Below are 72,089 nucleotides of genomic sequence, written 5' to 3' on the forward strand. Positions count from 1 at the left end.
CAGCATATGAGAAAGTTACAAAGTTCATATCACTGCCGAATCAAGACATGAACCGGTAGTTTATAGTATCACTAGTGCTTTTAGCCAAAATCGCAGGGATGACCCAATATCATTGCCAGTTCATGGCTCAAACTGGCAGTGATATCATTGCCGGTTTTAGCCACAAACATGGTCCAATGTGGAAATGAGTCGAAGGGAAGAGAGTGTCAAGGGCAATATGGACCTTTGACTGGGCATGATGTGTCATGGACAAAACTAATGTTTTCGCTTGTGTTTGTGACTAATTCATTGAGTACAATGCGCTGTGCGCAAATCCACTCTTTCTGAGTGTCCTGGGGACAAAAATCCCTATAAATATCAACTGATGAAGCAACCACACCAGAAGGGAACAGAGATGGGGACAACATGGAACTTTTGTATAACTGGAAACCACGACGATATATATATATATATATATATACTTACCATAACGTTATAGTAAACCACTTAGTATGTAGTTACTGTAATCTCGTAAATTAACATAGTAATTATCGTAACTCAAAGTGGCTACAGAATAAGTTATTTTGTAGCCAGCTACAGAGTAGTAGTTCTATATATATATATATATATATATATATATATATATATATATATATATATATATATGGGGAAAAGGTTGGGTTTGAATTACAACAGATGGTTGCAATCAACTCTGAAATTACGAATAGCTTATGATCGGCCCTTTATATCTAAAAAAAATGATCGGTGGCTGGTCCAATGCGGCCTCTAGGGACTAGTTAAGATTTTTTTTTTAAAGAAACAGATCGACAAGTGCTGAATATGGAGTGCTTACAATTACAGAACAAGATGATCGACGAGCTCGCTCGCTGGCAGCTGTCACCTGCCACCGATTGGACCTGTGCGCCCTGAGAGTAGATCAACAGAGGGGATGATTGGATCAACAGATGAAGCAGATGAATGAAGCAAACCAGAACGGAAGAGATGAAGGGGGCGACATACAATTTTTGTATAACTGGTAACCACGATGATGGGTATCTTCGCCGAACAAATACGGAAGAAGTTAAAAGATGGGGTTTGAATCAAAACGAATGGCTGCAATCAGCTCTGCAAATAAGAATGGCTTATTCGTCAGTGGTTCGTTCAATGCGATCTCTAGGGAGGGTCAATATTTGAAATAAAAGAAAAAGAAACAGCTCGAGGAGAAGTGCTGAATCAATATTGGGTGCTTACTGCTTACACAGTTACCGATCAAGACCACGATGATGGGTATCTTCGCCAAACAAAAAATGAAAGTTGGGTTTGAATCACAACGAATGGATGCAATCAACTCTGCAAAAACGAATGGCTTATTATTCGTCAGTGGTTGGTTGGCTGAATCCGACCTCTAAGGGAGGGTCATTCTTTTTCATTATTTCAAATAAAAGCAAAACAGACAGATCGAGCAGAAGTGCTTACAGTTACCGAGCAGGACTGCAAGACGATCGACGAGTTCGCAAGCTCGCAGCTGGCTCCTTCCGATCCGAGGCTCTCGCGCCCGGAGACGAGAGTGGACGGATCGATCAGCAGAACAGTGATGTGTGTGACATGAATGAATGAATGAATGAAAGCGAGATGATGGGGATAGAGAGACGCGTAGAAGCAGAGGAGGCCTGCATGCTTTATACACACACTGCCTACGACGGAGGGGAGAGGACGCTTGTATCCACCTGGAAGCAAGCAAGGGATACATTTTCTGACGGGTCACGTTAGCTGCGCGCCCAGGAAGGAATGTATCCTCAGTGCTTTTGCTTTAGGCCGCGGCGTTGGAAGCATGTTGCAGCGATCCATCCTGATGTCGTGTGAGGGCTTTTGCTTTTGTCCACTGGAATTGGAAACGGCAAAGCATATGTTGCAGCGAGAAGCAAGGAATGTATACAAGCTGGTCGTGTGCTGCCAGCGAGATGTTGGAGGGGGCCGTGTCGGTGCGGTCGAACATGAGGACGAAGTCCCCCGGGAGCAGCTGCATGTGCATCGCCGACACGCCGATGCTCGCGTGGAGGAGCTGCCATTCTCCCTGGGACGGGGCATCACCGGCGGCGGCGGCATTGGCAATGCAGCTGGCGATCAGGAGAAGGTGGAGAAGGAAGGATCTTGGCTTGGGCATGGCTGCTGAGCATGCACGCACGCGATCTTTAAGCCTTTTCATGCATCCTTGCAATGTGATAAGCTAAGGTAGGGTGTACAGAGTGTGTTGCATACTTGCTTCGCATTGTGACGTTGTGTTGGTGGAGGGTTGGTACAGGGAAGGTTGTGGGGAAATGGGGAATACGCATTTCATGCTTGGAACCGGGTATGCCATTTTTGGACCTGCATTCATTCTGTTGACCAGTGAAAATATTCAGGTTTAGCTAATAATTAGCTGAATTTTTGCCAAAATTTGATCAAGCGGCCGGAATAAAGAGGAAACTAATGATTAGGAGAAGTATGCACTTTTACACTGCAGGAAGAACTTGCGAGTTTGTTTGAACTCTAGACTAGACTAAAAGTTCAAATCTTGTCCAACTTTCTGACTGGTGCAATGTTGTTTTAGCCCTCACCGAAATAGGTGAATTTTATAGAAATTCAGATGTTTCGGACCAAATCCCGGAAACCTCCTGAGGTAGAATCACCCAATTTATAAGAGCTCAATTATGATGGCCGCATCTCGAGGATTAATAGCAGCTACGCACTTGAACTCTATAATCCGGTAGTCTGTTTAGGGTCGAAGGACCAGGATGACACCATCTATCGCAGTCTGGGATAGAGTACAACACATTGATACGTAGGGTTACAATAGAAGTGGTTTACAAATTAGAGTGCGGAAGTATAATTTATTACACTAACTTGATTCAAATATAAGTAGTTCAAACCTACCTTGAAACACTCAAAATCAAGTGAGCCGGTAAAAGGATGTTCATTACATATAAGATCAACATGACAACCGAGGGATGTTAGAGCATATCTTCACCGGATTAAGAATAAAATGTTCCCCTTTTTCTGTAACTAGTGATAATAAAGGTTGAAGGCAAAAAGTAAACTCCACTAGACCCCTTTCTAATCTCCTTACACTATTGTTTTATTAATTGAGAAAACCACCCCCTGAATCCCTCAAAAGAAAGGGGAGATCAAATCAATCCCCCTTCCCTTACCCTCCCCGCATGCAGTGGTGTGTAGTGGCTAGAGACATGGCGGAGAAGAGAGGGCCTGAGATGCTAAATTTTGCTACAATCGTGACACAGGATTTCTTGGCTGCAATTTTTGTGAATGCGGTAGTTTATTTAATCTTAAATTTCTTTGAACTTTGTGGCAAAGCTAAGCATCAACCAAATAGGCCATCGGTTTGTTTTGTGGCCAAAGGTTTAGCATGCCATGCATGCTTTTATGCATGGGCGTGCCTAGTGCCCGGACGTCTGGATGCCTGCGCCCGCGCTGCTTGCTGCGTCCGTCCCGCCTGCCACGCTTGCTGCTAAGCCTGCCCTACATGCAATTGTTGCGCCTGCACGTCCACCCCGCATGCCGCATGCAACTGCTAAGCCTGCACACCTGACCCTGCAAGTTGGTGCGTCTTCGCATGCAGTTGTGCGCCTGATGCGCATGTAGGTGGGGACCACCCACGCCCGCTTCGCTTGTCACGCACGTGGGGACCACTACGCCTGCTAATGTTGCAACATGAAGCACTTCTGCAACATACGTCTAAAACATGTGAAACATTTGCAGCATACTCTTACAACATATGTGTATAGCAACCACAACATATGCAACATCTAGATAAAAACACTTGCCACATACGTCTAAAACAGGTGAAACATTTGCAACATACTCTTGCAACATATGTGTATAGCAACCGCAACATATGCAACATCTAGATAAAAACACTTGCAACATATATCTGAAATAGATGTAATATTTTGAATAGACGCTTGCAACATGTGTATATAGCCATTGAAACATATGCAACATCCAAATAAAACACTTGCAACATACGTCTAAAACAGATGAAATATTTGAAATATACACTTGCAACATACTTGTATAACCATTGCAACATATACAACGTCCAGATGAAACACATACAACATCCGGATGAAACACATGCAACATCCAAATGAAACATACGAAATATACATCTAAACGCATAAAACATACGGAGCTGGTGCCATAGAGTATGCGGGCCCGCGCTCCTTCTCTCTACCGGTCCTTGTCTCTCTGGTCACTGCGCATGCACAGGCCCTCACGCATTGCATGCACCCCACGCCGAGCGAGGCCAAATGCGCTCCCCTGCGCCCCACGCAAAACGAGTGGCCGCATGAGCTCCCATGCGCTGCCCCGCGCCGCATGCACCCCACGCCGAACGAGAAGCCGCCCATGCTCCCATGCGTTGATCTGTAGAAAAGGACCGGTGCAGGCCCCATCTGACTGCAACTACACGCCCTGCTTTTTTTTCTTGGTCATCACGTGCATGCGGGGGTTGGTCCGTCGGACGGACGCCCTCAACTAAGCATTACCGTTTACGCATCCTCCGTGTGGATATGAATTTTGATCATGGGCCACCTAACTCAACCTTCCAAAATTTTTTGACTTGACTTAACTGGCTGGTATGTCGGGTCAGATTCGAGTTATGATTTTAGACCCATGACCCGATCCAACCTGAGAAAGCTGACCCAAAGTAGTAAAACCTGATCTAATCCCATCTGCCAGTGCGTCGACGAACCAAAAATTTTGACATGACAATTTTTTATTGGCCCAAGTCGAGTCCGACCCGATCCCAGTGTTTAGCATCATCTAGCAGTTCCTTTTACTCCATTTCTTTCAAGACAACTTAAGACTCTTTCAATTCTTTTGGACACTCCTACCGGACCAACAACAAAGATGGGCCGGTCCTTACCAAGATCAAACAATAGACCTTATCTATAGAGATTCAAGTTCTATATATTTTCGGTCATTGTGTGTGACCCGAAACTTGATAAAAATGAATTACAATGCTGCCACTTTCAACTAATCAAGTCTAGGGGAAGAAACAAACTAAACTACTTCGACCTATAAAATACCAAAACGGCTGCCACTTGCATCCTTACTTTATGTCAGCCCAGTTGGCCCACTATGAAAATGGATCGAGAATGTTATCAGCGGCCCACTCACCTGCCTTCTCCGTGCTTTACTTGTCTCTGGAGACTACCAAATCATCCATTCCACACGGCTCAGAGCCTCGCACAGATCTCGCCTTCCTCCCGATCCTCCGGCGGCGCGTGCGCCACCTCGCCGTACAGCTCCGCCACCACCTCGGCCTCTGCCCCGCCCTATCCTGGTGGAGTCCTTCTCTCAGTCGTAGTACCGCATCTTCGGCTCTCCTACATCGTGTCACCTGCAGCGACACTGGCCGACTCAAGTCTCCGACCGCCCTGCGCGAGCGCTCCTTCCCTCACACGCGTCCTGTGCGGCGCTCCCCGATGCGCTCCGGTCGGGCGGAGTCGCCGACGACTGCGTCTCCTCCGCTCATACCGACCTCCGCATCGCCACGCTCGTGCCCAAATGAGGTAATGAGTTAATTTCTGGTGAGTGTGTAACACTGAAGATATTGGTAGAAAGTTCAGTAGACCGTGGAATGAGTATGAACGTGTTTGAGACTTCATGTTATATGTCATCAACACAATAACACCTAACACGATTCATGTTCCTTGTTACATATAGTTCACGAATCGAAATATTTCATTATTAGGGTATAATTGTTTGGTGAGGAGAAGGCATTGAAATAAATGCTGTAGTAGATTCTTTTTTTTTTTTGCTGTAGTTGTTGTTTGGTCATGTATTCGTTCCACCACTATGTGCTTATAATTATTTAACAATGGTTATTTATCGTGCATAAATCGAAAGATGCCTGTGTTCTGTACACGTATGTCTTACTTACTTATGCTAATAATAGAACTACTATTGAGGTCATTCATTCTAGAGAATTTTCATGATCTAGTTTATCGGTGGCAAGCATAAAGTGCCCTGTGTAATGGTTTTTGGGTACGGTGTGAACTTACAATGCTTTGCTGATGCATTTAGTGCACAGAATATGATGTTTGATCAAAATATTTGTCTATTTCTAAAATACTATTATATGAAATGGATGGCACTGGGATATATAGCATCTGATGCAATTTACCATATCCTCACTTAATCCAGAGGTTTTCAGACATCACCATGGTGGCTCTTCTAATCATATATTACCCACATTTGGTTCTCTGTTTGTTAAATAATGTTATATGGGAAAGAGATATTACTAAATCATCTTGCATAAGTACCAGTCACTTTTCTAAATTTTTTTAATTTCAGGATCAGATGATCTTTTCTGTTCTTGCTTTCTAAATTAATCTTATTTGGTATAGACCGTGTACAACAACACTACCACAAAAATGATTTCAGGAGACAGTGGGTTTTATTTACAGAGGCGGACATTTTCTTCCATTGCCTCTAAAAATCTCTTCCTGCCTCTATAAATAGATTTTCAGAGGCGTTAAAAAGACCATATCAGAAAATAAGGTCATTTTCAGAGATGGCCTTCTTATGAGGCCGTCTTTGAAAATCCAATTACAGAGGCAGTGTGTCACGCGGATTACAGAGGCGATGTGTTACACAGAGGACTTCTTACACAGAAGCTTATGGCATGACCCTCGATAACTATGTTGCGGTTCGGGCAATCTTTTGCCCGAGTTATCGGCGGCCATGATTAATGTGCCAAAATGCTAAACTGAGGTCAAATGTATCTCTCCACATTTTTATTAATCAGAACAATCTTCGTGCCTAGCAGAGGCACTGCTTTTCCTGTTCGTCTTTTGCGTGTGGGGAGACGAGCAACTGAGCACCAGCACCGTGCTCACCAGGCCCGAGCCGGTGCTCGCCCAGAGAGGCCGAAGGCATGCGCCAAGCAGCAGGAGCCGCGTGCTCCCAGAGCCCGAGCGGCGCTCGCCCAGGTGGCCATCCTCTCGTCGGTCTCCTCCCTGTCTCTACTTCCTTCGGTGCTTGCTCCCAGAGCCCGAGCGGCCGCCTGATCGTGCGGTGCACCGCTCGGCACCGGTGCCCTTCGGTGGTGTCCGGTGCCTGTCAAAAGTGCCGGCCCAATTTCCAGTCTGGCAGGTTCGAATTTCCATCTTTTGCGAATAGCTTATGATCGGCCCTTTATGTCTAAAAAAATGATCGGTGGCTGGTCCAATGCGACCTCTAGGGACTAGTTATGATTATTTATTTATTTATTTAAAAGAAACAGATCGACAAGTGCTGAATATGGAGTGCTTACAATTACAGAACAAGATGATCGACGAGCTCGCTCGCTGGCAGCTGTCACCTGGCACCGATGGGACCTGTGCGCCCTGAGAATAGATCGACAGAGGGGATGATTGGATCAACAGATGAAGCAGATGAATGAAACAAACCAGAATGGAAGAGAGGAAGGGGGCGACATACAATTTACCCCAAGTCACTGAAATCGCTCGAATCCTACCGCTCGGGTGGCGACTAACTATGACTGAAATTCCAGTGAACTGAAAGTACACTGTCCTAGCTAGCAAGGCCCCTTGAATAGCCTAAACGCAACCACAAGTTCCAGATGTAGAGAACTGGGCAGCAAGACGGTCGCACTTGGACCCCAGAGCAGAGAGAGCCCACATCGGCGGCGCAGCGCGCAAGTACGACGAACCCTGACCCCGACCTACGGATCCAAGCTCAGGAAACGAACAGAGCGCGCACGTACCTGCGGGCGTGAAATGCCGGGTAGCAGGCGGGGGCAGGACGGCGCGGAGACAGCGGAGAGGGCAGGAAAATAAGGCGCGCGGTCGGGCGGAGAATCCGAAGACGACGGCGCCGCCGAGGCCGGCCGGCCGTTTTTTTTTTGTCGCTCTCGCATCACGCGGTCTTCGTCCCTGTCTCGCTTCTGGAGTCGGGTTTTCGGCTGGGTCTGGGCCTTGCGCGTGGGGACTCTTGGGATCCACGGCCCTTGCCGAGCCATCGCCATCTTGTTCTCTGGCCTTTTGGGCCACTTTTGCTAGGCTTTTCTGCTTTGTCTGCCAAAAATCTTGGTAAAAGTTGCTCAAAAAAAAAAAAATTTGGTAAACGAAAAATTATGTATTGTTATTTGAATTCAATAAAACATATAAGGGCCAGCGCATAGCCAGAATGCCTTATATATCACCCACATCGCTCTATCAAACTCTCACCTTTGTCCCCCACCCCCGGTGATTGGCAATGGCGCAATGCTGAGTTAACTTGTTGCGCCATGTTCACTGTTTGTGAAAGGACCTTGGCCTGTTCCGCTCAGCCGGGTAAACGCGAGGCACTACCGCGTGCACAGACACCTGCGGAAGCACAATTCAAAAACTGCCCAAGAAAAAGTAGATCGAGCAAATTAATGATGTCCTGGGGTAGTGTAGAGCCTATTCCACTACCTGGATGTTGGTAGAAGTGAACGAACAAGTAGATCGGGACCAAACCCTAGAATCACCACAAACACAAATATAGCAATGCAAATCACAAGAACACAAGTGAGACACCGATTTATCCCGTGGTTCAGCTCGTCACTAAGGCTTGCCTATGTCCACGTTGTTGAGGTAGCCATTAAGGCTTTGGTCTCTTTCAACCTTATCCTCGTTCTCAAGTCAATAGAATAAACTCTTGAGATGAGGGGTGATTTCACTAGATGATTTGGGTGATTATAAACCTCCCGAGGCTACCACACAAGTTGGCAAGCTCTACGGGCGACACTTCTAGCCGGCTAGGAGCAAGCTCCAAGAGTAACAAACATAATCCACTGGCTTAAACGCGAACCAAGTGCTCTAGGAGATGAAGAACAGATTGGTGAGCTCTATAATGCAGTTTGGAGGCTCATACTCTCATGGATTTGCAAGGGAATCAAAGGGAGAAGCTTGAGGGGCTCCAAAGGTGAGTAAGAGAGGAAGAGAGCTGCTCTGGTCGCACTTGGGAAGAGAATGGTCTAGATAACCTTTGGGGAAAGCAGGAAGGTGATAGACATACCCTTGCTGTCCAACGGTAACTTTTAAGTCGCGGCAGTGCCACTTGGCCCAGACAGCTTAGAAAATAGGATTGTGAAGCTTGCTGTCTTGGCTAAGGTTGAAGGATATTTTGGTGGGTGTTTGAGCACTTGATCACACAGTTAAGCTTGTGTATTGTATCCCTCTTTATAATACGGCATTTCCTAAACTCAATTTCAAAGCACAAAAGAATTTAAATGCCTTTGAATCGGTTGCCGCTTTCTTTTGTAATTGGGGGTTCCACCATTGCATGTATTATCCTCTTTCTCAATATCACTTCATAAAGGCTTTGCAATCATCTTTGTCTCATCTCTTCAAGCAAACATACCTTGAGCATGTGACTTGAACCATTTCCATACATATGAGTTCACCCCATGGCTTCAAGTCACTTCTACTAATGATTTGATCATCAACACAATATGACTCCTCATAGCTCGATTAGTTCCTTGACTCAATGCAAGTACTCTCTTCTTCACCTTAGCCATGGTGCCTCGGTCCTCAAGCTATCGCTTGCCCTTCACCTTTGCTTAGTCCCTCAAAACCCTTTCCTTGCTATCTTCACATTATCAAGCCATACTCAAGTCACATCATATTAAGCATCCATTGAAAAACCAATTCTTCAATATTGTGATTCTTGCTTGAATATCTTCTAGATATGAATGTTGAGATCAATCAAGCTTCAGTTTGATTCACATAGAGATATATATGAATCAACATCAATATGGTCAAGCCAATTCACGATTCCTCATATCCTCTTCATTTTGGCTTGACACTCCTAACACTCTTTTCAATATCTATCTTCATACTTCTAGCTTGATCAAATCAATGCAAAGTGATTTTCCAAATCTTTATCCATGCAAGCAAACCAATAAAGAGACCGACTTATATCCAATATGAGTTGTGTCATTTGTCATTTAACCTTCGCTTGGTATTTCTTCATTTATGCATTCTTGACTCATTCTTCAATCCTCGATCAAAGCTAGTCCATTATCCAACTCTTCTTGTTCATGCAAAGCAAGCCACTATATAGTAGCAAGCTAAAACGATAACGGAGTTAACAAATTAATGAGTAGCTAGCAGACGAGAATATGATGAAGTTTGATCTATGGATGATGTTGAAATATTATATACTTGGGCACCTAAAAATCGAAAGCAGCTACACCAATCTCAAGCCGTCACCCTTGTGTGAGTATATTTGTGAGTGGAAGAAGAGTATAATATCTCCAACAAAAACCAGAAAGAAAGAAAGAAAGAAAGAAAGCGGATGGAAATAAAAATAGAGAGGGCCGGGAAAGACTAGGCATATGCACCTTGATTTGCAGCGGGGAAAAGAGAATTAATGCTGTGTGTGTCCTTCGGTTCCGGCGTCAAGGAAACGGACCTGTTGAGCGATGGCTGGAACGGGAAGTATGTAACGTTTGACCAAGTGCCGGCGTGGTTTGCCTAACAGTTGCACGGTTGGAGATGCCTAGATCTGGCCTCTGGCTCGGTGTGGTGTGGGCTACTGCTCTGCTTGACGGACGCTGGCGGAGGTGGGAGTAGGTGGTGTCTGAAGGGCTGAGGGCCGATAGCGAGGATTGCGGCTAGCCGGCAATAGAGGCATGAGCTAGGAGACGTGAGGTGTGCCTGCGGTGGCTACGCTGGGGCTGCTTTAGTTGGTGAACGAAGGCGAATTTATTTATTGTTGGGCATGGCCACCTAGTTAACTGAGCTGGTAGTGGCAGAGAATTTTTTTGTTTTACTCTGAACAGCTTCAAATATAAACACACACACACACACAACCACAAGGTAGAGGAGAATGTTTATATATAGGGATTTTTGTCCACAATAAAAGGAAGTTTGTAGCACACCATGATTTTGTGTTTTGTGTCTCCAGCACACCCAAGCAAATAAAATGACTAGCTAGCCCACGGGCCCACTCTCCATTCCCTTTGCATGCATTTTATTTCTCCGTCCCTAATCTCCTTTTCCCCCTCTGGTGGCCAACAATCGTGTTGTTGGCTTCGACCAGGCACACTAGATCTCTCCTTTGCCGCTGAGCAGTAATACAGATGCCACCGCCCAGCAACAACAAGGGCCAACCAGGCCCATCAACGAAGTGCAATGAGATTTTTTTTGTTTGTACCAAAGAGAGACTCTAGAAGCTTCTAGCTCTGTCGCTAGCTACTACAATTTGTCCATCATCAACTTCTAGCACTCGAAATCCCTACCTCTGGCTTCGCGTATTTTTTCCCTAACCACTCCACCTGTAAGATGTTTGTGTTTTTTGAGACCATAAGACGTTTGTGTTCTTTTGGGATATTCGTCCTCTCCATTTTATGTCATATGGTTTTGAAATGAGTATTTAGGATATGAAATGACTTCAAATGAAAAATTGTCAACTACAAAGTTTTATAACTTTCTGAGTTCTACAACTTTGATTTTGGTCATTTCTCCAATAGAGGTCATTTAAAGAATTTCAATTTCAAATGTGAGGAAATTCAACCGTAATTTTCCTTAGACAGATGATTTAAAATGAAAAAAGTTGTCATCTACAAAGGTGCACAACTTTTCAAGATCTACAACTTTTGTTTTGGGATTTTCTCCATCCGAGGCCATTTAAAAAGTTCGAATTTTGAATTTGAGAAATTAAACATAATTTTTGTTGAATAGATGATTTCAAATGAAAACGTTGTCAACTACAAAGTTGCATAGCTCTTCGAGATCTACAACTTTTGTTTTGGTCGCTTCTCCATCTGATATCCTTAACTACAACTACACACCCACTTGTGACTATAGAACATATGGATTGCTTTGGTATTAACTTCTATGAAATCTTGCAAACCAAATAGAGAGACATCCTAACGACTTTAAATAAAAAAGTTTTGATCTACAAAGTTGCATAACTTTTCAAGGTCTATAACTTTTGTTTTGGTCGTTTCTTCATCCGAAATCCTTAACTACCACTGCACACTCATTTGTGACTATAGAGCATATGGACTCCTTTGATATTAACTCTATAAAATCTTGTGGTGTATATTTAGTCATTCAAATGATCTCAAATCAAAAAGTTGTAGATCTTGTCGAGTACTACAACTTTGGTGTAGTCTTCGTCAGACAGCATATGAGAAAGTTACAAAGTTCATATCACTGCCGAATCAAGACATGAACCGGTAGTTATAGTATCACTAGTACTTTTAGCCAAAAATCGCAGGGATGACCCAATATCATTGCCGGTTCATGGCTCAAACTGGCAGTGATATCATTGCCGGTTTTAGCCACAAACATGGTCCAATGTGGAAATGAGTCGAAGGGAAGAGAGTGTCAAGGGCAATATGGACCTTTGACTGGGCATGATGTGTCATGGACAAAACTAATGTTTTCGCAACGTGTTTGTGACTAATTCATTGAGTACAATGCGCTGTGCGCAAATCCACTCTTTCTGAGTGTCCTGGGGACAAAAATCCCTATAAATATCAACTGATGAAGCAACCACACCAGAAGGGAACAGAGATGGGGACAACATGGAACTTTTGTATAACTGGAAACCACGACGATATATATATATATATATATACTTACCATAACGTTATAGTAAACCACTTAGTATGTAGTTACTGTAATCTCGTAAATTAACATAGTAATTATCGTAACTCAAAGTGGCTACAGAATAAGTTATTTTGTAGCCAGCTACAGAGTAGTAGTTCTATATATATATATATATATGGGGAAAAGGTTGGGTTTGAATTACAACAGATGGTTGCAATCAACTCTGAAATTACGAATAGCTTATGATCGGCCCTTTATATCTAAAAAAAATGATCGGTGGCTGGTCCAATGCGGCCTCTAGGGACTAGTTAAGATTTTTTTTTTAAAGAAACAGATCGACAAGTGCTGAATATGGAGTGCTTACAATTACAGAACAAGATGATCGACGAGCTCGCTCGCTGGCAGCTGTCACCTGCCACCGATTGGACCTGTGCGCCCTGAGAGTAGATCAACAGAGGGGATGATTGGATCAACAGATGAAGCAGATGAATGAAGCAAACCAGAACGGAAGAGATGAAGGGGGCGACATACAATTTTTGTATAACTGGTAACCACGATGATGGGTATCTTCGCCGAACAAATACGGAAGAAGTTAAAAGATGGGGTTTGAATCAAAACGAATGGCTGCAATCAGCTCTGCAAATAAGAATGGCTTATTCGTCAGTGGTTCGTTCAATGCGATCTCTAGGGAGGGTCAATATTTGAAATAAAAGAAAAAGAAACAGCTCGAGGAGAAGTGCTGAATCAATATTGGGTGCTTACTGCTTACACAGTTACCGATCAAGACCACGATGATGGGTATCTTCGCCAAACAAAAAATGAAAGTTGGGTTTGAATCACAACGAATGGATGCAATCAACTCTGCAAAAACGAATGGCTTATTATTCGTCAGTGGTTGGTTGGCTGAATCCGACCTCTAAGGGAGGGTCATTCTTTTTCATTATTTCAAATAAAAGCAAAACAGACAGATCGAGCAGAAGTGCTTACAGTTACCGAGCAGGACTGCAAGACGATCGACGAGTTCGCAAGCTCGCAGCTGGCTCCTTCCGATCCGAGGCTCTCGCGCCCGGAGACGAGAGTGGACGGATCGATCAGCAGAACAGTGATGTGTGTGACATGAATGAATGAATGAATGAAAGCGAGATGATGGGGATAGAGAGACGCGTAGAAGCAGAGGAGGCCTGCATGCTTTATACACACACTGCCTACGACGGAGGGGAGAGGACGCTTGTATCCACCTGGAAGCAAGCAAGGGATACATTTTCTGACGGGTCACGTTAGCTGCGCGCCCAGGAAGGAATGTATCCTCAGTGCTTTTGCTTTAGGCCGCGGCGTTGGAAGCATGTTGCAGCGATCCATCCTGATGTCGTGTGAGGGCTTTTGCTTTTGTCCACTGGAATTGGAAACGGCAAAGCATATGTTGCAGCGAGAAGCAAGGAATGTATACAAGCTGGTCGTGTGCTGCCAGCGAGATGTTGGAGGGGGCCGTGTCGGTGCGGTCGAACATGAGGACGAAGTCCCCCGGGAGCAGCTGCATGTGCATCGCCGACACGCCGATGCTCGCGTGGAGGAGCTGCCATTCTCCCTGGGACGGGGCATCACCGGCGGCGGCGGCATTGGCAATGCAGCTGGCGATCAGGAGAAGGTGGAGAAGGAAGGATCTTGGCTTGGGCATGGCTGCTGAGCATGCACGCACGCGATCTTTAAGCCTTTTCATGCATCCTTGCAATGTGATAAGCTAAGGTAGGGTGTACAGAGTGTGTTGCATACTTGCTTCGCATTGTGACGTTGTGTTGGTGGAGGGTTGGTACAGGGAAGGTTGTGGGGAAATGGGGAATACGCATTTCATGCTTGGAACCGGGTATGCCATTTTTGGACCTGCATTCATTCTGTTGACCAGTGAAAATATTCAGGTTTAGCTAATAATTAGCTGAATTTTTGCCAAAATTTGATCAAGCGGCCGGAATAAAGAGGAAACTAATGATTAGGAGAAGTATGCACTTTTACACTGCAGGAAGAACTTGCGAGTTTGTTTGAACTCTAGACTAGACTAAAAGTTCAAATCTTGTCCAACTTTCTGACTGGTGCAATGTTGTTTTAGCCCTCACCGAAATAGGTGAATTTTATAGAAATTCAGATGTTTCGGACCAAATCCCGGAAACCTCCTGAGGTAGAATCACCCAATTTATAAGAGCTCAATTATGATGGCCGCATCTCGAGGATTAATAGCAGCTACGCACTTGAACTCTATAATCCGGTAGTCTGTTTAGGGTCGAAGGACCAGGATGACACCATCTATCGCAGTCTGGGATAGAGTACAACACATTGATACGTAGGGTTACAATAGAAGTGGTTTACAAATTAGAGTGCGGAAGTATAATTTATTACACTAACTTGATTCAAATATAAGTAGTTCAAACCTACCTTGAAACACTCAAAATCAAGTGAGCCGGTAAAAGGATGTTCATTACATATAAGATCAACATGACAACCGAGGGATGTTAGAGCATATCTTCACCGGATTAAGAATAAAATGTTCCCCTTTTTCTGTAACTAGTGATAATAAAGGTTGAAGGCAAAAAGTAAACTCCACTAGACCCCTTTCTAATCTCCTTACACTATTGTTTTATTAATTGAGAAAACCACCCCCTGAATCCCTCAAAAGAAAGGGGAGATCAAATCAATCCCCCTTCCCTTACCCTCCCCGCATGCAGTGGTGTGTAGTGGCTAGAGACATGGCGGAGAAGAGAGGGCCTGAGATGCTAAATTTTGCTACAATCGTGACACAGGATTTCTTGGCTGCAATTTTTGTGAATGCGGTAGTTTATTTAATCTTAAATTTCTTTGAACTTTGTGGCAAAGCTAAGCATCAACCAAATAGGCCATCGGTTTGTTTTGTGGCCAAAGGTTTAGCATGCCATGCATGCTTTTATGCATGGGCGTGCCTAGTGCCCGGACGTCTGGATGCCTGCGCCCGCGCTGCTTGCTGCGTCCGTCCCGCCTGCCACGCTTGCTGCTAAGCCTGCCCTACATGCAATTGTTGCGCCTGCACGTCCACCCCGCATGCCGCATGCAACTGCTAAGCCTGCACACCTGACCCTGCAAGTTGGTGCGTCTTCGCATGCAGTTGTGCGCCTGATGCGCATGTAGGTGGGGACCACCCACGCCCGCTTCGCTTGTCACGCACGTGGGGACCACTATGCCTGCATGGACTGCCTCCGCATGCGCCCGCTTACTGCGCCTGCTAATGTTGCAACATGAAGCACTTCTGCAACATACGTCTAAAACATGTGAAACATTTGCAGCATACTCTTACAACATATGTGTATAGCAACCACAACATATGCAACATCTAGATAAAAACACTTGCCACATACGTCTAAAACAGGTGAAACATTTGCAACATACTCTTGCAACATATGTGTATAGCAACCGCAACATATGCAACATCTAGATAAAAACACTTGCAACATATATCTGAAATAGATGTAATATTTTGAATAGACGCTTGCAACATGTGTATATAGCCATTGAAACATATGCAACATCCAAATAAAACACTTGCAACATACGTCTAAAACAGATGAAATATTTGAAATATACACTTGCAACATACTTGTATAACCATTGCAACATATACAACGTCCAGATGAAACACATACAACATCCGGATGAAACACATGCAACATCCAAATGAAACATACGAAATATACATCTAAACGCATAAAACATACGGAGCTGGTGCCATAGAGTATGCGGGCCCGCGCTCCTTCTCTCTACCGGTCCTTGTCTCTCTGGTCACTGCGCATGCACAGGCCCTCACGCATTGCATGCACCCCACGCCGAGCGAGGCCAAATGCGCTCCCCTGCGCCCCACGCAAAATGAGTGGCCGCATGAGCTCCCATGCGCTGCCCCGCGCCGCATGCACCCCACGCCGAACGAGAAGCCGCCCATGCTCCCATGCGTTGATCCGTAGAAAAGGACCGGTGCAGGCCCCATCTGACTGCAACTACACGCCCTGCTTTTTTTTCTTGGTCATCACGTGCATGCGGGGGTTGGTCCGTCGGACGGACGCCCTCAACTAAGCATTACCGTTTACGCATCCTCCGTGTGGATATGAATTTTGATCATGGGCCACCTAACTCAACCTTCCAAAATTTTTTGACTTGACTTAACTGGCTGGTATGTCGGGTCAGATTCGAGTTATGATTTTAGACCCATGACCCGATCCAACCTGAGAAAGCTGACCCAAAGTAGTAAAACCTGATCTAATCCCATCTGCCAGTGCGTCGACGAACCAAAAATTTTGACATGACAATTTTTTATTGGCCCAAGTCGAGTCCGACCCGATCCCAGTGTTTAGCATCATCTAGCAGTTCCTTTTACTCCATTTCTTTCAAGACAACTTAAGACTCTTTCAATTCTTTTGGACACTCCTACCGGACCAACAACAAAGATGGGCCGGTCCTTACCAAGATCAAACAATAGACCTTATCTATAGAGATTCAAGTTCTATATATTTTCGGTCATTGTGTGTGACCCGAAACTTGATAAAAATGAATTACAATGCTGCCACTTTCAACTAATCAAGTCTAGGGGAAGAAACAAACTAAACTACTTCGACCTATAAAATACCAAAACGGCTGCCACTTGCATCCTTACTTTATGTCAGCCCAGTTGGCCCACTATGAAAATGGATCGAGAATGTTATCAGCGGCCCACTCACCTGCCTTCTCCGTGCTTTACTTGTCTCTGGAGACTACCAAATCATCCATTCCACACGGCTCAGAGCCTCGCACAGATCTCGCCTTCCTCCCGATCCTCCGGCGGCGCGTGCGCCACCTCGCCGTACAGCTCCGCCACCACCTCGGCCTCTGCCCCGCCCTATCCTGGTGGAGTCCTTCTCTCAGTCGTAGTACCGCATCTTCGGCTCTCCTACATCGTGTCACCTGCAGCGACACTGGCCGACTCAAGTCTCCGACCGCCCTGCGCGAGCGCTCCTTCCCTCACACGCGTCCTGTGCGGCGCTCCCCGATGCGCTCCGGTCGGGCGGAGTCGCCGACGACTGCGTCTCCTCCGCTCATACCGACCTCCGCATCGCCACGCTCGTGCCCAAATGAGGTAATGAGTTAATTTCTGGTGAGTGTGTAACACTGAAGATATTGGTAGAAAGTTCAGTAGACCGTGGAATGAGTATGAACGTGTTTGAGACTTCATGTTATATGTCATCAACACAATAACACCTAACACGATTCATGTTCCTTGTTACATATAGTTCACGAATCGAAATATTTCATTATTAGGGTATAATTGTTTGGTGAGGAGAAGGCATTGAAATAAATGCTGTAGTAGATTCTTTTTTTTTTTGCTGTAGTTGTTGTTTGGTCATGTATTCGTTCCACCACTATGTGCTTATAATTATTTAACAATGGTTATTTATCGTGCATAAATCGAAAGATGCCTGTGTTCTGTACACGTATGTCTTACTTACTTATGCTAATAATAGAACTACTATTGAGGTCATTCATTCTAGAGAATTTTCATGATCTAGTTTATCGGTGGCAAGCATAAAGTGCCCTGTGTAATGGTTTTTGGGTACGGTGTGAACTTACAATGCTTTGCTGATGCATTTAGTGCACAGAATATGATGTTTGATCAAAATATTTGTCTATTTCTAAAATACTATTATATGAAATGGATGGCACTGGGATATATAGCATCTGATGCAATTTACCATATCCTCACTTAATCCAGAGGTTTTCAGACATCACCATGGTGGCTCTTCTAATCATATATTACCCACATTTGGTTCTCTGTTTGTTAAATAATGTTATATGGGAAAGAGATATTACTAAATCATCTTGCATAAGTACCAGTCACTTTTCTAAATTTTTTTAATTTCAGGATCAGATGATCTTTTCTGTTCTTGCTTTCTAAATTAATCTTATTTGGTATAGACCGTGTACAACAACACTACCACAAAAATGATTTCAGGAGACAGTGGGTTTTATTTACAGAGGCGGACATTTTCTTCCATTGCCTCTAAAAATCTCTTCCTGCCTCTATAAATAGATTTTCAGAGGCGTTAAAAAGACCATATCTGAAAATAAGGTCATTTTCAGAGATGGCCTTCTTATGAGGCCGTCTTTGAAAATCCAATTACAGAGGCAGTGTGTCACGCGGATTACAGAGGCGATGTGTTACACAGAGGACTTCTTACACAGAAGCTTATGGCATGACCCTCGATAACTATGTTGCGGTTCGGGCAATCTTTTGCCCGAGTTATCGGCGGCCATGATTAATGTGCCAAAATGCTAAACTGAGGTCAAATGTATCTCTCCACATTTTTATTAATCAGAACAATCTTCGTGCCTAGCAGAGGCACTGCTTTTCCTGTTCGTCTTTTGCGTGTGGGGAGACGAGCAACTGAGCACCAGCACCGTGCTCACCAGGCCCGAGCCGGTGCTCGCCCAGAGAGGCCGAAGGCATGCGCCAAGCAGCAGGAGCCGCGTGCTCCCAGAGCCCGAGCGGCGCTCGCCCAGGTGGCCATCCTCTCGTCGGTCTCCTCCCTGTCTCTACTTCCTTCGGTGCTTGCTCCCAGAGCCCGAGCGGCCGCCTGATCGTGCGGTGCACCGCTCGGCACCGGTGCCCTTCGGTGGTGTCCGGTGCCTGTCAAAAGTGCCGGCCCAATTTCCAGTCTGGCAGGTTCGAATTTCCATCTTTTGCGAATAGCTTATGATCGGCCCTTTATGTCTAAAAAAATGATCGGTGGCTGGTCCAATGCGACCTCTAGGGACTAGTTATGATTATTTATTTATTTATTTAAAAGAAACAGATCGACAAGTGCTGAATATGGAGTGCTTACAATTACAGAACAAGATGATCGACGAGCTCGCTCGCTGGCAGCTGTCACCTGGCACCGATGGGACCTGTGCGCCCTGAGAATAGATCGACAGAGGGGATGATTGGATCAACAGATGAAGCAGATGAATGAAACAAACCAGAATGGAAGAGAGGAAGGGGGCGACATACAATTTACCCCAAGTCACTGAAATCGCTCGAATCCTACCGCTCGGGTGGCGACTAACTATGACTGAAATTCCAGTGAACTGAAAGTACACTGTCCTAGCTAGCAAGGCCCCTTGAATAGCCTAAACGCAACCACAAGTTCCAGATGTAGAGAACTGGGCAGCAAGACGGTCGCACTTGGACCCCAGAGCAGAGAGAGCCCACATCGGCGGCGCAGCGCGCAAGTACGACGAACCCTGACCCCGACCTACGGATCCAAGCTCAGGAAACGAACAGAGCGCGCACGTACCAGCGGGCGTGAAATGCCGGGTAGCAGGCGGGGGCAGGACGGCGCGGAGACAGCGGAGAGGGCAGGAAAATAAGGCGCGCGGTCGGGCGGAGAATCCGAAGACGACGGCGCCGCCGAGGCCGGCCGGCCGTTTTTTTTTTTTGTCGCTCTCGCATCACGCGGTCTTCGTCCCTGTCTCGCTTCTGGAGTCGGGTTTTCGGCTGGGTCTGGGCCTTGCGCGTGGGGACTCTTGGGATCCACGGCCCTTGCCGAGCCATCGCCATCTTGTTCTCTGGCCTTTTGGGCCACTTTTGCTAGGCTTTTCTGCTTTGTCTGCCAAAAATCTTGGTAAAAGTTGCTCAAAAAAAAAAAAAATTTGGTAAACGAAAAATTATGTATTGTTATTTGAATTCAATAAAACATATAAGGGCCAGCGCATAGCCAGAATGCCTTATATATCACCCACATCGCTCTATCAAACTCTCACCTTTGTCCCCCACCCCCGGTGATTGGCAATGGCGCAATGCTGAGTTAACTTGTTGCGCCATGTTCACTGTTTGTGAAAGGACCTTGGCCTGTTCCGCTCAGCCGGGTAAACGCGAGGCACTACCGCGTGCACAGACACCTGCGGAAGCACAATTCAAAAACTGCCCAAGAAAAAGTAGATCGAGCAAATTAATGATGTCCTGGGGTAGTGTAGAGCCTATTCCACTACCTGGATGTTGGTAGAAGTGAACGAACAAGTAGATCGGGACCAAACCCTAGAATCACCACAAACATAAATATAGCAATGCAAATCACAAGAACACAAGTGAGACACCGATTTATCCCGTGGTTCAGCTCGTCACTAAGGCTTGCCTATGTCCACGTTGTTGAGGTAGCCATTAAGGCTTTGGTCTCTTTCAACCTTATCCTCGTTCTCAAGTCAATAGAATAAACTCTTGAGATGAGGGGTGATTTCACTAGATGATTTGGGTGATTATAAACCTCCCGAGGCTACCACACAAGTTGGCAAGCTCTACGGGCGACACTTCTAGCCGGCTAGGAGCAAGCTCCAAGAATAACAAACATAATCCACTGGCTTAAACGCGAACCAAGTGCTCTAGGAGATGAAGAACAGATTGGTGAGCTCTATAATGCAGTTTGGAGGCTCATACTCTCATGGATTTGCAAGGGAATCAAAGGGAGAAGCTTGAGGGGCTCCAAAGGTGAGTAAGAGAGGAAGAGAGCTGCTCTGGTCGCACTTGGGAAGAGAATGGTCTAGATAACCTTTGGGGAAAGCAGGAAGGTGATAGACATACCCTTGCTGTCCAACGGTAACTTTTAAGTCGCGGCAGTGCCACTTGGCCCAGACAGCTTAGAAAATAGGACAAGATGATCGACGAGCTCGCTCGCTGGCACCTGTCACCTGGCACCGATCGGACCTGTGCGCCCTAAGAATAGATCGACAGAGGGGATGATTGGATCAACAGATGAAGCAGATGAATGAAGCAAACCAGAACGGAAGAGAGGAAGGGGGCGACATACAATTTTTGTATAACTGGAAACCACGATAATGGGTATCTTCGCCGAACAAATACGGAAGAAGTTAAAATATGGGGTTTGAATCAAAACGAATGGCTGCAATGAGCTCTGCAAATAAGAATGGCTTATTCGTCAGTGGTTCGTTCAGTGCGATCTCTAGGGAGGGTCAATATTTGAAATAAAAGAAAAAGAAACAGCTCGAGGAGAAGTGCTGAATCAATATTCAGCCTGTTCGCTTGTTGGTTTCAGCCAGCCCAAACCAGCCAGCCAACAGTGTTTTCCTCTCACAATAAACCAGCATCAGCCAGCCCAAACCAGCTCAGAAACCAACCAGCGAACAGCCCAATTGGGTGCTTACTGCTTACACAGTTACCGATCAAGACCACGATGATGGGTATCTTCGCCAAACAAAAAATGAAAGTTGGGTTTGAATCACAACGAATGGATGCAATCAACTCTGCAAATACGAATGGCTTATTATTCGTCAGTGGTTGGTTGGCTGAATACGACCTCTAAGGGAGGGTCATTCTTTTTCATTATTTCAAATAAAAGAAAAACAGACAGATCGAGCAGAAGTGCTTACAGTTACCGAGCAGGACTGCAAGACGATCGACGAGTTCGAAAGCTCGCAGCTGGCTCCTTCCGATCCGAGGCTCTCGCGCCCGGAGACGAGAGTGGACGGATCGATCAGCAGAACAGTGATGTGTGTGACATGAATGAATGAATGAATGAAAGCGAGATGATGGGGATAGAGAGACGCGTAGAAGCAGAGGAGGCCTCCATGCTTTATACACACACTGCCTACGGCGGAGGGGAGAGGACGCTTGTATCCACCTGGAAGCAAGCAAGGAATGTATCCTGAGTGCTTTTGCTTTAGGCCGCGGAGTTGGAAGCATGTTGCAGCGATCCATCCTGATGTCGTGTGAGGGCTTTTGCTTTTGTCCACTGGAATTGGAAACGGCAAAGCATATGTTGCAGCGAGAAGCAAGGAATATATACAAGCTGGTCATGTGCTGCCAGCAGCCAGCGAGATGTTGGAGGGGCCGTGTCGGTGCGGTCGAACATGAGGACGAAGTCTCCCGGGAGCAGCTGCATGTGCATCGCCGACACGCCGATGCTCGCGTGGAGGAGCTGCCATTCTCCCTGGGACGGGGCATCATCGGTGGCGGCGGCATTGGCAATGCAGCTGGCGATCAGGAGAAGGTGGAGAAGGAAGGATCTTGGCTCGGGCATGGCTGCTGAGCATGCACGCATGCGATCTTTAAGCCTTTTCATGCATCCTTGCAATGTGATAAGCTAAGGTAGGGTGTACAGAGTGTGTTGCATACTTGCTTCGCATTGTGACGTTGTGTTGGTGGAGGGTTGGTACAGGGAAGGTTGTGGGGAAATGGGGAATACGCATTTCATGCTTGGAACCGGGTATGCCATTTTTGTACCTGCATTCATTCTGTTGACCAGTGAAAATATTCAGGTTTTGCTAATAATTAGCTGAATTTTTTCCAAAATTTGATCAAGCGGCCGGCATAAAGAGGAAACTAATGATTAGGAGAAGTATGCACTTTTACACTGAAGGAAGAACTTGCGAGTTTGTTTGAACTCTAGACTAGACTAAAAGTTCAAATCTTGTCCAACTTTTTGACTGGTGCAATGTTGTTTTAGCCCTCACCGAAATAGGTGAATTTTGCAGAAATTCAGATGTTTCGGACCAAATCCCGGAAACCTCCTGAGGTAGAATCACCCAATTTACAAGAGCTCAATTATGATGGCCTGCATCTCGAGGATTAATAGCAGCTACGCACTTGGGCTCTATAATCCGGTAGTCTGTTGAGGGTCGAAGGACCAGGATGACACCATCTGTCGCAGTCTGGGATAGAGTACAACACATTGATACATAGGGTTACAATAAAAGTGGTTTACAAATTAGAGTGCGGAAGTATAATTTATTACACTAACTTGATTCAAATATAAGTAGTTCAAACCTACCTTGAAACACTCAAAATCAAGTGTGCCGGTAAAAGGATGTTCATTACGTATAAGATCAACCTAAGAACCGAGGGATGTTAGAGCATATCTTCACCGGATTAAGAATAAAATGATCCCCTTTTTCTGTAACTAGTGATAATAAAGATTGAAGGCAAAAAGTAAACTCCACTAGACCCCTTTCTAATCTCCTTACACTATTGTTTTATTAATTGAGAAAACCACCCCCTCAATCCCTCAAAAGAAAGGGGTGATCAAATCAGTCCCCCTTCCCTTACCCTCCCGGCATGCAGTGGTGTGTAGTGGCTAGAGACATGGCGGAGAAGAGAGGGCCTTTGTTATTATTACTATAACAAAGGCCCTCTCTTCTCCGCCAAAAAAAGAGATGCTAAATTTTGCTACAATCGTGACACAGGATTTTTTGGCTGCAATTTTTGTGAATGCGGTAGTTTATTTAATCTTAATTTTCTTTTAACTTTGTGGCAAAGCTAAGCATCAACCAAATAGGCCAGCGGTTTGTTTTGTGGCCAAATGTTTAGCGTGCCATGCATGCTTTTATGCACGGGCGTGCCTAGTGCCCGGACGTTCGGATGCCCGCGCCCGCGCCGCCTGCTGCGTCCGTCTCGCCTGCCACGCTTGCTGCTAAGCCTGCCCTGCACGTCCATCCCGCATGCCGCATGCAGCTGCTAAGCCTGCACACCTGCCCCTGCAAGTTGGTGCGTCTTCGCATGCAGTTGTGCGTCTGATGCGCATGCAGGTGGGGACCACCCACGCCCGCTTCGCTTGCCATGCACGTGGGGACCACTACGCCCGCATGGACTGCCTCCGCATGCGCCCGCTTACTGCGCCTGCTAATGTTGCAACATGAAGCACTTCTGCAACATACATCTGAAATAGGTGAAATATTTGCAACATACTCTTGCAACATATGTGTATAGCAACCGCAACATATGCAACATCTAGATAAAAACACTTGCAACATACGTCTGAAACAGATGGAATATTTTGAATAGACGCTTGCAACATGTGTATATAGCCATTGAAACATATGCATCGTCCAAATAAAACACTTGCAACATACGTCTAAAACAGAAGAAATATTTGAAATATACACTTGCAACATATTTGTATAACCATTTCAACATATGAAACGTCCAGATGAAACACATACAACATCCGGATGAAACACATGCAACATCCAAATGAAACATATGAAATATACATCTAAACGCATGAAACATACGGAGCTAGTGCCATATAGTATGCGGGCCCCGCGCTCCTTCTCTCTGTCGGTCCTTGTCTCTCTGGTCACAACGCATGCACAGGGCCTCACGCATTGCATGCACCCCACGCCGAGCGAGGCCAAATGCGCTCCCATGCGCTGCCCTGCGCCCCACGCAAAACGAGTGGCCGCACGAGCTCCCATGAGCTGCGCCGCGCCACATGCACCGCACGCCGAACGAGAAGCCACCCATGCTCCCATGCGCTACCCCGTAGAAAAGGACCGGTGCAGGCCTCGCCTGACTGCAACTACACGCATGCGGGGGTTGGTCCATCCGGACGGGCGGACACCCTCAACCAAGCATTACCCTTTACGCATCCTCCGTGTGGATATGAATTTTGATCATGGGCCACCTAACTCGACCTTCCAAAAATTTTTGACCTAACTTGACTGGCTGGTATGTCGAGTTAGATTCAAGTCATTATTTTAGACCCATGACCCGATCCAACCTGAGAAAGCTGACCCAAAGTAGTAAAACATGATCTAATCCCATCTGCCAGTGTGTCGACGGACCAAAATTTTTTACATGACAATTTTTTATTGGCCCAAGTCAAGTCCGACCCGATCCCAGTGTTTAGCATCATCTAGCAGTTCCTTTTACTCCATTTCTTTCAAGAAAACTTAAGACTCTTTCAATTCTTTTGGACACTTCTACCGGACCAACAACAAAGACGGGTCGGTCCTTACCAAGATCAAACAATAGACCTTATCTATAGAGATTCAAGTTCTATATATTTTCGGTCATTGTGTGTGACCCGAAACTTGATAAAAATGAATTACAATGCTGCCACGTTCAACTAATCTAGTCTAGGGGAAGAAACAAGCTAAACTAGTTCGACCTATAAAATACCAAAACGGCAGCCACTTGCATCCTTACTTTATGTCAGCCCAGTTGGCCCACTATGAAAATGGATCGAGAATGTTATCAGCGGCCCACTCACCTGCCTTCCCCATGCTTTACTTGTCTCTGGAGAGTACCAAATCATCCATTCCACACGGCTCAGAGCCTCGCACAGATCTCACATGGCCTTCCTCCCGATCCTCCGGCGGCGTGGGCGCCACCTCGCCGTACAGCTCCGCCACCACCTCGGCCTCTGCCCCGCCCCGTCCTGGTGGAGTCCTCTCAGTCGCAGTACCGCATCTTCGGCTCTCCTACATCGTGTCACCTGCAGCGACACTGGCCGACTCAAGTCTCCGACCGCCCTGCGCGAGCGCTCCTTCCCTCACACGCGTCCTGTGCGGCGCTCCCCGATGCGCTCCGGTCGGGCGGAGTCGCCGACGACTGCGTCTCCTCCGCTCATACCGACCTCCGCATCGCCACGCTCGTGCCCAAATGAGGTAATGAGTTAATTTCTGGTGAGTGTGTAACACTGAAGATATTGGTAGAAAGTTCAGTAGACCGTGGAATGAGTATGAACGTGTTTGAGACTTCATGTTATATGTCATCAACACCATAACACCTAACACGATTCATGTTCCTTGTTACATATAGTTCACGAATCAAAATATTTCATTATTAGGGTATAATTGTTTGGTGAGGAGAAGGTGTTGAAATAAATGCTGTTGTAGATTCTTTTTTTTGCTGTAGTTGTTGTTTGGTCATGTATTCGTTCCACCACTATGTGCTTATAATTATTTAACAATGGTTATTTATCGTGCATAAATCGAAAGCTGCCTGTGTTCTGTACACGTATGTCTTACTTACTTATGCTAATAATAGAACTACTATTGAGGTCATTCATTCTAGAGAATTTTCATGATCTAGTTTATCGGTGGCAAGCATAAAGTAATCGGCAGTGTCCAACATCTGACTGCCTCACGACGACCCGCAGCCTAGTAATCGGCAGTGTCCAACATCTGACTGCCTCACGACGACCCGCAGCCTAGTAATCGGCTCCGTTGCTTCTTCTTCGGCCGAAGCGATGATAGCTCCAGCCTCCAAGGCTACTTTTTGTCCATGTGGCACTCCACCTGCAGGCGAGGTCTTTTATGCATTCTATAATCGATAGTGCTAGAGACGTATGTAGTAATAATAATAGTCTTGGAGTAGCATGCATACTTTATTGTTACTCCCTCTGTTGTTCCACGATGAATTCCCTTCAAACTTGCTCCACTTTGTCCAATAACACCTCCTCTGTTTCATCCCCTGAAACGGACCGTCTAGTCAAGTAACCAGATATTCCAATAGCAAGAAAGGTGCTCAGTATATGCAACATATAAAGCAGCAGTGTTGTGTTAATTTACCTGAAGCGTCGGCAGAGGGGCTGATGTTTGTCTTGAAGCTGAAAGGATCTCTCGTGTACTTCACGTACCACTTCCTTTCAATGTTGTTTTCCTTATCATCTGCATGTGCATTGACCTGCTTGATATGACTGAACTTGTTCCACTCAGAGCCAGATTCCCCTTCAGCTATGGAAGCGAGCAGCGGGACGTCGCAATCTACATGCAAATCCCTTGGGTTTACGTCCTTCAAGTATCCAGGGAGTGCTTCCATGTTGTAGTCCTCCAGTGTGAGTCTATGAAGTGCAGGCAAACCCTCTAGTACCTGCAACTCTGGGCACTCCATGATCACGAGGTCCTGCAATTTTGGCAGATTGCTGATCCTCTCCAGGCTAGGACATTCATCCACCTGAATTTCCAAATCAGAACCAAAGTTTTCCAAAGCGCTTGGGTGCTCATGATGGTGTGGCAGTAAGAACTCTGGCCCAACACGCTTGATGCCTGGGGCGCTATTAATCTGTAGGAACTCCAAGCTGGGGAGCTGCCACAAGCCATCAGGTAGCTCTGTGCAATAAGGCAAGTCTCCCATGAATAGAATCCTCAAGCTTCCAAGGCACACAATTGCTGTCGACGTCATCCACCGTGGAAGTCGTTGACCAAAGTACCCTTCGATTGTAAGATGTTCTAAGCATGGCGGAGGGCAGAGCTCATCAAACACCTTCTCGATTTGTTGCTGCTCTTCCTGTTTCACCAACCGGTGAGCTCCTCCACTACTACTAGTGCACTGTAAGTACAGATAGCTGAGGCACACCTTTTCACCAAGCCTGGCTTTTATAGCAAATGAGGAAGAAGATACATTCTCCAGGCCATGTATACGAAGACGCATGAGCTGGTTAAGAGGTCCTAATTCTTCCAAACTACACCAATCACCCTCCACGTGGGCAGGAAACCCCCCCAATACCCTTAAATTAGTTAGGCCACTGAAACCCCTGGGTATATTGTTTATACCTGAGCCACGAAGGCTTAGATACCTCAGCTGACGTAACTTTCCAATGCCCACAGGAAGCTTCGTCAGACTACCACAATTAGAAAGGTCAGTGCACTGCAAGAATTGCATCATGTCTATTTTTTCTGGCAGCCTAGATGTGTTAGTGCCATCTAGGCACAAATACCTCAAGTGTTTGAGTTGGACCAAAGATTCAGACAATGCATCAAAATTTCCATCTTCTATATGTAGGGTCCGCAAACAAGGAAAAGATGACAGTGAATCACCTGGGTTCATCTTTGTTTCCCCAACTAAAATAAGTGTTCGCAGTGATATATGTGCTTGTAGAGAACTCCACTCTAGCTCATTTGACTCTGATTCTTTGGATTTTAGTGATAACCGAATAACATTTTGTGGGTTAATGTTATTGGTATGGCCAGCCTCAATTTTGTGAGCTATCAATGCTTCATCTCTAGTCAAATACTGAGCGAACGAGCGAACAACATCATGCATATTGCAAACTATCTGGTCTATGTACCCTTGATCAGGCTCTAGAAGGTTCCTAGCTATTAACTGGTCATAGTACTCTTTTCCTAACACTTCCAAATCCTGTGAGTTTCCATGAACAAATCCTTCACTAATCCACATGGCAACAACTTGCTCATACAAGAACACCGTGTTCTTTGGGAGGAGGGCGTAGTGCAGAAAGCAAGACTTCAACTCAGGGTTCAGATCTTGATAGCTCAGGTATACTGCATAGTTTAGCTCGTCAGGCATTTGAGATACTGACCATGTAGAATCATTAAGGACCTTTGTCCAATCGCTTCGCCTTGTCCTTTTCTGGCGGAGGAGGCCTCCTATTACTTTGACTGCGAGAGGCAAACCATCACATTCTGCTATAATCGACATTCCAATGTCCCTCAGTGTATCAACCTTTTGTTCATCATTATTTTTATTTCCGACCACCTGCAAGCAGCTAATTAAAGCCAGTTAATTATGTGGAATATGAAGATATATATACATTTCGTCCTAATCGGAGGCAAAATCGAGTGCTCGTAAATGATTCTGTGCGCAGAGGCAAAATCACGTACGACGTTCTAAGCATATGACCGATGTACGTACCACTACGGTGCAACTAGGTGACGTCTGTGCACAAAAGTAGTTCTCTCAGCAGTCACTCTATAATTACCAGCTCTTGTATTTTATAGTCACTGTATTATGTACCATAGTCACTCCAGTATTTATTGTAGCTTTTAATAATTATAATTTTATTTTACTAAAATGGAATGAACTGTCCTCTAAGCCCTGCACTGTGGCACTAAAGATATTGAATTTTCTATATCAAAAATTTTTGCAGTAATATTATTTTGTATAAATATAGAATAATTAAAATTAAATTACTAGCATTGATATGACATAATATTTTTTTGTCAAAATTTATAAACTTATTTAAATTAAAGGGCGTACCCAGTGCAGAGATAAATGTAATTAACAAAAAATTGTTAGTATCATTATTTATTTGTGGTTTGTTAAGGAAGATTTTTAGCTCTTGATTAATTATTAAATAAAGAGTAAATTTCACTAGTGGTCCTCGAGCTTGTCCTAAGTTCTCATCCAGGTTCTAGTACTTTTAAATTGCACACTCAACTCACTAAATTTGTCATGAGTTCTAATCCCGGTCCTAGTATATGCAAATTGCACATTTAGCTCTCTAAACTTGTTTTGAATTCTCATCTCGGTCTTGGTACTTGCAAATTCCACACTCAAGGTTCCTAAAATTGTATTATTATACCATTATGGTCCATTCACCCTATAACATTGTCCCCACCTCCGTCACACCACACATGCTTGCCTTACTACCCTCCGACTGCCTATGTTGCATCACCGGGGGGGTGTGGGCCAACACAGATGGCAGTATGTGCAAACGTCACCTGTATCTATTTTAAAATGTTTTTATTATATTTCTTTCAACGATTTCAAAGACCAAGGTGAGCATCACCGTCCAGTTTCACTGCGAAATCGCAAAACTGACGGTGATGGCGGTTTCTAAACTGGTGGGGATAATGTTTCTGTAGTAGTGTCTTCAAAGTAGTTTGTAGCCTAGATTCATAATATTAGTGCTAAAATAAATAACCATCTAGGTTAATTTGCATATCAGTGTGCATAAGAAACCTAATAAAAACTACTGAAAATGCATAGATTTTATAAATTATAAATATTACATAGGGGCACTTTGTTCTTGAGCCAATTTAAGCTCAGTCAGCAATAACAAATGGTGATGATAACGATTATAATTGTTAGAACATTCTGGATGGCCAAAGAATTCCTTGCATGCATATATTTGTTTCCATAAATAAACTACCCTCAACTAACGTTTACAATTAAATGGAAGTTACAACAAATCTTAAAGGTTTTGTAGATAACTTACAAGCCCAAATGTGCATCGGGCACAGCGGCGGATCCAGGAAATATTTTAGGGGGACTGAACAACACTGCTGCTCGATCTTAAGTCTCAGCCCCCTACACTATAGAACTTTGCCTAAAAATTCATATGGGCTCTACAGTAATTTGCACTGATTCGGTTTGGGTAGGGGGGGCTTGAGCCCCCCCCCCCCCCCCCCCCCCCCCCCCGCCCCACCGCTGGATCCGCCCCTGATCGGGCAGTAGTGTCGTGCTAAACAAATTTGTTTCTGAAGAAAAGCTACCACAATAGAAGGTGAAGCTTAGGGGCATGGCATGTACAGACCGACTAGCTAGATAGACTATGAAGCAAATGTACAAGACTACCAACTATCTAGATAGATTGTGAAGCAAATGTGCACACATGAATACATAACATATTAAATCCTTAAATTAACTTATACGAACCTGCTTCTTGAGCAAAGACCAGGCATCTTCTTGCTCTAGTTTGTCGACATGGTGGTAGGGAACCTCTGCCATCATGCCTCGAGCAACTGCATCTTGTCTCGTTGTAACGAGAACACGGCTTCCTCGAGCAAGTGATTTTATCAATGGAGGCTTGAGCACCTTCTCCCATGCATGGTGGTCCCAAACATCATCCATCACCAATAAGGTCTTGCACCCCTCCAGGGCTTCCTTAAGGGTTCGCTCTAGTGCAGCCTTTGTGTTTCTAGCTGCTTGATGATCTCCTCGTGCTTCAATGATAGCTCTCTCTAGTTGACCACTGTCGCTAAATTCTTGATTGACGCTCAACCATAGTCTCTTTTCGAACTCTAATTTGATGAAGTCATGGTTGAAGATCTTCTTGGCAAGTGTGGTTTTGCCAATCCCTCCAACTCCCACAATAGCATAAACCATAACTTTTTTGTGTTCATGTATGTTTTTCTCCTTCTTTGTGAGTAAATTCACTAGATTTCTTGTGTCCTCCTCAATCTTGTCACCAACCACACCTAACTCATCCTCCCCCGTCGTCTCACGCCTAGCGCGAAGGGAGGATTCTACCTTTTTCTTGTCGTCCTCATAAGAAGCAAGGTTGATGAAGTTGAAGGTTTTGCTACGCTTCTCAATGTCATCTAACCTCTCATTGAGATTCTTTATGCGATTACCAATGTCATGAGCATGGAGAGGATTTCTCAAACAAAAGAGCAAGGGATTGAAGCAGCCCATATCCTTGGATGGACCCTGTTCCATGGCCTTGAGCTGGCACAAATCAAGAATGTTGGTTGCATCATACATGGCATTCCTAAGCTCTCTCACCCATGATTGCACACTCTCGTCGCTGATGTTCCTCTTGTCAGCATCGGCGATGAACCTCTTAAGGTCCCCGAGCTTGGTGCCCATCTTTTTTATCTCATCAGGAACACCTAAGAGCAGATGCACCTCTTCTTTAGCCATCTCCAACAGCATGTGTTGTAGGTAGGATGCTAAAGCGTCCAATACCACCGCCATTGCTGCTTCGGTGTCTACAAAGTCAAAATTAGATAAAAATATCACATGATTTGTTTCAAGCAAAGGTAATATTTATGGTAAAGGAACCGAGGTCCCTGTAACCATAACACTAATTATTGAAAAGTAGGCCCCTGCAACAATAGATATATAGGTACTAGAATAATTACATCTAACGATAACTGAAGGCACTACTACACAAAATATTTTGCGCAGCGTTTGCAAATAGGCCTTAGAGGCGGGCAGATTTTTAGACCGCCTCGGTTAATGCCTCGATTAACTGAGGCGGTCATTTTTTATTAACCGCCTCCTAAAATCTATTAACCGAGGCGGACAATCTAACAGAACCGCCTCGGTTAATGCCTATTAACCGAAGTGGTTGCCCTAACGCAACCGCCTCGGTTAATCGATTAACCAAGGCAGTCATCTATAAGGCCTGCCTCGGAAATTCCGGCCTAGCCCGCTACGGTTTCCTTGCCCAATATCTAGCTCCGACTATATATACCGGGATGAAAACCCTAACCTTCATCACTGCCTCCCAGGCGCCGCTCACTAATCTCCCAGGCGCCACGTGCTCTCGCTCATCTCCCGACCCTTCCCTCCCACTCTCTCATCTCCCTCACTCGGCGCCACTCTCCTCTCTCTCCCCCACCGCCGCACACCACCTCGATCTCATCTTCCGCTCGCGGGCTAACTGGTGGCGGGCACCCCTTTCTCTCTCTCCGGCGGGCGGCGGGCTAGGCTCGCATGGCCCAGTGAGCACGCGGCGCAGGACGTGGCGGCGAGCGTGGCACGCGGCCCCAGGAGCGCGGTGAGCGGGGCGGCCCAGGAGCACGGCGAGCGGGGCGGCGGCGGCTTGTGGGGATCTTCAGTGGCTGTGCTCCTAGGTAGATCTAGGGCGTGGATCTCCGGTGGCCGCGCCTCCTCCAAGCACAGCACGGTGCCCCCTCCCTCTCCCTCTCCGGCATGCGGCGAGCAGCGCCTCCTCTCCTCCACAACCAGGCGGCGGGGAGCAACCCTCGGGCGGCAGATCCAGCCGCGGTCCGACCTCCTCCCCCCTCCCACCTCTCCGTACGGTGCAGATCCGGCGGAGAGGTGGCCTACAGCGGCGGATCCGGCGGGTTGGTGCCCGGCGGCTGCGGATCCAGCCTCCTCCCCTCCCTCCATGGCTCCACGGCGTGTATCCGGCGGCGGAGAGGCACCACAGCAAGCAGCAGCGGCCGCGGCGGCCCGTGGATGTTTGGATGGGCTCGGCGGGCCCATGGATGGGCTCGGTGGGCCTGTCCATGGTTTTTTTTTATTTATTTTACGGAGGCGGGCATCAAACCACCTCGGTAAAGGTCTCATTTAGCGTGACCATTTATTCAAGGCGGTTGTGATGCCCGCCTCGGTAAATCCATGTTGCCCGCCTCAGAAAATATTTTGTGTAGTAGTGAGGGCCAGGTTGGGTACTTTTGGTACCAGACCTGGCACCTTGATTTGCATTATGGTACCAATCTCAACCCGTCACCCGTGTGTGAGTATATTTGTGAGTGGAAGATGAATAACATCTCCAATAAAAATAAGAAAGAAAGAGGATGGAAAGAAAAAACAGAGAGAGCTGGGAGAGACTAGGCATATGCACCTTGATTTGCAGCGGCGAGAGAGAATGCTGTGTCCTACAGTTCCTTGATCTGTTGTGGAGTGGAGCAAGAGACTGGCCGGGCCAGGCTGGGGGTACATTTGTCACAGAGATGCCAAATTGTTAGATTTGTGGTTGATGTATAATAGTGTATATAAACGAGTACACACAAGTTTGAAAGTAGATCTTGGACGCAGAGCTAGCTACGCATGAAAAATTGAATGCAGAGAAATAAGGCGTCGAGGAAACGGACCTTTTGAGCGATGGCTGGAACTGGAAGTACGTTGGAACAAGTGCAGGCGTGGTTTGTGGAACGGCGCCTGCTGCCTAGCAGTTGCAAAGGTTGGAGATTGGCCGGATCCGGCCGGCCTCGGTGCAGTCGTCGGCAGCTTGCCGTGGCTGCTGCTTTGCTCGACGGAGGCTGGCAGAGATGGTGTGTGCGTTAAGGGCTGAAGGCTGACGGGCTGGTGACGGGGATTGCGGCTAGCCGGCGCCGGAGGGGGCGGATGAGCTGGAATCGACTTGAATGAAGAAGGGAGCTAGGAGACGTGAGGTGTGGCTGCGGTGGGTACGGTTGGCTGCTTCAGTTGGGGAACCAAGGCTACTTTATTGTTGGGCATGGCCGCCTAGTTCACTGAGCTGGTAGTGAACTAGTGGCAGACAGACTATTTTTTTACTCTGAACAGCTTCATCAAATATAAAATTTGTCGACTATAAAGTTAGATCGCATCAAGCTCAATAACTTTGTTATAAAACATCTTGATCTAACTTTATATGAAAAAAAATATGGAGATCGCATCAAGCTCAATAATTTTGTTATAAAACATCTTGATCTAACATTATATGAAAAAAATATGGAGTTTTCAAGACAAGTATTCTAAAAAACGAGCTTTGTGTACTGCACACCTCCACCGGGGAAGCTACATTGGGGCCATAGAGGGCAATGGTCCCCCTTGCATGCATCAAGTTCCAAGGATTGTCATGTGCAAGTGTACTCCTATGTATATTTCCACACAGTCTGCTCGCATGGCTGCAGGATCGTCATATGCAAGTGCATGCATGTTTCCACAGTCTACTCGCATGGCTGTATGCATAGCTATTTTATTATCTGTTACTCCATTCACATATTAGTGGCGTATTGGTTCCAAAAAAGTTTTACGATATCACGGCATCTAAGGGCAGTCTATAGGCAGCTCCAACAATCGATTTTGGAGCTAGCTCTAAGCGTTTTTAATATCTTAATAGAGGAGAGAGAAAAAGCAAACTCTTGATCATTGCCGTGTAGGTAGCTTTTTTATTTCTCCCAGGAAATATTTTCCCACCAACAACATGCCACACGTCCTTTTTTTCAACCCTACTCTTTCCCATGCGGCCACCATAGGTGATGCTCTCGGCCTGACCTAACACCTGTCCTGTCCTAGTAAGGTCCATTCAGTGCGCCTGGTGAGTCACTGGACCTCGTTGTTCGGTCTCCGGTAGTCCTCGCCCTCTCGTCCCTAGACCCCATCGTTCGGTCTCCAGTGGTCCTCTTCGTCGTGACCCCATAGCTCCTCACACTCATGCCCCCATACCTCAATCGGTTGGAAGAACGGTGGATATGACTAAATAGCGAGTGGATCCCATATACCAGTGTGATTTTTTTTTATTTTTAACACATTTTGTAAACTAATTTTAAATCTAACAATGCTTTTTTTTAAAACTAAAACTTTTGGCCGCGCCTGTTGCCATGGCGAGGTGAAACGCCTGTGCCGCGCCATGCATGGTGGCGCGGCAGGAGGATGACGTGGCGACAACCGGGGCTGCTGACCGGTGACGTGGCATGGTCTGCCGCGCCACCCATCTTGGCGCAGCACTGACGCGCCATAGCCCACGGCGCAGCAGGATCAGGTAAATATCTCCCGTGAGCCGCCCGCCCTACCTCCTGCCTGCCCTCCGCGCCCACAGCGCCCGCCGGCCGCCGCGCAGCACCCGCCGCCCCGACGGCCACCCGTCCGCGCCCGCCCACTCCCGCCGCGCAGCGCCCACGCCACGAACGCCAGCGCGTCACGGCCTTCGGCCGCCCGCTCATATCAAGGTACCTTCCTCTCTCGATTTCATGTTATTATGATTGTTATTTTAGTTAGGTTAGTGAATTTGTTAGGATTTGTTAGTGATTTAGGATAGTGATTTAGAATTTGTTAGGATAGTGATTTAAAATTTGTTAGTGATTTAGGATAGTTAAGGTTTGGTTAGGTAGTTAGGGTTTAGGTTACTGTTAGTTAGGATTTTGGGTTTAGGGATTGATTAGGTATTTATTATTTAGTTAGTTTATAGTAGTAAAGGTTGTCAGTATAAATACTAGTTTTCAAGTGTCGGTACTTAGTAGTGCGTGATACGGCGATTTGGATGACTTGATGAAGTTTCATCAAATGCTTATTTTTCTAGTGAAGTTATTTAATATGTCTGTTAATGTTACTTTGAATATATACATGTGCTTTCATATTGCGTTCGTATTGCATAACAAGTAGTTCAAATTTTACAATGCTACATAATTTTATTTTGAATATTGTTAATTTGAATACTCTAACCCTTTGTTTATCAATTTATAATAGGATGGCCCCTCCCACGCAGCACCCGTTGTATCCCCTTCTTGAGGTGGAGTACGACAACTAGCACCGAGCACACATCTTGAGTGGCATTCGACGTAGAGGTGGCCTTGCCTCCTTTGAGGCCCCGCACGCATACCAGGGCGCACCAGTGGGACGAGCGTTATGTGCCGTACATACGGCGTGCCGGCTTCCTCGAGCTTATCTGTGTTGTCAACTACGGTCTTCCGCCCCTTGACCCAGCACTACTTACTACAGCTATAGACAGGTGCGAGTGCCTTCTTTGTACGTAAACATTCTTATAACAAATTTGATACAACTAACAGTCGTTCTATTCTTATAACAGGTGGAGGCCTGAGACCCACACGTTCCACCTATCTTGCGGCGAGATGACCTTGACCATGCAGGACGTGAAGGCTATCTTTGGCCTTCGGTTGGGGGGACTTCCAGTGACAGGGATAGTTGACAACGATCACTGGAGGGAGCCGGTGGCTCAGTTCACTGGCTTTCTTCCACCGGACCACGAGGCTTCCAAGAAAAATAAGTGAGCTATTCAAGCCTATTTAATACTTGCATTGCTTTCCTGCAGCCATCGGATCTCATTTTCTTTGGTCAATTTTAGGAGAAGTTCTGGTGTTTCGTCATCCTGGATCACAGAGCGCTTTGATTACTTGGACCCACAGGCTGACGAGGCTCAGATCGACATGTTCGCTAGAGTGTGGCTCTGGCACTTCCTTGGTGCTTTCCTTTTCCCAGACGCCTCGGGCAACACCATTAGCTAGATCTTTCTTGATATACTATGCCAGCCGTGGGAGAACATAGCGGCGTACAGCTGGGGCAGCGCAGTCCTCTCATGGACGTATCGACAGCTACGCGTTGCCTCTCGTCGCACCTCAGGGTATGTGAACCTTGGGGGTTGCTTCTACCTACTCCAGGTTTGGTGTTGGGAACGATGGCCTGTTGGGAGGCCCTTGCTACTGGTTTACCAGTAAGTACTTCGGTTCACTATATTCCTCGAGGCAGTTACATATGATGAAATTATTAATGGCTAATTCATTATCGTGTTCAATGCAGCAATGGAACGGGCAGGATACACTCCCTACAGCTCTATATATCTGGACGGAAGCAGAGTTAGTCAGAGGGAATGAGAGGCGCAAGTACAGGGAGTACACGGACGGTCTCGACGTCCTAACACAGCCCCAAGTTACGCTCTCTTTACTATCATACACGTGTCTTGTTCGATGTACACTATATCACAACCTAACTCAATTACGAAATGTTCAGGTGCATTGGTGTCCTTGGGATGCTCCAGAGCTCGAGTACTATATGAGTCCTATCACTAGGGATGAGGCAGACGAGTATCGCTGCAACGTCCCTCTTATTTTCTTCCACGTGGTAGAGATTCACTGCCCATCAGAGTTTGCAGATAGTTTGAAAGAATGACAGGCTACCCACAACCGCTTTACTCCACCAACCTTGAATTACACGGGTGCGTTATCGATTAATAACAAAGCTACAATTCAGTGGTGTGTATGGTACAACAAACAATAGTTTTGTTGCAGGTATGACCGCAGGAAGAGGTACAAGACGAAGGATTGGCGCGTAACACACCACCCATACATCCAGTTGTGGCAGAACAGGGACCGGTAACCGGTCCATGCGGGTCCCCCACACGACCAGCACACCTTCGACGAGTACCTACGGTGGCTTCACATGTCCACGAGGACACATATCAAGCCCTCGTACACTGAGGTGACGATTGACGAGGACTTCGAGGAAGATATGATCGAAGATGTGTATGACGTTGCCACTAGGGACGACACACAACTTCAGAGAGCCCTGCTTCAAAGATATGTGGTAAGATACTCGAATGGTATAATTTGTTATCCATTTGGTATTAAGTATGTGTACGTACTAAAACTGCCCAACCGCGTTTTTGTACCCAGGCGACACAATTGTCAAGGATGTCCAACGAAGCAACGTTTCGGCTTCACGAGTCTAGAGGGCAGGGGTCAGGCGTTCTCGAGGCTTTTGTGGAGGTAAACATAAACTTGTCCGTTCCGAAAATATTTCTTTAGAGTATATGCGTTTGGGAAATGCACTAGCTTTAACGTCTATTTATGCAGAAGCTGAAGTGGAGCTGTAGGAAGCTAGCTCAGAAGTTGAGCTGCATGGACACTCCTTGGGTGGAGCCTGCTTACCCGGCGCGGTTGGGTGGCACGTCTTCTGCCTCTTTAAGGACACCAGCCGGTGATAGGTGCCACTTCCGCAGTGCGTACATCGCCACATCTTAGCGCTGGGAAGGAGCCTGCAAACGAGGACGACGAGGACGACAATGATGACGACGACCCCCCGGGCTTCCGCAGACAGCACCACCAGTGGGACGATTGGCCGCAGGACGAGATCGGCATGTCTCGGCTAGGTGGTGCCCCGCTTGGTACCCAAGGAGCCTCACATGTATTAACAAAGGTAGTTTCTTTAAATACGTAGGCTCCATAAACTAACGATCATAAAGATTATAAGTAACCGTGCATATCATATACTTGCAGGGTACGAGCCGTACGCACCGGCAACGCGACCACACCGACGTTGGCTACACTCCCAATGTGTTGCCAACAAATCCGAAGAGACAGAGGCGTCCGAGGGATCCTTACACTACTGGGTCTTAGTTTGTTATGTCGAACAAATATTGTCGTCCAAAACTTGCAGACTTAGTTGGTTATGTTATGTCGAACTTATGTCGAACCAATGAAAATGTTATGTTGCAACTTGTCAACTTGCGCACGGACTTCATTTATTTGCTTCATATTCGTTTCAATGCGTCGCGGCAGCACTGCTGTTGAGATTAACTAGCAACTATTTCGGGAACCGATAGTCCCGGCGTATCTCGCCGCCGTTGGCAGCGTCTTGACCCCGATCCTCCCGAGCTTGGTCATCGCCGCCACGAAATCGCCAAAGAAGGCACACTGGTTGGACGCGTAGTAGTCGGCCGTGCTGCGCGACCTCATGTCGAACTAGAGCACCTGGTCGGAGCCCACCGGCGAGGGGTCGAGGAAGGCGAAGGCGTTGGGATCGGAGCTGCAGGTGGCGTTCAGCTGCGACGCGAAGCCAGGGTCCATGGTCGCGTCGCTGCCCATCCTCATCGACAGCAACCGATCTTCTCTCTGCGTCCAGGTCCTGTCGCTCCGTGGGATTTGGCGTAGCAGTGCCGCGCCGTGGTCTATGGCGCGGCAGACCCTGCCACGTCACCGGTCAGCAGCCCCGGTCGTCGCCACGTCATCCTCCTACAGCGCCACCATTCATGGCGCGGCACAGGCGTTTCGCCGCGCCATGGCAATAGGCGCGGCCAAAAGTGTTAGTTTAAAAAAAACAGTGTTAAATTTAAAATTAGTTTACAAAAAGTGTTAGAATTAAAAAAATATATTGTAATGGATTTGAGGCCTGTCTAGTGGTCTGTAGGCATGTGTTTGATGGATCATGGATCTGCAGTACAGAGGCTTCCGGTCAAAATGGATGACCAAGTCGCCCAGGGACGCATATGGTTCGCAATGCAGGTCTAGTGTTGGGCTTGTACGTATCCAGGCTTGTTAAGCTAACTCCATTCAATTCCAACGAGGTGGATTGGGAGAGATTGAGGTGGAAAATCCATTTCATCTAAATTGTGGTAAATTAGAGCGCATTCAAACAAATATTTAGTGTGGTTTTGGTAGAAGCGCTTGGAACTGTAGGTACCATGTGGAGTTTACTAAAACGATCACCAGTAATAAAAACGAGATGAATAGAAAGACAGAAGTGTATATATATGTATATGTGTATATATCTATACTGTGTCATCATGCAACATAGATCTTCCTTTTTCTACAGCATATATATTAGAAGGAGATGCATATATTTCGGCGACGTCCGTATTTGGCCTTCGGGAACGAGTGGCTTCCACTCTCGGGCCTCCCAACAACACTCACAAGTCATGAAATGGCAAAATAATAACATGGTATTAATTAACTTGTGGGGAAATGAATACGTACTGACTGGGTGCACTTGAGATTACATTGACCCCACCTTTGCTCTAGGTATATTATTTTTATTATGCACTTATTATGTTTATATATTATAAAATAAAAGTTATTAGACATCTAAAAAAGATAAAATGATTTATAATTCAGAATCGAGAGAGTAGTATTTTGTGGTTCAAGTTACTATCCGTTTCTTCTAGTTTTTATAAACTATACTGTACGAATTCTCGTCTTTAGTGGCATCAAATGCATGGAATTCTGAAACGGTCACATGAATCCGACAGCATTTGTTGGACGAATGCGACCCCAGTGTGCTAGCCACGTTGCTAGTCTTGGTCAATGTGCTAACCACAAGCTGTGCACGCGGGCTCTTTGGGGCAGGTAACACCCCCCCCACCCCAAGGCTGTTTTATGGATTTCAAGATCGGCTGGTGTGTGTCCTCTGTTCAGACTTTAGTGGTCCTCTGTCCAGACTTCAGTTTTGTGAAGGAAAAAGTCTTTTATCATTTTTGTGGTCCCCTCTTAACTATAAAATGTCATTTTAGAGCCCCTCAACTTTCAAAACCGTTTGAACTCACCTTGGACAATTTTAGATGTGGTTTTTTCTGACGTGGCCCTAGTCAACCGTTCAGTATGATGCCAAGTCAGCTAAGTGGGGGTAAATCAGACTACACTAATAGTTCAGAGGTAAATCAGACTACAATTTATTTTGAAAAATTTGACGAAAAAATCATAAAAATAACTTTTACAAGAATTTAAACAAATATTTTTACATGAAAAAATGAAATCAAAAGTCCTCAAATATGGCTTCATCTTATAAAATTTATAGAAAATTTATTTTAGCTCAAATAATTATGAAACTACTTTTAGATTTTTTCCAAAATCATGCTATATCTTATGGTGGTTTGCTCCAAATTATTTGAATCTTGGTGAACTCACATTGGTGTTTATTTTCTAGTAAAAGCTCTTATTATCTATTATAGTTAAATATATGAGCCCAAAAAAATGAAACTAGTTTCATATTTTCCTAAAATCATACTCTATCCTATGGTGCCTATATTAGAATTAGTTCAATCTTATATAAACTTCTTTTCGTGCTTATTTGCTATTAGGTGCTCTCGTTATTTATTATAATTAGTCTATGTTTACGATCAAGTGACTTTGATGATAAGACCAATGTCATGTAAATACATCATACTTAATATTTACTAGTGTGAACACTCGATCATGTTCACGTCACTTGATCTTATCTGTAAAATAATCATGTCCCCTGTCTACCATTTAGATTTTCCTACCATACTACGCTATATAATTCATTGTATTAAAATTTAATAAAGCCAATAGTATGTAAAACTTAACTAAATATATTAAATATAGTGTACAGAGATGCATATGTGTGGAAGTCTGTATGTAGCCACGCAGGCTCACATGGGTGCTTTGAAAATTTATCTACGACAGCAGACCCTGAATTACACTCCACGGGAGCTTCTACATAGTTTCGGACGATCAAACCCGACTAATTCTAATACATAATGAGATTTTCTACTAGAAATAAACAACAAAACGAGTTCATCAGGACTCAAATAGTTTCAAGGTAGAAACCATAAAATAGAGAAAGATTTTAGAACAAAAATTGAAAACTAGTTTCATAATTTTCTGAGCTAAAATTAAATTTCTATGATTTTTCTAAAATTAAACCAGATTTTTTAATTTCTAATTCAATTATTTTTCATGTAAAAAGTATTTGGATAATTTCTAAAAAACTATTTTTGGATATATATGTTAAATATTCTTAATCTGATTTACCTTCCGAACTTTAAACTTAGTCTGATCTACCACCTCTTAGCTGATATGGTGCCATATAGGACAGCTAACGTCCGGGATGAAAAAACAAACAGTTATAAAAGTTGAGCAGATTAGAAAACCGGTTTTGTATTTAAGAGTGGAAATCGGACGACCGTGAAAGTTGAGAGGGGTGAAAAGAACATTTTTTTCCTCTTGTCAACGGTAGGCACAATCTAAGGAAGCAGCAAGGCAGCCTGTTTCAATGTTTGGGCCCTGAAGATTTTGAGAATCGTGGAGGACTAAAAAAAATTCTAGATTTAGGACAAGTCAAACTTAAGTTTATGTAAAATTAGTATACTTGTTTAATATGAAAATATACTTCAGAATTAATCTAACAGTATTTAAATAATATCATAATTGTTGTACTTTTCTATAAATTTAATCTAACAGTATTTAACTGAGCAGGTAGTGGCAGGCAGAGTCTGAACATCTTCAAATACTTTAAATAAGTTATAGTCTTACAGATGGTATCAGGGTCAATAATTTTGATATAAATTTATCTTCATGCAAATTCATATAAAAAAATTATGAATTATTTTTTTGACCACACTTCTTTTCAGAAACGGTCTTGCCACCTCTGTTAATTGTTATGTCTAGATCCTAGTTTTCTCTTTAACCATTCGTATGAACGCCTTCTTTCATTTGTTCATGTTACTAAAAAAGAGTTTAGGTCCTAGTAGTATTGCTTTCCACATGTTGATTAAGTTGAAACACAGCTTGCACGCTAACGCTCAATACGTTGAATTTATTATAACACAGGATTATATTTGTAGTAGTATAGTTTTATATAACGTAGAATGGTAAAAAATAAGTTACTAATATTGATATTACATAATTTTTTATTCAAAATGTATATACTTATTCGGAATTCCAAATTATGAAATCTATTATCATGGAGTGTTAATACAAATTAAAATTAATAATTGGTGATATTGCTATTGATTTGGTAGGTGAACATTTTTCCATGTTTCATAATCTATTAAAATAAATATTTATCCTATGTATACATGTCAAAGATAATATTATGCTTAATTTTAACTTCATGGTTGTTGAATGTTAATTTTTTTTTGTAATAGCATATATTAGTATTTAATGTAGATTTGAGAATTTTTATTTGTTTCTTTATAATAGCCAGGGTAGAAAAAATATAGAGGTGTTACATTATATGCTATTTCATAGCGTATATGGGTATGTTGAATGCAAACTTAGAGGTTACTTTGCATTATCCTTCATATTGATAGAGGTGGTTAATTTATAAAATTATCATGGAGTATTTTAAATTATCTTTCATAATGGCAGGTGTAGGTAATTTAGATACAATGTTAGAGAATTCTTTCGAATTGTCTTGATAATGACAAAGGTGGATAATTCAGATGTAATGTTAGGGGGTTATTTTGAATTATCTTTAACAATGACAAATGCGGTTTATTTAGATGCAAGTTTAGGGGTTAGCTTGAATTATTTTTCAAAATAACAGAGGTGGGTAATTTATATACAAGTTTAGGGGGTTATTTTGAATTATCTTTCATAATGGTATATGTGGATAATTTAGGTGCAAGATTCAAAGGTTACTTTATGTATTTTTCATAATAGCAAAGGTAGGTATTTTTATAAATAATAACATATCCAATGGCTATTATCAACGATGACGATTAAAGTTTATCAAATTAATGGTTAGATGTTTCTTATTATTGTGAGAGTTTCTAGGATCTATTTTTTGACTAGCACGTCAAGTGAGAATTAACGTGGTGCCTTTAATTACTTAATAGTAGAATTAGGTCTTGAGTTGGTTTTTGATAAAAAAAATTTTTTTACCAAGAGACGTTTGAGGTCATAATAATAATAAATAAATTGGTCTGTTACTCCTCAAAACTCTTCTTTCCATTGTCTTAAAAAAACAGATGAGAGACCCACACACACACACGGGAGACTCTCGCTCTGGTCATGCCCCTGTCGCGCGCCATGCGCTGAGAATGCAATGCCGATGGGGTTGTTGGAGGGAGAAAGAAGGCACGCAGCTTTTACTTTTGTAGAGAAAGCGCCACATGCAGATGGGATTAGTCGATTACTCTTTTCCTTCATAATTCTGGTAGTTTGATCATGCGCGTCCATGGCTAGGTGCCTAGGTGTGAAAAAGAATGATGCCGCCCATGCTGGCTTCAACTTTTCAGTACATTCACTTCCTTATATAACCAAAAGTATGGTCGGAGATTAGCTTTTAGATAATTTTTTGTGGAAAGAGAATGATGCCTAGCAGTTGCAAAGGTTGGAGATTGGCCGGATCCGGCCAGCCTCGGTGCAGTCGTCGGCAGCTTGCCGTGGCTACTGCTTTGCTCGACGGAGGCTGGCAGAGATGGTGTGTACGTTAAGGGCTGAAGGCTGACGGACTGGTGACGGGGATTGCGGCTAGCCGGCGCCGGAGGGGGCGGATGAGCTGGAATCGACTTGAACGAAGAAGGGAGCTAGGACACGTGAGGCGTGCCTGCGGTGGGTACGGTTGGCTGCTTCAGTTGGGGAACCAAGGCTACTTTATTGTTGGGCATGGCCGCCTAGTTCACTGAGCTGGTAGTGAACTAGTGGCAGATTGACTATTTTTTTACTCTGAACAGCTTCATCAAATACAAAATTTGTCGACTATAAAGTTAGATCGCATCAAGCTCAATAATTTTGTTATAAAACATCTTGATCTAACTTTATATGAAAAAAAATATGGAGTTTTCAAGACAAGTATTCTAAAAAACGAGCTTTGTGTACTGCACACCTCCACCGGCGAAGCTACATTGGGGCCATAGAGGGCAATGGTCCCCCTTGCATGCATCAAGTTCCAAGGATTGTCATGTGCAAGTGCATGTATATTTCCACACAGTCTGCTCACATGGCTGTAGGATCGTCATGTGCAAGTGCATGCATGTTTCCACAGTCTACTCGCATGGCTGCATGCATAGCTATTTTATTATCTGTTACTCCATTCACATATTAGTGGCGTATTGGTTCCAAAAAAGTTTTACGATATCACGGCATCTAAGGGCAGTCTGTAGGTAGATCCAACAATCGATTTTTGAGCTAGCTCTAAGCGTTTTTAATATTTTAATAGAGGAGATAGAAAAGCAAACTCTTGATCATTGCCATGTAGGTAGCTTTTTTATTTCTCCTAGGAAATATTTTCCCACCAACACCATGCCACACGTCCTTTTTTCAACCCTACTCTTTCCCATGCCGCCACCATAGGTGATGCTCTCGGCCCGACCTAACCCTTGTCCTGTCCTAGTAAGGTCCATTCCGTGCGCCTGGTGAGTCACTAGACCTCGTTGTTTAGTCTCCCGTAGTCCTCGCCCTCTCGTCCCTAGACCCCATCGTTCGGTCTCCAGTGGTCCTCTCCGTCGTGACCCCATAGCTCCTCACACTCATGCCCCCATACCTCAATCGGTTGGAAGAACGGTGGATATGACTGAATAGCGAGTGGATCCCATATACCAGTGTCTATTGTAATGGATTTGAGGCCTGTCTAGTAGTCTGTAGGCATGTGTTTGATGGATCATGGATCTGCAGTACAGAGGCTTCCGGTCAAAATGGATGACCAAGTCGCCCAGGGACGCATATGGTTCGCAATGCAGGTCTAGTGTTGGGCTTGTACGTATCCAGGCTTGTTAAGCTAACTCCATTCAGTTCCAACGAGGTGGATTGGGAGAGATTGAGGTGGAAAATCCATTTCATCTAAATTGTGGTAAATTAGAGTGCATTCAAACAAATATTTAGTGTGGTTTTGGTAGAAGCGCTTGGAACTGTAGGTACCATGTGGAGTTTACTAAAACGATCTCCAGTAATAAAAACGAGATGAATAGAAAGACAGAAGTGTATATATATGTATATGTGTATATATCTATACTGTGTCATCATGCAACATAGATCTTCCTTTTTCTACAGCATATATATTTGTCTTTATAAAAAGAAAGAAGGAGATGTATATATTTCGGCGACCTCCGTATTTGGCCTTCGGGAACGAGGGGCTTCCACTCTCGGGCCTCCCAACAACACTCTATAATCCGGTAGAAGGACCAGGATGACACCATCTATCGCAGTCTGGGATAGAGTACAACACATTGATACATAGGGTTACAATAGAAGTGGTTTACAAATTAGAGTACGGAAGTATAATTTATTACACTAACTTGATTCAAATATAAGTAGTTCAAACCTACCTTGAAACACTCAAAATCAAGTAAGCCGGTAAAATGATGTTCATTACATATAAGATCAACATGAGAACCGAGGGATGTTAGAGCATATCTTCACCGGATTAAGAATGAAATGATCCCCTTTTTCTGTAACTAGTGATAATAAAGATTGAAGGCAAAAAGTAAACTCCACTAGACCCCTTTCTAATCTCCTTACACTATTGTTTTATTAATTGAGAAAACCACCCCTGAATCCCTCAAAAGAAAGGGGAGATCAAATCAATCACCCTTCCCTTACCCTCCCCCCATGCAGTGGTGTGTAGTGGCTAGAGACATGGTGGAGAAGAGAGGGCCTTTGTTAAGATGCTAAATTTTGCTACAATCGTGACACAGGATTTCTTGGCTGCAATTTTTGTGAATGCGGTAGTTTATTTAATCTTAATTTTCTTTGAACTTTGTGGCAAAGCTAAGCATCAACCAAATAGGCCATCGGTTTGTTTTGTGGCCAAAGGTTTAGCGTGCCATGCATGCTTTATGCATGGGCGTGCCTAGTGCCCGGACGTTCGGATGCCCGCGCCCGCACCGCCTGCTGCGTCCGTCCCGCCTGCCACGCTTGCTGCTAAGCCTGCCCTGCATGCAATTGCTGCGCCTGCATGTCCACCCCGCTTACCGCATGCAACTGCTATGCTTGCACACCTACCCCTATAAGTTGATACGTCTTCGCATGCAGTTGTGTGCCTGATGCGCATGTAGGTGGGGACCACCCATGCCCGCTTCGCTTGCCACTTACGTGGGGACCACTGCGCCCGCATGGACTGCCTCCGCATGCGCCCGCTTACTACGCTTGCTAATGTTGCAACTTGAATCACTTCTGCAACATATGTCTAAAACAGGTGAAACATTTGCAACATATGTGTATAGCAACCGCAACATATGCAACATCTAGATAAAAACACTTGCAATATACGTATGAAACAGATGGAATATTTTGAATAGACGCTTGCAACATGTGTATATAGCCATTGAAACATATGCAACATCCAAATAAAACACTTGCAACATACGTCTAAAACATATGAAACATTTAAAATATACACTTGCAACATACTTGTATAACCATTGCAACATATGCAACGTGTAGATGAAACACATACAACATCCGGATGAAACACATGCAACATCCAAATGAAACATATGAAATATACATCTAAAGGCATGAAACATACGAAGCTGGTGCCATAGAGTATGCAGGCCCCGCGCTCCTTCTCTCTGCCGGTCCTTCTCTCTCTAGTCATAGCACATGCAGAGGCCGTCACGCATTGCATGCACCCTACGCCGAGCGAGGCCAAATGCGCTCCCATGCGCTGCCCTACGCCCTACGTAGAACGAGTGGCCGCACGAGCTCCCATGCGCTGCCCCATGCTGCATGCACCCCACGCCGAACGAGAAGCCGCCCATGCTCCCATGCGCTGCCCCGTAGAAAAGGACCGGTGCAGGCCCCGCCTGACTACAACTACACGCCCCACTTTTTTTTTCTTGGTCATCACGTGCATGAGGGGGTTGGTCCGGACGGATGGACGGACGCCCTCAACCAAGCATTACCGTTTACGCATCCTCCGTGTGGATATGAATTTTGATCATGGGCCACCTAACTTGACCTTCCAAAATTTTTTGACCTGACTTAACTAGCTGGTATATCGGGTAAGATTCGAGTTATGATTTTAGACCCATGACCCGATACAACCTGAGAAAGCTGACCGAAAGTAGTAAAACCTGATCTAATCCCATCTGAGTGCGTCGACGGACCAAAAATTTTGACATGACAATTTTTTATTGGCCCAAGTCGAGTCCGACCCGATCCCAGTGTTTAGCATCATCTAGCAGTTCCTTTTACTCCATTTCTTTCAAGACAACTTAAGACTCTTTCAATTCTTTTGGACACTTCTATCGGACCAACAACAAAGACGGGTCGGTCCTTACCAAGATCAAACAATAGACCTTATCTATAGAGATTCAAGTTCTATATATTTTCGGTCATTGTGTGTGACCCGAAACTTGATAAAAATGAATTACAATGCTGCCACGTTCAACTAATCTAGTCTAGGGGAAGAAACAAACTAAACTACTTTGACCTATAAAATACCAAAACGGCTGCCACTTGCATCCTTACTTTATGTCAGCCCAGTTGGCCCACTATGAAAATGGATCGCCACGCTCGTGCCCAAATGAGGTAATGAGTTAATTTCTGGTGAGTGTGTAACACTGAAGATATTGGTAGAAAGTTCAGTAGACTGTGGAATGAGTATGAACATGTTTGAGACTTCATGTTATATGTCATCAACACAATAACACCTAACACGATTCATGTTCCTTGTTACATATAGTTCATGAATCAAAATATTTCATTATTAGGGTATAATTGTTTGGTGAGGAGAAGGCGTTGAAATAAATGCTGTAGTAGATTCTTTTTTTTTTGCTGTAGTTGTTGTTTGGTCATGTATTCGTTCCACCACTATGTGCTTATAATTATTTAACAATGGTTATTTATCGTGCATAAATCGAAAGCTGCCTGTGTTCTGTACACGTATGTCTTACTTATGCTAATAATAGAACTACTATTGAGGTCATTCATTCTAGAGAATATGATGTTTATCGGTGGCAAGCATAAAGTGCCCTATGTAATGGTTTTTGGGTACAGTGTGAACTTACAATGCTTTGCTGATGCATTTAATGCACAGAATATGATGTTTGATCAAAATATTTGTCTATTTCTAAAATACTATTATATGAGATGGATGGCACTGGGATATATAGCATCTGATGCAATGTACCATATCCTCACTTAATCCAGAGGTTTTCAGACATCACCATGGTGGCTCTTCTAATCATATATTACCCACATTTGGTTCTCTGTTTGTTAAATAATGTTATATGGGAAAGAGATATTACTAAATCATCTTGCATAAGTAACAGTCACTTTCTATTTTTTTTTTAATTTCAGGATCAGATGATGTTTTCTGTTCTTGCTTTCTAAATTAATCTTATTTGGACCGTGTACAAAAACACTACCACAAAAATGATTTCAGGAGACAGTGACATTTTCTTCCATTGCCTCTAAAAATCTCTCCCTGCCTCTATAAATAGATTTTCAGAGGCGTTAAAAAGACCATATCTGAAAATAAGGTCATTTTCAGAGATGGCCTCTATAAATAGATTTTCAGAGGCGTTAAAAAGACCATATCTGAAAACAAGGTCTTTGAAAATCCAATTACAGAGGCAGTGTGTCACGCGGATTACAGAGGCGATTTCTTACGCAGAGGACTTCTTACACAGAAGTTTATGGCATGACCCTTGATAACTATTTTGCGGTTCGGGCAATCTTTTGCCCGAGTTATCGGCGGCCATGATTAATGTGCCAAAATGCTAAACTGAGGCCAAATGTATCTCTCCACATTTTTATTAATCAGAGCAATCTTCGTGCCTAGCAGAGGCACTGCTTTTCCTGTTCGTCTTTTGCGTGTGGGGAGACGAGCAACTGAGCACCAGCACCGTGCTCACCAGGCCCGAGCCGGTGTTCGCCCAGAGAGGCCGTAGGCCTGCGCCAAGCAGCAGGAGCCGCGTGCTCCCAGAGCACGAGCGGCGCTCGCCCAGGTGGCCATCCTCTCGTCGGTCTCCTCCCTGTCTCTACTTCCTTCGGTGCTTGCTCTCTGTCTGTCTCAGATTGGCAGCGCAGCATCTGGCCGGCGGCGAGCAGACCCACCGCTGGTTGTTCCTCTCTCCATCTCCGCTCGGTACGTGCAACCCAGTGCCGTGCGGTAGCTGTTTCCCTCCGTTCGTGCGGTTTTTCTCTCGGTTCTGTTCGGCTGTCGGTCCTGATCGTGCGATGCACCGCTCGGCAGTGTCTGGTGCCCTTCGGTGGTGTCCGGTGCCTGTCAAAAGTGCCGGCCCAATTTCCAGTCTGGCAGGTTCGAATTTCCAGCCCTGTTTTTTTTTTGTTTCATCCGTGGCTTGCGCGTTTGTGCTCGGATTTAAGTTCCATCCTTTGCGTTGGTTTTCCATCGATTCAAGGAACTTATCTAAGTATTCTCGTCACTAGTTGGCATGGATATTTTAGATTTGGGAACTTCTTTTGGTTTGCTTGTTTGACGGTGATTTGGGGACAACGGCCAAATATTTCGAGAGAAATTTTACAGCTCCCATTCACCCCCCTCTGGTCACCGTTTTCGGTCCTTTATATTGCTACTAATTTAAATATCTGAAAAATAAAAGGAGCCTCGTTAGGAAGCTGCATTCTCATGGCACTAGCAGCATATATATATGAACATTTAGTTGGCAACCTACGTACATTTTCAGGCTCACAATGAATCCGCAAGCCGGAATAAGCTGTATCATAACATTTGTTTTGTAACATGACGACTCACTACTTAATTATATGTACAAGGCTCTGTATTCTCAGGTGGTAACCTGCATCCACAGTAACACAGATTCGAATAAAAAAACTAATTCACATCACATCGCATTCTAGTCACCATGAATTTATTTGCAGTGTCCAACATCTGACTGCCTCACGACGACCCGCAGCGTAGTAATCGTCTCCATTGCTTCTTCTTCGGGCGAAGCGATGATAGCTCCAGCCTCCAAGGCTGCTTTTTGTCCATGCGGCACTCCACCTGCAGGCGAGGTCTTTTATGCATTCTATAATCGATAGTGCTAGAGACGTATGTAGTAATAATAATAGTCTTGGAGTAGCATGCATACTTTATTGTTACTCCCTCTGTTGTTCCACGATGAATTCCCTTCAAACTTGCTCCACTTTGTCCAATAACACCTCCTCTGTGTATGCAACATATAAAGCAGCAGTGTTGTGTTAATTTACCTGAAGCGTCGGCAGAGGGGCTGATGTTTGTCTTGAAGCTGAAAGGATCTATCGTGTACTTCACGTACCACTTCCTTTCAATGTTGTTGTCGTTATCATCTGCATATGCCTTGACCTGCTTGATATGGCTGAACTTGTCCCACTCAAGACTAGATTTCCCTTTACCTATGGAAGCGAGCAGCGGGACGTCGCACTCTACATGCAAATCCCTTGGGTTTACGTCCTTCAAGTATCCAGGGAGTGTTACCATGTCGTAGTCCTCCAGTGTGAGTCTATGAAGTGCAGGCAAACCCTCTAGTACCTGCAACTCTGGGCATGCTACGATCACGAGATACTGCAATTTTGGCAGATTGCTGATCCTCTCCATGCTAGGACATCCATCCACCTGAATTTTCAAATCAGAACCAAAGTTTTCCAAAGCGCTTGGGTGCTCATGATGGTGTGGTAGTACGAACTCTGGCCCAACATGCTTGATGGCTGGGGCACTTATAATCTGCAGGAACTCCAAGCTGGGGAGCTGGAACAAGCTGTCAGGTAGCTCTATGCAATAAGGCAAGTCTTTCATGAATAGAATCCTCAAACATCCAAGGGACACAATTGCTGTCGACGTCATCCACCGTGGAAGTCGTTGACCAAAGTACCCTTCGATTGCAAGATTTTCTAAGCAAGGCGGAGGGCAGAGCTCATCAAACACCTTCTCGATGTGTTGCGGCTCTTCCTGTTTCACCAACCGGTGAGCACCTCCACTACTACTAGTGCACTGTAAGTACAGATAGCTGAGGCACACCTTTTCACCAAGCCTGGCTTTTATAGCAAATGAGGAAGAAGATACATTCTCCAGGCCATGTATATGAAGATGCATGAGCTGGTTAAGAGGTCCTAATTCTTCCAAACTACACCGATCACCCTCCACATGGGCTGGAAACCCCATTAATATCCTCAAATTAGTTAGGCTGCCGAAACCCCTGGGTATATTGTTTATACCTGAGTATGCAAGGCTTAGATACCTCAGCTGCCGTAACTCTCCGATGCCACGAGGAAGCTTCAATTCACCAAACTTTCACAATTAGTAAGGTCAATGCACTGCAAGAATTTCATCTTGGCTATTTTTTTTGGCAGCCTAGATGTGTTAGTGCCATCTAGGCACAAATACCTCAAGTGTTTGAGTTGGACCAAAGCTTCAGACAATGCATCAAAATTTGCATCTTCTATATGTAGGGTCCGCAAACAAGGAAAAGATGACAGTGAATCACCTGGGTTGATCTTTGTTTCCCCAACTAAAATAAGTGTTCGCAGTGATATATGTGCTTGTAGAGAACTCCACTCTAGCTCATTTGACTCTGATTCTTTGGATTTTAGTGATAACCGAATAACATCTTGTGGGTTAATGTTATTGGTATGGCCAGCCTCACTTTTGTTTGCTATCAGTGCTTCATCTCTAGTCAAATACTGAGCGAAGGAGCGAACAACATCATGCATATTGCAAACTGCATTGTCCTTGTACCGTTGATCCGGCTCTAGAAGGTTCCTAGCTATTAGCTGGTCATAGTACTCTTTTCCTATAATCGGTCTGTTCGCTGGTTGGTTTCTGGGCTGGTTTAGGCTGGCTGGTGCTGGTTTATTGTGAGAGGAAAACACTGTTGGCTGGTTGGTTTGGGCTGGCTGAAACCAACAAGCGAACAGGCTGAATACTTCTAAATCACGTGAGTTTCCATGAACAAATCCTTCCCCAATCCACATGGCAACAATACGGTCAGACACGAACGCCCTGCTCTTGGGGAGGAGGGCGTAGTGCAGAAAGCAAGACATTTCACGTGAGTTTCCATTTGTAGTTTATTGTTTGTAGTTTACGCTTATTCCTTTTAGGCTTTTTTATTTCGCCTGTTCTTTATCATGCTCGGTGTTCATGATTCTTTAATGACATTTCACTACTATAGAAATGGATTTCGCCAACACTATTTTGATTCTATTAGAAACATCGGTAAAAATATATCACCTCCGATAATTGAACCGTTGATAAAAATGGCTTTCACCACCATTTGTGGCAGTGAAAAACGGTTTTGAGTATATAGCCGGTCAGAAACCCTAGCCCATTCTCACTCCCTCACCGACACCCCACCTACTGACCACCTCTCTCTCCCTTACTCGAGGACTTCCTTCCACCCCCTCTCTCCCTCACCAGCACTCCCTCCGGGCCCCTTCTCTATCCCACTATAGCACCGCGGCCCTAAGATCGGATCTGCCATCGGCGCGGGGGCAGACACCACCCATGGCCCTCAGTAGCATGGCGGACGCCGCCCAACATAGAGATGGACTTCGATGTCACAATCCTAGCCACTAGGGGCAGCTAGCGTGGACCATCATGGATGACTGCAGGCACACATGACACGTGTATTTTTGAATCATTTTTATTCAACTTTCAATATCGAGCAAGCGGTGATAATATTTGTGTAGTAGTGTTTTGAAAGTGGTTTACAGACCCTAGATTTCTAATATTAATTCTAAAACAAATAACTATTTTGTACAACCATGCGCATAAGGGCATCTTCAGTGTAGATTTTCTTTATGTGGTTTCTAAGAGTGCCACATCATTTTATAGGTTTAGGTTGATGAATGACATGATTCCTCTCAAGACACAATTTTATAAATAGATAGTAAAGCAAATGTGAAGAAAATGCGCAAGATTACCGACATCTGAATAGATAGTGTAGCAAATGCGCATGCATGAATGTGTAACAAAATAAAGCTATAAATTGACTTATACGAACCTGCTTCTTGAGCAAAGACCAGGCATCTTCTTGCTCTAATTTGTTGACATGGTGGTAGGGCACCTCCGCCATCATGCCTTTGGCGACCATGTCATGTCTTGTGGTAACGAGGACACAACTACCTTGAGCTAGGACGCTTAATAATGGAGTTTTGAGGACACCCTCCCATGCATGGTAGTCCCAGACATCATCCATCACCAATAAAGTCTTGCAGTCCTTCAAGGCTTCCTTAAGGGTTCGCACTAGTGCGGCCTTTGTGTTTCTTGGTGCTTGATGGTTTCCTTGTGCTTCAGTGATAGCTCTCTCTAATAGATCAACATCGCTAAATTCTTGATTGATACTCAACCATATTCTCTTTTGAAACTCTTGTTTGATGAAGTCATGATTAAAGATCTTCTTGGCAAGGGTGGTTTTGCCAATCCCTCCTACTCCCACAATAGCATAAACCATAACATTTTTGTGTTCATGTACATTTTTGTCCTTCTTCGTGAGCAAATCCACAAGATTTCTTGTGTCCTCCTCAATCTTCTCACCAACCACACCTAACTCATCCTCCCATGTTGTCTCACGCCTACACTACTACAGAATGGACTTGTTGTCCCGGGCGGTAACGGCCTTTAGTCCCGGTTACCGCGCCGGGACAACGATCCCGGGACTAAAGGTGGAACCTTCAGTCCCGGGTCATCGAGCCAGGACTAAAGAGGGACCTTTAGTCCCGGTTGGTGTTACCAACCGAGACTAAAGGCCCTCTAGCCGAGCAAACCTTGCGCACCCTTTAGTCCCGGTTGGTAACCCCAATCGGGACTAAATGTTCACCCTTTAGTCCCGGTTGGTAACCCCAACCGGGACTAAAGGTTCCTTTTCTTTTTCTTTTTTTTTTGTTTAATTTGTTTTCAGTTCAGTTACACATATTTGTTTAATATATAATATGTTTTTATGTACGTATTCTACGCTGCTAATATAAATACACGCACGCATATAATTACATCTAATTCTCATCTCGAGCATTATTATATTCGAATAAAGTATGAAACTATATATATTATAGAGATATATGTATATATACAACACTTTCATAATCTTGTTCTCGAAAATAACGATATTAATAAACATTTAATTTACATCATTAGTTCCTTAGATCAAAGTAGAACTCGCCGTTGGGATTTAGCATTTTTTCTAGAAGATATCCTGCTATTGACTCTTGAACTGCTTTCAGATGGTCTTTTTGCATGACCCTTCGTTTCAACCATTCAGTCTTGCATTTGAAATAAAAGGAAAAGTATTAATATATATATATATATATATATATATATATATATATATATATATATTCATTTAAAAATAAATAAAAAATTGATATATACGTACTCTGAGGACATCTTCAGGAGTTCTTCTTATGTATGCAGTGATAAATTCACAAACGTAGTATCCACACAAGTTATTACCTGGTTCCTGCCGCAAACACCACTGTACGAGAAGAAGATTATTCTCATCATCTCACACGTAAATTGAAGTACGATATAGTAATTAAACACGTGGGGAAGTATATATAGTACTACTTACTGGTATTTCAACTACATTAAGTGGTGCCTTGCAATCCTTGCGGTGTTGCCGAATAAACTCTTTCCAAACCCTGTGCGACCAATAATGTACGATCATTAATAAATTATGGCAAAGTCTATTCAATAATAGTTGTGCGCGAGAGATCGAAATTACCCCTGGATAATGTCTATCATATCTTGGTATAGTGCCCGCTCTTTTCTCAACGAGTCAAAGATTACTAACCGACTTGAGTTTAACTCAATGACAATGAGTATCCAGTGAAACCTGCATTGGTTTATACACACACGTACATGCATATAAGTTGTATTGATATTACATAAAATGTGTAGACTACATTATTATTAACACTTACTCAAAGTTGTACGGGAAAAGTATTGTTGTCTTGTCGTGCTGCTTCACAAAGAACTTCATGATATTCGTCTGTGCTTCAGATACCCAGTGGTCCTTGACAATAATATCAGTTTTGAATACGATATAAGGATCAATGAAGCCAACACTAGTGTCTTGTATTCTTTGGAGCTCTGATATCTGGAATCTGTATATAAATATAAGTTACATGTGAGGATAATTATATACACGTACGCATGGAAGTGAGTTTATCAAATAAAAGTAAGAATCACTTACAAACAAAAGGAGCTAATGATTGATTTGTCTAGAGCGTCCAAGTGGAATAGTTGATGCAATTCTTCGAAACTAATATGTAAGATGTCATTGCCACGGAAGTAATGATGGTCTCTAAATCTGACAAAGATCCACTACTCACCCCTGCCACACGCCTGCATGTACCACTTGTTGAGCAAGTACATTTGCGTACCCAATTCATTCAGAGCCGCAGAGTTGTACAGACTTTTGCCATATTTATAAGTCTTCCAGGTATCAACTTCCAGATTCTGGATTGGAGCTTTGCCCGTCAATTGATCTAAGGTTAAACCAGTATCTTTAAAAAAAGCATTAAGGGCTTGAACCGACACTTCTCTAGAGTTGTCTGGTCGATAGACTTCTATGTTGGAACCATATTCATTAGCAACAACAAGATTTTGCATTGGTTGCTTCTGTTGTCCGAGCTGTGGGACATCCTTCCCTGATGCTCTTTTCCTTTTCTTATCTGCATCATGTGACTTCACGAGGGAGCGGTCATAGTCTGATAGTGGCGAAGGCTTACGAAGTTCAATCATCTTTTTCTTGTGAGCATCGACCTTCTGCCTCAGCACATCTCGTGGTATGTAAAAGTACGGCTTCTCCTTAAGCTTCGCTTGACTCTTGTTTTTGATATCTATAAAAAAATCTTTCACTTTTTTGTCTTCTTCAGCTGCTAATGGGGTATCGTTGTGGAGGCGATGAGGCCGGTGTTGGTGGAGACCGGCGTGGAGGCGTTGGAGATCGTTGTGGAGGCGGTGGGGCCGGTGTAGGAGTTGGAGATCGTTGTGGAGGCAATGGGGTAGGTGTAGGAGTTGGCGATCGCCGTGGGGATGAAGTCGTCTCGCCCCCCACGACGCTGTGATGAGATGGGGAATGAATGATTAGGCTAGGCTGGGGGGAGACCCTGCTACAAAAACAAGTTGTGTGTCAATTATTTTTGAAGCCAATAGAAAATTAATGGAAAATAATATTTCATTCACTTTCATTCGTACCTAGGGTGAGGTAGGGGAAGCGGTGGCGCCCCAGGAATGATGATGAAGCATTTGCGCCATTAAATAAATGTCTTCTCTGCTTCTCCTAGTGTCTTCTCCCCATCACTGCCTTCAATGTCAAGAGGAACATTGCTGTAACCTTTGAGCACTATATCGACCGAGACGCTAGCATATCCAGGTTGAATAACTGATCCATGGATTCTTGGTGTCTTCGTTCGGTCTATTGGAGATACAACCCCGACAGCCACCATGATTAATGCATTATTACCATCTAGAATGTGCAGCTCACATGTTGTTAGAGGCTCGGTAATGTCATCAACAGGGAAGCGCAACCCAGCGTCGTCTTGAATAACTGGCAGCTCCGTAGAAGCACAACTGCTTTTCATCTGACCAATGGGGCTAATGGTGACTCCCGGCGTTGATTGTGATTGCATTTGACTCATTGCTAGCTGCACTTGCCTCTTGATCTCCTCCTGCATTCTTGCCTCAAGAGATTTTTCTCGTTCACGTGATTCAAGCAATGCTTGTCGTGACTCATCAACAAATTGCTCCAATGCACAAATTCGTTCTGTCTCCTCATCCTTCTTTCTCTGGCGGCTTCTGTAGGTATCCTTGTCTACTGGGAATGCGTGTAGCCACGGAACCACCCCATAGCCTCTTGTTTGACCACCGTGTTCGGGATTCTCTAGGGCATATGTCAATTCATCATTCTCTCTGTTGGGCTTAAAAACACCACTATCAGCTTCTTCCCTAGCACGAGCTAGTCTCTGTGTTGCTCTCTCAATTTTTTAGCCGAAAATTAGCTTGCTAGTGTCTGGGTCTAGGCTTCCCCCATCAGCGTAGAACCAATTCTTCGCGCGTTGAGGCCAGTTCTTCTCTATTGTTTCAGGTATGATTCCCTTGGCAGTAATCTCTGCTTCTAGGTTCTGCCACTTGGGAATAGCACTCCTATAACCTCCTGATCCCATGCGATGATGGTATTGCTTCTGTCGGGCATTCTGCCGATTCCTCATCATACGTTCCTCACTGTCTTGAGATGTCTTATATTCTACGAAGGCATCCCAATGGGACTCCAACTTGACAAACGCCTTAGCATTGAAATCCGGCATAGCATTCTTCAAGATAAACTTTTTATACAATGTCTTCTTCCAACTCTGGAACAATGTTGCCATCTTCTTCATTGTCCAATCCCTCACTAGCTCCTTTAAAGCATCATCTGCTTGTAATGTGAAATGCTGAGTGATATCTCTCCAAGCTAGGTTCTTGTCACGATCAGATACAAAACTAACATTAGGAGCAGATATCTTCTGCTTCCATTCACGAGCACTAACTGGGATCCTATCCCTTATAATGAACCCACATTGATTGACATATGTCTGAGCATGTGGTCCCAATGGTTTGCTGGTGTCGATGTCGAATTCTGATATTATGAAACGGCCCTCTAATGGCTTTTTTGGCCCTCGGACTTTCCAACTTTTGTCGGTGGTTGATGTAGATCCAGAGACCGGCTACATGAGTAGAAACACAACGATTAACAACAAATATACGTACTCATGCATCTATAAGAGATGATAGATAATCGAATATATACCTCGCCAGTATTTTCTTGCGCGACAATTTGTTGATCTTCAACCACCGGCATATTCAGGATATCCTCATAATCAGCAAAGTACTGACTCGTGTCATCTACATCCACATTGGTGTCGGCGTTGATAATATCTGCCATTATGTCATCACTCAAGTTATCATCCGGAGCAGCCATTTGTATCTTCAAGATAACACATAGATAGAATTAATATGGTACATAACATAAGTACATGTGATAACACATATAGAATTACTAAATCCAATTAAATATAATAACACATAATATTTCATAAGGATAAACAATAATAAGGTATAGGCTTTGGAATCGAATCAAAAACATTTTCGATCCAAAAACATGGAAATAAGTACATGTATATATATACACATAGAATGATACAATATATTTTCTCTCTCTCTCAACACATAGAAATAAGTGCATATGTCTATATCTCTAGATATGCATATGATAACACATAGAATGTCTCTCTAGATACAATTTTCTCTCTCTCTCAACACATGAAAATAAGTACATGTATATATACATATAGAAATAATTAAGTACATATGTATGCATATAGAATCTCTCTCTAGATATATATAGAGAGATAGAATATATAATTACTAAATCCAATTAAATAAATCTAACATGAAATTAGATAAACTAGTAATAGATAATACATTTTAATCTAACATATATAAAAAACTATAATAAAAAACTATCTAAAAAAACTATCTAAATAAAGTACTAATTAAATTTTAATACATTTAAATCTAACATATATGAAAAACTATCTAAAAAAACTAACTAAAAACTAACAATAAACTACTAATTAAATTTTAATACATTTTAATCTAACATATATATCAAAAACTATCTAACATTTTAATACTGGCGAGGGCAGCTAACATTAAACTACTAATTAAATCTAACATTTTAATCTAACATATATATATGGCCGAGAGCATGCAGCTAGCTAGCAGGCTGGGGCGGATGGCGCGGGCCGGGCAGGGCGTGCTGGCCGGCCACGGGGCCGAGCTGAGCACCTCGCGCGAGGACGACGTACGACGGAGACGACGGGGCTCGACGACGAGGCCGGGCGAGAAGCGGTCGGCGACGGAGGGGGGCTCGGGTGGGGCGGCGGAGACAGGATGCGGCGGAGAGACGACGCGCGATGCGGGCCGGGCGGATGGCGCGGCCGGACGGGGGTAGAAGACGACGGCGACACGGCAGAGACGAGCTCGACGTACGGCCGGGCGGGGCTTGGCGACGGAGGCGAGATCGAAGATGGCGGTGGCAGCGGCGATGATCGACGTGTAGATCGAAAAGTAGAAGATGAAACTGTTCGATATATATAGGCCGGGACCCTCACCAGCCGGAACTAAAGGACATTTAGTCCCGGCTGGTAAGACTAATCGGGACTAAAGGTCCTACTCTTTAGTCCCGGCTCGCCTTACAAGCCGGGACTAAAGGCTTTTTAGTCCCGGTTGGTGTTACCAGCCGGGACTAAAAGTATTTTTGGGCGGGCACCGAAATTGCCGCCCACCCTTTAGTCCCGGTTCTTGGCCTGGGCCGGGACTGAAGGCCTGAAAATTTTGGCAACCCGTCAGCGTAATTGGAAAGGCCTGTGATTTTGATTTTGTTTAATACTAGGTTAATCAATTAATTCCATAGCAACTTCAATACTTTGCAATATTTATTTTAAAAAATACTATTGATTAACTAATTATTTATTGTAAATAGGAAAATTTTGTAACCTAAAGTTTTTAATTTCTTTTATGAATATAGAATATAAATGTTACTAATACTAAGTATTTTGTTATTGCAAAAATATATTTGTAACTTAAAATTAATAAAAACTAATATTATTCGATAGGAAATTTATTATCACATTATTGTAATGTCAATGTTTCAATTTTTTCTTGGTTTTTGACCAAAATTGACAGAAAATTTTTGTTGAACCTATAAAAATAAAGAAAATATAGTATTTTTTGTTCTACAACTTTTTCAAATGAAAAAATGGCCTATATAAGGATTGTAGATATTGATGAGATGAACAAACTTGGTATTCAAAACTTTTCAATTTGAGACAATCTAGGGTTCCAAAAACTAGTTTGTAGACGTCGAAATTTAAAAATCACAAATTTGAACCATCCAAACTTTCTCAAATGGAAAGTTGACAAAAACAAAAATTGTAGATATTTTTGAGTTTAACAAACTTGGTATTCAAAACTTTTCAATTTGAAGTCATTTAGAGCTCATAATACTAGAGTCAAAGTGTTGTTTTTTCATTTGACCAAATTTGACTTGGTCAAACTTGCTCAAATAAGACACTAAATGACCTCAGATGAAAAAACTCTGAATACCAAGTTTGATCATCTCAGCAAGATCTACAATTGTTACATAGCTCATTTTCCCATTTGAGAAATTTTTATCAAACACTAGTCACAACTTCTTGAATCTCATATAGACTTTGTAAAACTATGTCACACACTTGTGAAATTTGAACTACATTTTGTTCAAGCTTTCTCAAATAAAAAAATGGCCTATATAAAGATTGTAGATATTGATGAGATGAACAAACTTGGTATTCAAAACTTTTCAATTTGAGATAATCTAGGGTTCCGAAAACTAGTTTATAGGCGTCGAAATTTAAAAATCACAAATTTCAACCGTCCAAACTTTCTCAAATGGAAAGTTGACCAAAACAACAATTGTAGATCTTTTTGAGTTTAACAAACTTGGTATTCAAAACTTTTCAATTTGAAGTCATTTAGAGTTCATAATATTAGAGTCAAAGTGTTGTTTTTTCATTTGACCAAATTTGACTTGATCAAACTTGATCAAATGAGACACCAAATGACCTCAGCGGAAAAAACTCTAAATACCAAGTTTGATCATCCCAGCAAGATCTACAATTGTTACATAGCTCATTTTCCCATTTGATAAATTTTTATCAAACACTAGTCACAATTTCTTGAATCTCATATAGACTTTCTAAAACTATGTGGCACACTTGTGAAATTTGAACTACATTTTGTTCAAGATTTCTCAAATGAAAAAATGGCCTATATAAGGATTGTATATATTGATGAGATGAACAAACTCGGTATTCAAAACTTTTCAATTTGAGAGAATCTAGGGTTCCGAAAACTAGTTTGTAGGCGTCGAAATTTAAAAATCACAAATTTGAACCATCCAAACTTTCTCAAATGAAAAGTTGACCAAAACAACAATTGTAGATATTTTTGAGTTTAACAAACTTGGTATTCAAAACTTTTCAATTTGAAGTCATTTAGAGTTCATAATACTAGAGTCAAAGTGTTGTTTTTTTATTTGACCAAATTTGACTTGGTCAAACTTGATCAAATGAGACACTAAATGACCTCAGATGAAAAAACTCTGAATACCAAGTTTGATCATCCCAGCAAGATCTACAATTGTTACATAGCTCATTTTCCCATTTGAGAAATTTTTATCAAACACTAGTCACAACTTCTTGAATCTCATATAGACTTTCTAAAACTATGTCGCACACTTGTGAAATTTGAACTATATTTTGTTTAAGATTTCTCAAATGAAAAAATGGCCTATATAAGGATTGTAGATATTGATGATATGAACAAACTTGGTATTCAAAACTTTTCAATTTGAGACAATCTAGGGTTCCGAAAACTAGTTTGTAGGCGTTAAAATTTAAAAATCATAAATTTGAACCGTCCAAACTTTCTCAAATGGAAAGTTGACCAAAACAACAATTGTAGATATTTTTGAGTTTAACAAACTTGGTATTCAAAACGTTTCAATTTGACGTCATTTAGAGTTCATAATACTAGAGTCAAAGTATTGTTTTTTATTTGACCAAATTTGACTTGGTCAAACTTGCTCAAATGAGACACTAAATGACCTCAGATGAAAAAACTCTGAATACCAAGTTTGATCATCCTAGCAAGATCTACAACTGTTACATAGCTCATTTTCCCATTTGAGAAATTTTTATCAAACACTAGTCACAACTTCTTGAATCTCATATAGACTTTCTAAAACTATGTCACACACTTGTGAAATTTGAACTACATTTTGTTAAAGCTTTCTCAAATGAAAAAATGGCCTATATAAGGATTGTAGATATTGATGAGATGAACAAACTTGGTATTCCAAACTTTTCAATTTGAGATAATCTAGGGTTCCGAAAACTAGTTTGTAGGCGTTGAAATTTAAAAATCATAAATTTGAACCATCCAAACTTTCTCAAATGGAAAGTTGACCAAAACAACAATTGTAGATATTTTTGAGTTTAACAAACTTGGTATTCAAAACTTTTCAATTTGAAGTCATTTAGAGTTCATAATACTAGAGTCAAAGTGTTATTTTTTCATTTGACCAAATTTGACTTGGTCAAGATTGCTCAAATGAGACACTAAATGACCTCAGATGAAAAAACTCTGAATACCAAGTTTGATCATCTCAGCAATATCTACAATTGTTACATAGCTCATTTTCCCATTTGAGAAATTTTTATCAAACACTAGTCACAACTTCTTGAATCTCATAAAGACTTTCTAAAACTATGTCACACACTTGTGAAATTTAAACTACATTTTGTTCAACCTTTCTCAAATGAAAAATGGCCTATATAAGGATTGTATATATTGATGAGATGAACAAACGTGGTATTCAAAACTTTTCAGTTTGAGACAATCTACGGTTCCGAAAACTAGTTTGTAGGCGTCAAAATTTAAAAATCATAAATTTGAACCGTACAAACTTTCTCAAATGAAAAGTTGACCAAAACAACAATTGTAGATATTTTTGAGTTTAACAAACTTGGTATTAAAAACTTTTCAATTTAAAGTCATTTAGAGTTCATAATACTAGAGTCAAAGTGTTGTTTTTTTCATTTGACCAAATTTGACTTGGTCAAACTTGCTCAAATGAGACACTAACTGACCTCAGATGAAAAAACTCTGAATACCAAGTTTGATCATCTCAGCAAGATCTACAATTTTTACATAGCTCATTTTCCCATTTGAGAAATTTTTATCAAACACTAGTCACAACTTCTTGAATTTCATATAGACTTTCTAAAACTATGTCACACACTTGTGAAATTTGAACTACATTTTATTCAAGCTTTCTCAAATGAAAAAATGGACTATATAATTATTGTAGATATTGATGAGATGAACAAACTTGGTATTCAAAACTTTTCAATTTGAGACAATCTAGGGTTCCGAAAACTAGTTTGTAGGCGTTGAAATTTAAAAATCACAAATTTAAACCGTCCAAACTTTCTCAAATGGAAAGTTTACCAAAACAACAATTGTAGATCTTTTTGAGTTTAACAAACTTGGTATTCAAAACTTTTCAATTTGAAGTCATTTAGAGTTCATAATACTAGAGTCAAAGTGTTGTTTTTTCATTTGACCAAATTTGACTTGGTCAAACTTGCTCAAATGAGACACTAAATGACCTCAGATGAAAAAACTCTGAATACCAAGTTTGATCATCTCAGCAAGATCTACAATTGTTACATAGCTTATTTTCCCATTTGAGAAATTTTTATCAAACACTAGTCACAACTTCTTGAATCTCATATAGACTTTCTAAAACTATGTCACACACTTGTGAAATTTGAACTACATTTTGTTCAACCTTTCTCAAATGAAAAAATGGCCTATATAAGGATTGTATATATTGATGAGATGAACAAACTTGGTATTCAAAACTTTTCAATTTGAGATAATCTAGGGTTCCGAAAACTAGTTTGTAGGCGTCGAAATTTAAAAATCACAAATTTGAACCATCCAAACTTTCTCAAATGGAAAGTTGACCAAAACAACAAATGTAGATCTTTTTGAGTTTAACAAACTTGGTATTCAAAACTTTTCAATTTGAAGTCATTTAGAGTTCATAATACTAGAGTCAAAGTGTTATTTTTTCATTTGACCAAATTTGACTTGGTCAAACTTGCTCTAATGAGACACTAAATGACCTTAGATGAAAAAACTCTGAATACCAAGTTTGATCATCCTAGCAAGATCTACAATTGTTACATAGCTCATTTTCCCATTTGAGAAATTTTTATCAAACACTAGTCACAACTTCTTGAATCTCATATAGACTTTCTAAAACTATGTCACACACTTGTGAAATTTAAACTACATTTTGTTCAAGCTTTCTCAAATGAAAAAATGTCTCATTCTTTCATGCCCTGCAAGTCCTGACGTGCTTCAAGTGAATCCTTTGGCTTCCCGTACACACCCATGAATCCTAACAGGTTCACACAAAGATTCTTTGTCAGGTGCATCACGTCGATTGCGTTGCGGACCTCTAGGACTTGCCAATAGGGTAGCTCCCAAAAGATGGACTTCTTCTTCCACTTGGGCGCGTGTCCCTTAGCATCTTTGGGAATAGATTCACTGCCTTGTCCCTTTCCAAATACTACTTTCACATCCTTGACCATTACGAGTACATCTTCCCCGGTTCGGTTATGAGGCTTCTTCCGGTGGTCTGGCTTACCTTAAAATGCTTCCCTTTCTTTCTTACTTGGTGATTCAAAGGAATGAATCGACGATGGCCAAGGTACATGACCTTTCGACATCTTTTCAAATATATACTGTCAAGGTCATCAAAACAATGTGTGCATGCATTATATCCTTTGTTTGTCTGACCTGAAAGATTACTTAAAGCAGGCCAATCATTGATGGTTACGAACAACATTGCTCATAGGTCAAAGTATTCTTGTTTGTACTCATCCTAGACATGTACACCTGGTTTGTTCCATAAAACTAGAAGTTCTTCAACTAATGGCTTCAGATAGACATCAATATCGTTGCCAGGTTGCCTCGGACCTTGGATGAGGATCGGCATCATAATGAACTTCCGCTTCATGCATAGCCATGGAGGAAGGTTGTAGATACATAGAGTAACTGGCCAAGTGCTATGACTAGTGCTCTGCTCTCCAAAAGGATTCATACCATCTGTACTTAAGGCGAACCTTACGTTTCTAGCCTCATTTACAAACTCTGGAAATTCCCTGTCTATCGCTCTCCACTAGGACCCATCAGCTGGGTGTCTCAGCATATTGTCTACCTTACGGTCTTCTTTATACCACCGCAACAACTTTGCATGGTCTTTATTTCTGAACAAACGTTTTAAGCGTGGTATTATAGGAGCATACCACATAACCTTGGCAGGGATTTTCTTTCTAGGACGTTGTTCACCCTCGACATCACCAGGATCATCGCGCCTGATCTTATACCGCGATGCTTTACATACCGGGCATTCATCCAAATTCTCATATTCATTGCCATGGTAGAGGATGCAGTCATTAGGACATGCATGTATCTTCTGGATTTTTAATCCCAAAGGGCAGACAACCTTTTTTGCTTCGTATGTAGTGGTGGGCAATTCATTTGGCTTCGGAAGCATCTTCTTTATGAGGTTCAATAAATTCCCAAATGCCTTGTCGGATACACCATTCTTTGCCTTCCACTGTAGCAATTCCAGTGTTGTACCCATCTTTTTTTGCCCCTCTTCGGCCGTCGGGTATAGCAACTTCCTATGATCCTCAAGCATGAGCTCGAACTTAACTTTCTCTTTTTCACTTTCCCATTCTTGTTGTGCATCACGAATGGCATCGCCAAGAGCATCACCGAGATCATCTTCTACCGCTACCTCTTCTTCATCTCCCCCATTGTAGTATCATCAAAGGCACCATACTGAGCAATAATGTCATCAATGTCTAAATCTTCTCCTTCACCTTCTTCCATCATGACCCCGCTTTCTCCATGCTTAGTCCAACATATATAGTTTGACATGAAACCTGACTTAAGCAAATGTGAATGAAGACTCATTGAGCTTGAATATTCCTTTAAATTCTTACATAGGGCACATGGACAACACATGAAACCATCCTGCTTATTTGCCTCGGCCACACCTAAGAAATAGTGCAAGCCCTCAATAAAGTCTTGGGAGCGACGATCGGCATTGTACATTCAATGGCGTGACATAATCTGTATTACACGACAAATTATGAAAACCTTGAACATAATTAAGTATTTTATTACACAACATAAATGACACACACACGGTTGATTAATTAACTAAGCCTGGCTACAATGTAAGCAATTCCAACTATCACTAAATAAACTAAAACTATAATACACTTCAGTAACATAATTATTTCATGATCGTACGCAACTAAAACAGACAAATCATTCTTCTATTGAATATCAATAAGCTTCTCCTGCTGGCTCACTGCCTCATCAGCAGCAGCCGCTACCTCAAGCACACCCAAATTCTGCACGCATGTAGCATAATCTTCCTCCCAGTACCAACCATCGCATCCATTGCCCTCCCACTGAAATTAAAGCCAAAAAATATTTAGTCAAAAATATTCAAGAAAAGCAGGTCAATTAGCCATAATTATAAAATGCGTAAGAAACTCACATCGCGATCCGGGCACTTGTAGAAAACACGACCCTTGTTGGGTCCCTATCTCTTGACTCGGTACTCCATCACAATCTTCTGCTTACACTTGCCGCAGATAATGAGAGGGAGTTCTGGCCTCAGTCGTTTCGCAACCGAACGAGAGGCCGAGGATCCGGTACCAGTCGTCATCTACTTTCTATACTTATTTTTGCAAACTAGTGTAAATTTCATATTTTCTAAAATGATATATTTAAACAAAACTAGTACAGATTTCACATGTTTCAATAAATAACCATCCGTACTAGTTGATCTTGCTTACGTGATCATCTCGGCCAGCATTTCTCCACCGGATGGCACCGTACTTGGCCAAGGAAGAGCTCCGATTCTATGAGAAAGGGAACACGGTCTTTCACGACCGTTATCGCTCTCCCTCGTAGAATCAAAGCTCCTCCTTGACGTCCGTTACCGCTCGGCAGAGAACATGTTGGCCGAGCTGAACACGGTCCGCAAGTTCAACTGGTACGGATTTTCTATAATTTTCTAACTATTTACTAAGTTTTTCATTTTATGGAAAATTTAATTCTAAAAAATAAAAGGCATGATTTCTAAGTATTTCATTTCATGGAAAAAATAATTCTAAGTGACCTGCTCGATATCGGCGAGCTCGCAGACGTTTAGGTTGTCGAGGATATTAACATTTGTAGATGACATTTGTAGGTCTGAAGTTATCAAATATCCATCAAATTATAGCTCAAAAACATGTTTCAATAAATAACCATCCGTACTAGTTGACCTTGCTTACGTGATCATCTCGCGAGCATTTCTCCACCGGACGGCACCGTACTTGGCCAAGGAAGAGCTCCGATTCTACGAGAAAGGGAACACGGTCTTCCACGACCGTTGCCGCTCTCCCTCGTAGAATCAAAGCTCCTCCTTGACGTCCGTTACCGCTCGGCAGAGAACATGCTCGCCGAGATGAACACGGTCCGCAAGTTCAACTAGTATGGATTTTCTACAATTTTCTAACAATTTTCTAAGTTTTTCATTTCATGGAAAAATTAATTCTAAGATCACGTAAGCCACCGGGGACGAGGATAGCGCGTGCTCCAGTGAGGACGAGCGAGGCGTGATTTTGATGAACTAATTTAACTTTTGTTTATCCAAACATATATGCAAATCATCATGTAATTTTGAGCTAAAAATGACATATAAAATCATAATAAAGTCCAACATATAAAGTTACACATGCATCTACATCGCAAAATGAGATAAGCTACTGACAAAACATAAGATGATTAAGTTTGTTACCTCCAAAATCGAAGAGCAACACCAATGGAGGGGGAGAGAGCAAGAACAACAGCAAGCTGAAGAACAGAGGCAGTGAGTTTGAATGGAATGGCTCGGGCTCGGGGAGGAAGAAATGAGCTAAATTATAGGCCGGGATAATTAGTCCCGGTTAGGGGTCCAAACCGGGACTAAAGATTAATCTTTATTCCCGGGGCATCACCCAAACCGAGACTAAAAGCTTTAGTCCCGGCTGGTATTACCAACCGGGACTAAAGGTAAACCTTTAGTCCCGGTTGGTAATACCAGCCGGGACTAAAGATCCCTGCCCCGCGGACGACCGTTGGGCAGGAACCTTTAGTCCCAGTTGGTATTACCAACCGGGACTAAAGGGTCCCGGGGGCGAAAAATGCCGAGGCTAATGCTAAATTGGGACATCGTTCTAAAGTCTGTTCTCTAGTAGCGCTAGCGCGAAGGGAGGATTCTACCTTTTTTGTGTTGTCCTCATAAGATGCAAGGTTAATGAAGTTGAAGGTTTTGCTACGCTTCTCAATGTCATCTAGCCTCTCATTAAGACTTTTTATGCGATTACCGATGTCATGGGCATGGAGAGGATTCCTCATACAAAAGAGCAAGGGATTGAAGCAGCCCATATCACAGCTTTGTCCCCGTTCCATCGCCTTGAGCTGGCACAAATCAAGGATGTTGGTAGCATCATACATGGCATTCCTAAGCTCTCTCACCCATGATTTCACACTCTCGTCACTGATGTTCCTCTTATCAGCATCGGTGAGGAACCTCTTAAGGTCCCCAAGCTTCATCCCCATCTTTTTTATCTCATCGGGAACACCTAAGAGCAGATGCACCTCTTCTTTAGCCATCTCCAACAACATGTCTTGGAGGTAGGATGCTAAAGCATCCAGTACCACCGCCATTTTTGCTGCTTCGGTATCTACAAAATCAAAATTAGATAAAAAATTACGTGTTTCGTTTTAAAGGAAAGGTAATCTTGATGGTAAAAGTACCCAGGCCCCTATAACCTTGGCACTATTATTCAAAAGGGAACACTGCAACAGTAGATAGGTACTAGAATAATCACATTTAAATGATAACTGAGTACTTTTGGTACCAGATCTGGCGCATAGTAGCAAGCTAAAAAGATAACGGAGTTAACAAATTAATGAGTAGCTAGCAGATGAGAATATGATGAAGTTTGATCTATGGATGATGTTGAGATATTATATACTTGGGCACCTAAAAATCGAAAGCAGCTACACCAATCTCAAGCCGTCACCGTTGTGTGAGTATATTTGTGAGTGGAAGAAGAGTATAATATCTCTAACAAAAACTAGAAAGAAAGAAAGAAAGAAAGAAAGCAGATGGAAATAAAAATAGAGAGGGCCGGGAAAGACTAGGCATATGCACCTTGATTTGTAGCGGGGAAAAGAGAATTAATGCTGTGTGTGTCCTTCGGTTCCGGCGTCAAGGAAACGGACCTGTTGAGCGATGGCTGGAACTGGAAGTACGTAACGTTTGACCAAGTGCCGGCGTGGTTTGCCTAGCAGTTGCACGGTTGGAGATGCCTGGATCTGGCCTCTGGCTCGGTGTGGTGTGGGCTACTGCTCTGCTTGACGGACGTTGGCGGAGGTGGGAGTAGGTGGTGTCTAAAGGGCTGAGGGCCGAAAGCGAGTATTGCGGCTAGCCGGCAACGGAGGCGTGAGCTAGGAGACGTGAGGTGTGCCTGCGGTGGCTACGCTGGGGCTGCTTTAGTTGGTGAACGAAGGCGACTTTATTTATTGTTGGGCATGGCCACCTAGTTAACTGACAGAGAATTTTTTTTGTTTTACTCTGAACAGCTTCAAATATAAACACACACACACACACAACCACAAGGTAGAGGAGAATGTTTATATATAGGGATTTTTGTCCACAATAAAAGGAAGTTTGTAGCACACCATGATTTTGTGTTTTGTGTCTCCAGCACACCCAAGCAAATAAAATGACTAGCTAGCCCACGGGCCTACTCTCCATTCCCTTTGCATGTGTTTTATTTCTCGTTCCCTAATCTCCTTTCCCCCTCTGGTGGCCAACAATTGTGTTGTTGGCTTCGACCAGTCACACTAGATCTCTCCTTTGCCGCTGAGCAGTAATACAGATGCCACCACCCAGCAACAACAAGGGGCCACCCAGGCCCATCAGCGAAGTGCAATGAGATTTTTGTTTGTTTGTACCAAAGAGAGACTCTAGAAGTTTCTAGCTCCGCCGCTGGCTACTGCAATTTGTCCATCATCAACTTCTAGCGCTCGAAATCCCTCCCTCTGGCTTCACGTATTTTTCCCCTAACCACTCCACCTGTAAGATGTTTGTGTTTTTTGAGACCATAAGACGTTTGTGTTCTTTTGGGATATTCGTCCTCTCCATTTTATGTCATATGGTTTTGAAATGAGTATTTGGGAAATGAAATGAATTCAAATGAAAAATTGTCAACTACAAAGTTTTATAACTTTCCGAGTTCTACAACTTTGGTTTTGGTCATTTCTCCATTCGAGGTCATTTAAAGAATTTCAATTTCAGATGTGAGGAAATTCAACCGTAATTTTCCTTGGACTGATGATTTCAAATGAAAAAGTTGTCAACTACAAAGGTGCACAACTTTTCAAGATCTACAACTTTTGTTTTGGGATTTTCTCCATCCGAGGCCATCTAAAAAGTTTGAATTTTGAATTTGAGAAATTAAACATAATTTTTGATGAATAGATGATTTCAAATGAAAACGTTGTCAACTACAAAGTTGCATAGCTCTTCAAGATCTACAACTTTTGTTTTGGTCGCTTCTCCATCCGATATGCTTAACTACAACTACACACCCACTTGTGACTATAGAACATATGGATTGCTTTGGTATTAACTTCTATGAAATCTTGCAAACCAAATAGAGAGACATCATAACGACTTTAAATAAAAAAAGTTTTGATCTACAAAGTTGCATAACTTTTCAAGGTCTACAACTTTTATTTTGGTCGTTTCTTCATCCGAGATCCTTAACTACCACTACACACTCACTTGTGACTATAGAGCATATGGACTCCTTCGATATTAACTCTATAAAATCTTGTGGTGTATATTTAGACATTCAAATGATCTCAGATCAAAAAAAGTTTGTACTAAAAAGTTGTAGATCTTGTCGAGTACTACAACTTTGGTATAGTCTTCATCAGACATCATATGAGAAAGTTACTAAGTTCATATCACTGCCGAATCAAGCCATGAACCGGTAGTGATAGTATCACTGGTGCTTTTAGCCAAAAACCGCAGTGATGACCCAATATCATTGCCGGTTCATGGCTCAAACTGGCAGTGATATCGTTGCCGGTTTTAGCCACAAACATGGTCCAATGTGGAAATGAGTCGAAGGGAAGAGAGTGTCAAGGGCAATATGGTCCTTTGACTGGGCATGGTGTGTCATGGACAAAACTAATGTTTTCGCAACGTGTTTGTGACTAATTCATTGAGTACAATGCGCTGTGCGCAAATCCACTCTTTCTGAGTGTCCCGGGGAGAAAAATCCATATAAATATCAACTGATGAAGCAACCACACCAGAAGGGAACAGAGATGGGGACAACATGGAACTTTTGTATAACTGGAAACCACGACGATATATATATATATATATATATATATATATATATATATATATATATATATATATATATATATATATATATATATATATATATATATATATATATATATATATAGGGTTTGAATTACAACAGATGGTTGCAATCAACTCTGAAATTACGAATAGCTTATGATCGGCCCTTTATATCTAAAAAAAAATGATCGGTGGCTGGTCCAATGCGACCTCTAGGGACTAGTTAAGATTATTTATTTATATTTTTAAAAGAAACAGATCGACAAGTGCTGAATATGGAGTG

General features: G+C 43.1%; 2 protein-coding genes, 3 long non-coding RNA genes and 1 pseudogene across 15 annotated transcripts in view; all 6 read right to left on the reverse strand.

Moving 5' to 3' along the window:
- Nucleotides 1-6,539: 6,539 nt before the first annotated feature.
- On the reverse strand, nt 6,540-8,412 carry LOC136487832 (uncharacterized). 2 transcript variants are annotated; one of them, XR_010767374.1, is made up of 3 exons: nt 8,214-8,412; nt 7,751-8,060; nt 6,540-7,370 (listed from the first exon to the last, which is right to left on the reverse strand). It is a non-coding gene; the product is annotated as an uncharacterized lncRNA (long non-coding RNA). The 2 variants fall into 2 exon arrangements; XR_010767375.1 differs by having other exon boundaries at nt 7,465-8,060.
- Nucleotides 8,413-12,023: 3,611 nt separating this feature from the next.
- Nucleotides 12,024-13,711, reverse strand: LOC136487831 (uncharacterized). 2 transcript variants are annotated; one of them, XR_010767373.1, is made up of 4 exons: nt 13,560-13,711; nt 13,335-13,433; nt 13,104-13,208; nt 12,024-13,009 (listed from the first exon to the last, which is right to left on the reverse strand). It is a non-coding gene; the product is annotated as an uncharacterized lncRNA (long non-coding RNA). The 2 variants fall into 2 exon arrangements; XR_010767372.1 differs by having other exon boundaries at nt 13,104-13,433.
- Nucleotides 13,712-18,396: 4,685 nt separating this feature from the next.
- LOC136487834 (uncharacterized) lies at nt 18,397-22,123 on the reverse strand. 3 transcript variants are annotated; one of them, XR_010767376.1, is made up of 6 exons: nt 21,978-22,123; nt 21,398-21,851; nt 21,172-21,303; nt 20,358-20,495; nt 19,892-20,203; nt 18,397-19,511 (listed from the first exon to the last, which is right to left on the reverse strand). It is a non-coding gene; the product is annotated as an uncharacterized lncRNA (long non-coding RNA). The 3 variants fall into 3 exon arrangements; XR_010767377.1 differs by having other exon boundaries at nt 19,606-20,203; XR_010767378.1 differs by lacking the exons at nt 21,172-21,303; nt 21,398-21,851.
- Nucleotides 22,124-26,320: 4,197 nt separating this feature from the next.
- LOC136487835 (disease resistance protein RGA2-like) lies at nt 26,321-33,990 on the reverse strand. 2 transcript variants are annotated; one of them, XM_066484941.1, is made up of 6 exons: nt 33,642-33,990; nt 33,392-33,477; nt 30,730-31,784; nt 26,901-28,827; nt 26,716-26,802; nt 26,321-26,627 (listed from the first exon to the last, which is right to left on the reverse strand). In XM_066484941.1, exons 3-5 carry the CDS (start codon nt 31,768-31,770, stop codon nt 26,756-26,758), a joined length of 3,015 nt encoding a protein of 1,004 aa, XP_066341038.1. In that variant the 5' UTR covers nt 31,771-31,784; nt 33,392-33,477; nt 33,642-33,990; the 3' UTR covers nt 26,321-26,627; nt 26,716-26,755. The 2 variants fall into 2 exon arrangements, with proteins under 2 accessions (XP_066341038.1, XP_066341039.1); XM_066484942.1 differs by having other exon boundaries at nt 26,607-26,640.
- A 16,436-nt stretch (nt 33,991-50,426) lies between these two features.
- LOC136488194 (putative disease resistance RPP13-like protein 1) lies at nt 50,427-52,635 on the reverse strand (annotated as a pseudogene).
- A 13,794-nt stretch (nt 52,636-66,429) lies between these two features.
- LOC136486356 (putative disease resistance protein At1g50180) overlaps nt 66,430-72,089 on the reverse strand; it is a 6,581-nt gene continuing 921 nt past the window's right edge. For 5 of the 6 annotated variants that reach the window (XM_066483226.1, XM_066483224.1, XM_066483225.1 and 2 more), the window contains one exon: nt 68,051-69,101. In XM_066483226.1, coding sequence (XP_066339323.1) covers nt 68,536-69,084 — 549 coding nt within the window. In that variant the 5' untranslated portion in view covers nt 69,085-69,101 and the 3' untranslated portion in view covers nt 68,051-68,535. Of the gene's footprint in view, nt 66,795-66,883; nt 67,062-68,050; nt 69,102-72,089 lie in introns of those variants that run through there. The other variant, XM_066483227.1, reaches the window with a different exon arrangement.

The sequence above is a fragment of the Miscanthus floridulus genome, chromosome 10, assembly GCF_019320115.1.
Source record: "Miscanthus floridulus cultivar M001 chromosome 10, ASM1932011v1, whole genome shotgun sequence".
Lineage (NCBI taxonomy): Eukaryota > Viridiplantae > Streptophyta > Magnoliopsida > Poales > Poaceae > Miscanthus > Miscanthus floridulus.

Excerpts from the sequence above, each read along its gene's own strand:
- LOC136487835 (XM_066484941.1), bottom strand. The coding sequence starts at position 31,770 with ATGGCGGTGGTATTGGACGCTTTAGCATCCTACCTACAACACATGCTG. Across the intron at positions 28,828-30,729 it reads GGTCTTTGCTCAAGAAGCAG|GTGGTCGGAAATAAAAATAA; the intron begins GTTCGTATAAGT and ends AGCTGCTTGCAG. Across the intron at positions 26,803-26,900 it reads CCCCTCTGCCGACGCTTCAG|GGGATGAAACAGAGGAGGTG; the intron begins GTAAATTAACAC and ends GGTCCGTTTCAG.